Here is a 69,939-nt window from a genome sequence, read left to right on the forward strand (position 1 = left end):
CCTGATGTCTTCCAAGCCTGACACACAGTAAGTGCTCAGTAAACCCACACTGCATGATGGATGAAGGATGGAGTCCGTTAGATGCGCGTCTATCCGACATGCATGAATTATTTAGCTCTAACATGAAACCCAAGACTTGTGCCATTATCTGCATTCTCATTTGAGGCGAGCAACCCCTATAAAACCCTCATGCTGTTGGCTCTGGCGGCTCACGCCTGGAATCCCAGCTACTCAGGAGGCTGAGACCTGAGAGGATGGTGGATTGAAGCCAGCCTGGACAGAAAAGTCTGTGGGACTGTTATCTCCAACTGGCCAACACCACCACCAAGCCACACGTTGTAAGTGTGGCTCAAGTGGTAGAGTCTTCCGTGGAGAAGGTGGAGGAAGAGCACTGAGTCGCCCTGACCCTAACGTGACTTGACCCGGGGGAGGAAGGACTCGGGCCGCGTGGCCTGGACTCCCCAGCGCAGGAACCCTGAGACCTCCGTGTCCCGACTTGTGGGGTGTGGGCTTCCTCGCTGCATGTCTGCCCTCGCCGCGCCGGGCATCGGCAGGGCTGACCCCTGTCCCGGAGCCCCAGACCCTCGGGGGAAGCAGCTCCGTGGGAATGGAGCCGGCCCCGGGGCCCCGGGCTCCAGAAGGGCCTGGAGCTCCCCAGTCAGGGAGGGAAACAGAGTCCAGCTGGAATTTACTGGGCTAATGAAACAAGCAAGCAGAGGCGTCCAATGGGGATCCGAAAGGAGAAAGCTGCAGCAGAGATGATTCCCAACCCCAGAAGCAAGTCTTGCAGGTCATTCTGGCAGAAGTGCTAACTGAAGCCCGGAGAGGGGGTGGACTCGTCGCAGGAAGGAGAGGGGGGCTGAGCATCGGGGACATGCACACCCTGTGCCCACAGGGGCTCGGGCAGGGCCGCTGCCCTGTGGCACTGAGATCCCAGGAATCTTCCTCCTGCTCGGGTCCCCGAGTGGGGGTCTGTGATGACTGTCGTGTAAAACAGAACAGGTTATAAATAAAAGTCTGTGGGCCGCTGCAGAACAACAACGCATTGGTTTCGGCATGACTGCGTCTGTCTGGCCCCGCCCACCAAGACTTGGGATCCACTTGGCTCCGACTGGAGAACTCCCACACTGAGTGCCCAGGACGCCAGCCCCCCACGCCCCCCACCAACGTCTCTTTGCCTCCTCCACCTCAAACCCAAGCTGAAGAGCGCACCCTCTTCCTCTGTCCAAACAGCACACTCGGAATGATCTTTGAGCACCCATGCTCATGTATTGGCTCTAGTCTTCAACACTTTATCACATTTTAATAATCATGCTAAAAATGTTTTGTATGACCATGATTTTAAAAAAACAATCTGTGGATCTATTCCACTAAAGATGCCTTTTCTCAGCCCAGTTACTCCTGTTTGCTTAAAAATGAAGATACACATTCACACCGAAAGGTCAGTAAACATAATTTATTTAAAGACTGATTTAAAAGCAGACACTTCCCCAGATCCAGAAATAGAACCTCTAGAAGCCTTCCCTGGTCACATCTCTTTGCGTGTCCTAGAGAGAAGCATTTGTGATAACTCTTTCTTTGCTTTTTAAAATATAACCTTAGTAAAACTTACAGATGTGTCTCGAAGTTGCCTCTTGTCAGTTGCTGTGGGCTCTGTTGGGGAACACGCCGCATCCATTCTTTGCTGACTTGTTTCTTTCACTCAATATTCTGGTTCACTGTGTTATCACAGTGAGGATTTGTCCTTTTTCACTGTTGAACCCGATTTCAGAGGTTGACTACAGTCATTCATGTATTTGATGGCTGATGATGTATTTGATGGCTGTATGCTGGTGAGAGCGTTGACAAGTAGATGCCCTGGGCTTCGGAACTGTCACTGTCTGTCAATGCCACCTTCAGTCTCCCTAGCGAAGCAGCTCCCTAAAGAGACCATCAGCTCCCGCCATCACAAAGAGCTGGGATTCTCCTTGCCTCGGGCTTGCAAGTCACCTTTCAATCTGTGGGTGTCTGCTCATAATGCACGGGGTCTTCTTGGTTCCTTTCTGTCCTCACTGATGAGGATGGAAGTATTTTCACAGATGGCTCATTTGCATTTCTCCAAAGTGCTCTTGAAGACCTGCGCTTTTTCAGATCAGATCTTATCCATTTGTTGGTTTTCACAACTCCTGAGTGCTCACTTTTTGAGATATATATCTCATATAACATCTCATATATATCATAATATCTCATTTATATCATATAGATCTCATATAATAGATATATATATATATACATTAGCTTCTCCCACCTCGGGACAGTCTTTTCAACCACATGGTGTTCGGTCAGAGACCCATTCCTCTTTAGAAGCTGGGGCACCGGGCTTTCTTCTGGCTAAACACACTCGGGCCCCGAACCCGGGTAACGGCTCAGCCCCTTTACCAACGAACGCCACGGGCAGGCGGGGCCCAGGGACTGGAGCCAGCCCCCCCCCCCCCCCCCCCCGCCGACGGGGGCAACCCTAGGGGGCAGCGGAGGAGGGCGGGCCCGAGCGGGCTCTCCATCTGAGCCCAGGGCCGCCCACGGCCGAGAGAAAGGGGCGGGCCAAGGCCGTCGGCGCCAATCACAGCGGCGCATGCAAATGCGAGCCGGTCGGCTCCAGTGGCCCACGGCTGCGGGGTCGTGTGGAGGTCGCAGGCCGTCGCCGCCCGCGCCCGGGGATTGGCGGCGCCCGGGCCCCGCCCACACGACGGCCGACGTCACGAGAACGCGCCGGGGAGGCCGCGCGCGGGGAGGCCGCCGGCTCTGTCGTCACACCCGGCGCCGCCGGCCGAGCCCCCGGAGCCCGGAAGCCGCCCGGACGCGGAAAGACGGGGCCGGAAGTCCCGCCCCCGCGGCCCAGCGAACGGCGCCCCGGAAGGGCCCGGCCCCGCCGCGACCCGGGCTGAGGGCGGCGAGGTCGGTGGCGGCGGTGCGCGGGGGACGTGCGCGCTGCGGGCTCGGGGCCGGGGCGGAGCGTGAGCCGGGCGCGCCCCCGCGCACCCCCGCGGGCATGGCGGCCCCGACCAGGAGGGAGAGGCAGGTGTGCTGGGGCGCGCGCGACCGCTACTGGCGCTGCCTGGACGAGAACGCCGAGGACGCGGCCCGCTGCCGGGCGCTCCGGAGCTCCTTCGAGGACAGCTGCCCCGCGCAGTGGGTACGTCCCGGGGGGTGGGGGCCGGGCGGGCCGGGCGCGGGGGGGGGGGCCGGGCGGGCCGGGCGCCGGGGGGGGGGCCGAGGGCGGGAGGGCTGGGCGTGGTGACGGCGGCCGGCCGCTCGCCCCCCCACGTCCGTGACCCTCCCCCCGCGCCCCCGCCACACCTCCCCGACACCCCCCCACACCTCCCCGCACCCCCGTCCTCACGCTCAACACGCCTCGCACCCCCTAGCGCCCCCACGCCCCTCCTCAGACCACCTCCCACACCGTCCCACACTCCCGTCCTTCTCCCACCCCGCACCCGGTGCGTGCTGTGTAATACCGGGCACTAGGCTCCACCCACCCTCGTTTGCGTTTAGTCCCGGGAGGCCCCCCTGGTTCTAGTTTCGCCCTAGGAGCCAGGCCTCAGATAGACAAAACCATCGACCAAGATGAACCACTGAAGGGACTCAAGCGTAGGTCTCTGGTAGTGCTGTCTGTGTGAACGGTAATCCAAGTAAGAGGGGACAGGACCGGTGCAGTCCTGCGGGCTGAAGCCAGCCAGGGGTGTAGCTGCTAGTGGATCAGGTTTAGGAGGTGGAGAGGCCTGCCTGAGGGCTGGAGTTCTGGACAGGCCAGGACTGCAGTGTTGGAAGGACCTGTGGAGTTGTCTGCTAGGCACTGAGAGATGCCACAGGACACGCTAGCATCTGTTCACTTGCCACGAGGAGGAGAACGTGGCGTGTGCCTTCAGGTGGCAGCTGTCCTAGCCTGCTGGCCCAGGACCACTGGGATTTATGAATAGGTTGTAACCAGGGAGACCACAGTGCAGAGGGGCTGAGGGCCTCTCACCCGCCTTACCGGATCTAAGGCAAGGACGGAGCTCTGGTACATTTTAGAGGAAGCACTGTTGTGACAGCCTCCCGGCAAAGCAGAGCCGTGTAGAAAGAAAGTTCATACTGGCCAGGTCTGGAAGTGGACTCCAGATCCTGTGTTCCACCAAGTTAAAGACTGGATTTCATAGTGGTTCATCTCATTCTGCAAGTCAGTGGTGTTCAGGCTGCCCCTCTATGAGTGTGCCTGAGAGCCTCTACGAGCGTGTCATTCTTACGGAAGGAAATGACTAGCAAAAAGCAAGGCCAGAGGTGCAGCTCAAGAGGCCAAGGGAGCCATGCAGAGCAAGTGTGAGACCCTCAATCCAAGCCCCAGTACCAGCAGAAATTCAAGCGGGCAGGTGGGAAGAGCGGCCGATCGCAGCCACTTCCCGCCGCCTGGCACCCCAGCGGCCCGGGCCTTGTCTCCAGACCTCCTCGAGTAGCTAAACACGGGAGCCTGAGGAGTGACAGGCGTTATAAACTCGCATCCCGCGGTGCAGCGCAGCAGGCTGTACCTCCCTTGCGCTTCGGCGCTGGGCCGTGCTGCCGCTAGCACACGTTTTCCTTGGCTTTGATTGGCTGCTTTTCAGGTTTTTTTTTTTTTTTTTGGCCAGTCCTGGGGCTTGGACTCAGGGCCTGAGCACTGTCCCTGGCTTCTTTTTGCTCAAGGCTAGCACTCTGCCACTTGAGCCACAGCGCCCCCTCTGGCCGTTTTCTGTATATGTGGTGCTGGGGAATTGAACCCAGGGCCTCATGTATAGGAGGCAAGCACTCTTGCCACTAGGCCGTATCCCAGCCCTGCTTTTCAGGTTTTATATGAAGTTATGCTATCCCTTTTTCCCCCTCCAGTTCCCTATGGAAAAGAATATAAGTAAAAATCAAACCAAGTCTTTAATATTATGGTTTTACCATGAGTTGACTGCAAATATGGTATGGAAGCAGTTGTCAACACTTGTGTTGAAATTGTGTGACCCACTGAGCATTTCCCTGCCCTTCCTTTTGGGGGAAACCTGCCTCACAGACAGCGCCTCCAGAACAGGGTAGAAGTGAAGGTGACTTGTGTTGAGATCCAGTGAAAGGTGCCATGTTTGGGCTGGGGATATGGCCTAGTGGCAAGAGTGCTTGCCTCGTATACACGAGGCCCTGGGTTCGATTCCCCAGCACCACATATACAGAAAACAGCCAGAAGTGGCGCTGTGGCTCAAGTGGCAGAGTGCTAGCCTTGAGCAAGAAGAAGCCAGGGACAGTGCTCAGGCCCTGAGTCCAAGCCCCAGGACTGGCCAAAAAAAAAAAGAAAGGTGCCATGTTTCCTCTAGAAGTTGGGTGGCATTGTGGGAAAAATGAGCCCAGCGCCTGCAGTATTCAAAATAAAGAACACGAAATAAGAGCTAGATTCCGGTGAGCGGTATTAATGCGCGCAGCAGTCACGGCGGACAGCAGTGCTGGCTACAGCACGCAGGCTGTCAAGCTGTAGGTGCTGGGCCTGTCTGTGTGAATGGTGTAGGTAAACTCGAGTGGTTGTGGAGGGCTGAGCTGTGCAGCAGAACTTCAGGGGTTTTCCTCGATGGCAGTTTTCTGGAATTCTTGTACCCATGGATACCAAAGATAATCTGTCTGTCCTCCCAAGTGTGTGGGCTCTGGATGGGGCAGATGCTAGAAATGTGTGGGCGATGAGTTTCAAGGCGTGTTGAACTTGAACAACGCCGGGTGTGGGTGGGTGTGGCTCTGCCGTCGGCTTCCCCGTCCGAGCGCTCTGTGGACTTGGCTTGCAGGCCCCGTGTGCACGAGTCTGGCCCCTGGCGTTCCCAGGCCCTCCAGACACAGGGCTGCGGCTCCCGCGCGCCTTTCAGCCGCCCTCTGCATCCAGGCTCCCCGCACTAACACACTACCAACACTGCTGTGTGTGCACAATTCACACCCGAGAATTTAAGTTTGTGCCTTTGCTCATCTAGGCCTCCTGGCTTACCCTGATGTCAGGCTTTTATCTCAACAGATCAAATACTTTGATAAAAGAAGAGACTACTTGAAGTTTAAGGAAAAATTTGAAGCAGGTGAATTTGAGCCTTCAAAATCAACTGCAAATTCCTAGGCTGTTCTTGAACTTTCTGCAAGGATTGAAGCGATTCTTCCTGCTCATTCAACGCTGCTGTGCGGCGTCCAGGACGGCATGAATTGGGTTTGCCCGGCGCTGCAACCTGTGTATAGAGAGCACTCAGGAACCAGGGTGACCAAGGAGCAGCCACGTCTTTCAAACGATGAAGAACTGAAGGGACCACAAATAGGCTTAACCTTCATCTACAAAGAAATTGATTTTGAGAAAAAAAGTAAAGCCTATTATAAAAACACATTGCCAATTTCCTTTTCTGGAACAGGAGCCAAGAAGTAGGCACGTCTTTGCAGTTGTCACATTAGACACTAGGTTGTCACGTGTGCTCGGTGGAGCTCCCGCTTAACCGACGCAGTGGCGCAGGATTGGGGTCAGATGTGCGGCGCCCCGCCCCCCGCCCCGTGGTGCGGAGGGGCTGCAGTGACCCAGCGGCAGAGCACGCGCAGCCCCTCCTCGGGGAGTCTACCTAGCAAGGCTCCTGGGGACCAAGGAAGAAGGCAGGGTGAGCCGAGGGCCACGCGCGGTGCAGAGGAGGAGCTGGAGGGGGAAGGAAACTGTTTGCTGCCATTAGAATTCTTACACGCGTAGAGGAAGTGGGCGAGGCGGTGTCACCATTAGAATACCACGGGTGCCACTGGATTTTCCTATCCGTCCCCAGTGGTTCCCCTAAAATAGCAACTGATCCCTGTGGTGGTCTTGAGACACCCCAGTCCTTTGCTACCCCTCCCTACAATGGCCTCACTGACCCCGCACGCCTGGCTCTCACGGTTGGAGCAGTTCCAGTCCTTTGGGTTGCGGGTAGAATCACAGGTGTAACAGCTTGCACAGCACCTCGCTGCGCGTGTGACCAGACCGCAGCCCCAGAGGCCGGGCCCCGTCCCCACCTCCCTGCTGCCCGTCGGTTGGTTGCTTCAAGGCAGGTATGGGCGCTCAGGGTAAAAGCTGTCTGCCCAAAACTAGGAATGATGTAACTTAAAAAAAATATATGTTTATTTAAAGTTACTTGAAATTTCTCCTAAAAAGGCATTCCAGGTTAGGTAAAAGCGTTTACTGAAAGGTAGGCACCAGCAGTTTATACCTGCAAGCTACTCAGGAGGCTGAGAAAGGACTGAGGTTCAAAGCCAGCCTGGGAGGTAACGCCTGAGAACGCCTGAGAGGTAATCACCAAATAAGCCGGAAGTAGGGCTGAGGCTCAAGTGGTAGAGGGCTAGCCTTGAGCCCCCAGGCCCCGAGTTCAAGCCCAGGACTGGCATGGGTAAATTAAGGCACAAGACGGCTTATTCAGTCCTCCCAGCCCATTTGGGGATGGCGCTCAGCTCGTGGGGCTCTGCTCCGCGGAGGGCGGGGCGCGCGCAGGCCTAGCCCACTGCCGCGTGTACTCCCAAATCAGCAGCGCCGCGCTCACGTGCACGTTCAGGGAGCGGACCACGCCCTGCTGCGGGATCTCCACGCAGGCGTCCAGCTGCTGGAGCAGCCTGGCCGGGATCCCTTCCCGCTCGTTCCTGTGGAGGAAGCAGCCGTCAGTCCCCCGCAGCACAGGCCCGAGTCTTGCCTTCCCCCTCCCCGCCTCTCCCCCTCCCCTTCCTGGAAGGCTGTAAGGAAGCAGCGGCTGAGTTGGGAAGGGACAGGCCTGGCTGTCACGTGGGGAGAGCCGGGGGGGCCCGGGGACGCCTCACCCTAACAGGAGCAGCGACTTCTCCGGGAAGCAGTACTGGTCCAGCTCGGAGCTCTTGGCCGTCTGCTCCACCCCGACGATGGTGTAGCCTTCTGCTTTCTTCTGCTGCAGGTACTCAGCCAGCTGTGCGGGTTTCACCTGGGCGTTCGTGTACAAGGAGGGGCACATCAATTAACCCTTCCGTGCCAGCCCTGCAACAAAACTAAACTTGCTAAGCAAGAACGAAATGCTATCCCAAAGAACTTCCCTCAGTGTCAAAAATCTGAGTTACTGCTAAATAAAAAGGGAGGTATAGCAGAACACATTTTACTGTTCGTTTTTTTAAAAGGTACATGATTGATAATTTCTAAAATTACAAGAGCCACGCGATAAAGGAACTTGAGAACAACGTGGAACTGTCCTTCGGGGCAGTGCTGGCTTTTGCCCCTGGGGAGCAGCGCTTGGTCGGCAGGTGACCCTTGAGCCACTCCGCGGGCCCTGGAGTTAAGTATCATTTTCAACTTGCCAAGGGCGGACTCAGCCAGGTGGCGGCAGCTCATTCCTGCAATCCTGGGTCCGCAGGAGATCGGGAGAACGACAGCTCAAGGCCGGCCCAGACGGAAAAACCGAAACACGTTCCATCTCCAGAATAACCGAGGAGAGGCTCGGCCGGAGGAGCGCGCAGGTGAGCACCAGCCAAGCAGGAGGCCGGGCGAGCTCGAGATCCCGAGCTCGAGTCCCAGTACCAGCGAGGCTCTTCTCAAGCTATGCCCCAAGGCCCAGGCCACACAGACGGCACCCCACGCCGAGCGCGGTGACGTCCCCGGCTCCTACCCACCTCCAGGAGCGGCAGCCACTGCTCTGCGGAGACGCTGAGGTGCTGGAACTGCGGGTCGTGGACGCACTGGAGGCTGCCCACCACCAGCGCGGCAGCCCCGAACACCTCGCAGGTCCGGCACAGCCCTGCGCACGACAGCCGCCCGTCATCAGGGCCCCCCCCCCAGGCAGGGCGTGGGCGTGGAGGTGGGGGTGGGGGAGGATTTCCCAGTAGAAAGTCAAGCAGGCTGGCCGGGGCCTAGCACTTCACCTCCTAAGTTGGTGGGCTTGTCGAGGAGCGAGGCCACTACGACGAGTCTGCCCACGGCCTTCCCGAGCCGGGCCGCTCGGTCCTGGGCCTCCACCTCCAGCTCTGCGTCCAAGGCGCCGAGTCTCCACGGAATGATCTTCTTCTGCACATTGGCCCCCTCCGCCCAGCCGTCCGTGTCGTCCACCGGAGAGCCTGGAGGGGAGAGAAAGCGGAGCCGGCATGTGGACCTTATAATGGCTCAGAACAAGGTGACTTTGGGGGGAGAAGTACTGGCGCTCGAACTCGGCCCCGTGCCTGCTGGGCGGGTGTTCTGCCACCTGAACCACAACTCCAGGTCTGGTGTTTTTGCCTACACCGGCCTCCCAATCTCTGTCTCCAGTCTGAGATTACAGACATGCCCAACTCAAAGTGAGTTATTTAAGTGAATTCCGAAGAGCCTTGCTTGGGTTCCAGCGTGTCATTTTTAATTTCCAAAGTCGGCTCTCCTAGCCAGCACACTATGTCACGTCACGTAAGCAGCAAATGCGGTTTTCGCGGTTGAGCAGCTCCGTGAGTGAGCACTCGGAAGCAGGGTGGCATCGGAGTTGGTAAAGATGCTTTTCTTGGAGGTAAATAAAATAATGGCAGAACCTGCAAGGACTGCTACATCAGAATAGAATGCTTATGGAAATGGGTTCTGGTAAACATGAATAAAATCTGTCTAACCTCATCAGATGAGGTGCGCGAGTCTAGGGAACACACGACACGTGTGTGGCCAGGCGGGTCTCTGTGACACGCCCCCCGCCCCTTTCCCGGAGGCCCAGAGATCGAGATGCAGATGGTGGGGGGTGGGGGGCGCTGATCTACAGAGCAGACAGCGTCGTCGGGGGCCGAGACCGGGAGGCCCCGCTCAAGCTGGCCCCGTAATCCCGACACCCCAGCGCCAGTGTGGCCAGGCTGAACACCAAGACCCCATCCGAATGAACGCGGCAGTGGCGAGTGCCGCCCGCTCCTCCAAGGCCACGCAGGCTTCCGCGCCCTTGCGCGGATGTGACATCGCTCGAGGAGCGGGGCTGCGGGGTAAAGGCTGCTGGGGGCGGGGGCGGGCGCCGGGAGGCCTCCTGCCCTTCCTCTAGGCCGCGGGGTGGCATGGGGCCGGGCTCACCTGCGCCCCGCGGAGGCCGGCAGTCCCCGGGGGGAGGTCGCGGAGCGCGCTGGAGCCGTACCACCGGGCGTCGGCGGCGTCGGGCAGGTCGGTGAAGCTGCGGAACTTGGCGAGGGGCAGCCACTCCTCCTCCGCCAGGCCCGCCAGCCGCGGCAGGCTGTGAAAGACGCTCTGCGGGGAGGCGCGGCCACGTGAGCGCGGTGCCCCAGCACCCCGCCCACTCCTCGTCAGCTCGGAGGGCCGAGGGGGCCCCCAGGGTCTACACAACACACCCCACAGGCGTGCATCACACCCACGAGCACCGACACGCAGGCTCCTGAGGCCGCCTCCTCACCACCCTCACACAGACTCACACGCAGCCTCTCGCTCACTTCCGCAGCTGTGACCCGGGTGAGCTTCGTGTGTGTGCGTGTGTGCGTGTGTCCCCCGCTCCATGCACACACACCCCACCCCAGGTGTGGGTGTGCACTGAGCCCAGGGCGGCTACACTGCCACACCGTGGCGGCGAGCAGCAGTGCCCCAGCCCCGCTTCTCGCCCGCTCTTCCTAGGGAAAGTTCTGGGCCAAAAGCCCACGTCAGAGACGGCGCAGGGTGACTGGAGAGGGCCGGAGGCGCTGGCGGCGTGCGAACGTCAGTAGCTGCACGCGGGGTCAGCTTACGTCCCCTGCAGTAAACATGGCGGTTCTCGAGACCATACAAGCACGGCGGTAAACTGAGGAGCGCGTCACTGGCCGCACCATTTTTGTCACCCAGATCCTAACGTGTGCCATTAGCCACAGAGCGGGCCCGTTCTGTTCTCGTTGACAATAAACTGTTGTCGTTCTTTTAGAAACCTGCTGGGTTTCTGTTCGGAGTTAAACATTCCCTTCCGGGGCTCCTGAGCCCCACGCTGCCAGGGACGAAGCGGAAAACCATGGCCAACTTTTGGCCTACAGGGAGCCGCCATCCCGTGCAACTGACCGACCTGCGAAGGCTCTGCAGTGTTGGGGGGTGCGAGGAGGGAAGTGGGGGGGGTGCGAGGAGGGAAGTGGGGGGGTGCGAGGAGGGAAGCGGGGGGGGAGGGGGGGTCTGCCTACCTCCAGACAGTAGTCCTCCAGCGGGTGGAACCGTGCAAAGAAGAAGTGCTCCTGGACGCGCTGCCAGTTCCTGCTGGCGTTCCTGCGCCGAGGGACGGAGAGCGGGTGAGGCGGCGCAGGGAAGCGGCTCCCGGCCGGCGGGGAGACGCCATCGCCCATCCACGCAAGTGCAAGGTCACCCTAGACTCAGGCCCAGCCCAACCTCCATGCGCGCTCCCATTGTCACTGTGCTTCTTATTCTGTGGATCGAGCCCAGCTCCCTGCCCACCTCCCGGGCAGCCGCCTCGGGGAGGCCCTCCCGCGGGGGCCCACGTGGAGAGCGGGGCTCAATCCACAAAGCAGACAGCCAGCGACTCCGCGAGCCTAGCGCCCCCACCGCGAGCCGCCTGCGCGGGGCGTCTGCCTGGCGCCGTGTGAAGGGCGGAGCCAAGGTCAGGCCGTGCTCAAGCCCGGTGCAGAGGACGCAGCCACACGCACCAGCTCGGAGACCCTGCGGCGCCCGTCGGGAGAGCTCCGTGCCCGCGAGGACGGCCACGCCGCCGCCGCCGCCAGCCGGGCGCCCGCACCCGAGAGGATCCCGGCTCGAAGCAAACGGCCCTGCGGAGGAGGAGAGGCCGGCGGCACCCTACCCTGCACCCCTACCCTGCGGCGTGCGAGCTTCCCGCCTGGCTCAGGCCCCCCTCCAGCACCGACGTCCACGGCGCACGCTCGTCCACGCCCATCGCTCCACACAGCTGCCACACTTTCTTGAGGGACACCAGCGCGTGCAGCCGGACGCTGAAGTTGTGGCTGACACACCACCGCACCGCGACAGCAAGGGCCTGCTTCAGCACCGGCTTCTGCAGAGGGGAGGGCGCCATGACGACCACGCGTGAGCCCTAACACGACCCCTGCCGCCTCCACGACCACCTGCGACCGCAAACCCTAACACGACCCTGCCGCCTCCACGACCACCCGCAAACCCTAACACGATCCCTACCGCCTCCACGACCACCCGCAAACCCTAACACGATCCCCTGCCGCCTCCACGACCACCTGCGACCGCAAACCCTAACACGACCCCTACCGCCTCCACGACCACCCGCAAACCCTAACACGATCCCTGCCGCCTCCACGACCACCTGCGACCGCAAACCCTAACACGACCCCTACCGCCTCCACGACCACCCGCAAACCCTAACACGACCCCTGCCGCCTCCACGACCACCTGCGACCGCAAACCCTAACACGACCCCTGCGCCTCCACGACCACCTGCGACCGCAAACCCTAACACGACCCCTACCGCCTCCACGACCACCCGCAAACCCTAACACGATCCCTGCCGCCTCCACGACCACCTGCGACCGCAAACCCTAACACGACCCCTACCGCCTCCACGACCACCCGCAAACCCTAACACGATCCCTGCCGCCTCCACGACCACCTGCGACCGCAAACCCTAACACGACCCCTACCGCCTCCACGACCACCCGCAAACCCTAACACGATCCCTACCGCCTCCACGACCACCCGCAAACCCTAACACGATCCCTGCCGCCTCCACGACCACCTGCGACCGCAAACCCTAACACGACCCCTGCCGCCTCCACGACCACCGCAAACCCTAACACGACCCCTGCCGCCTCCACGACCACCCGCAAACCCTAACACGATCCCTGCCGCCTCCACGACCACCTGCGACCGCAAACCCTAACACGACCCCTACCGCCTCCACTACCACCCGCAAACCCTAACACGACCCCTGCCGCCTCCACGACCACCTGCGACCGCAAACCCTAACACGACCCCTGCCGCCTCCACGACCACCTGCGACCGCAAACCCTAACACGACCCCTACCGCCTCCACGACCACCCGCAAACCCTAACACGATCCCTGCCGCCTCCACGACCACCTGCGACCGCAAACCCTAACACGACCCCTACCGCCTCCACGACCACCCGCAAACCTAACACGATCCCTGCCGCCTCCACGCACCACCTGCGACCGCAAACCCTAACACGACCCCTACCGCCTCCACGACCACCCGCAAACCCTAACACGACCCCTGCCGCCTCCACGACCACCCGCAAACCCTAACACGATCCCTGCCGCCTCCACGACCACCCGCGACCGCGTGCCCTAACACGACCCCTGCCGCCTCCACGACCACCCGCGACCGCGAGCCCTAACACGACCCCTACCGCCTCCACGACCACCCGCGACCCCAAACCCTAACACGACCCCTACCGCCTCCACGACCACCCGCAAACCCTAACACGACCCCTGCCGCCTCCACGACCACCTGCGACCGCAAACCCTAACACGACCCCTACCGCCTCCACGACCACCCGCAAACCCTAACACGACCCCTGCCGCCTCCACGACCACCTGCGACCGCAAACCCTAACACGACCCCTACCGCCTCCACGACCACCCGCAAACCCTAACACGACCCCTGCCGCCTCCACGACCACCTGCGACCGCAAACCCTAACACGACCCCTGCCGCCTCCACGACCACCTGCGACCGCAAACCCTAACACGACCCCTACCGCCTCCACGACCACCCGCAAACCCTAACACGATCCCTGCCGCCTCCACGACCACCTGCGACCGCAAACCCTAACACGACCCCTACCGCCTCCACGACCACCCGCAAACCCTAACACGATCCCTGCCGCCTCCACGACCACCCGCGACCGCGAGCCCTAACACGACCCCTGCCGCCTCCACGACCACCCGCGACCGCAAACCCTAACACGACCCCTGCCGCCTCCACGACCACCTGCGACCGCAAACCCTAACACGACCCCTACCGCCTCCACGACCACCCGCAAACCCTAACACGATCCCTGCCGCCTCCACGACCACCTGCGACCGCAAACCCTAACACGACCCCTACCGCCTCCACGACCACCCGCAAACCCTAACACGACCCCTGCCGCCTCCACGACCACCTGCGACCGCAAACCCTAACACGACCCCTACCGCCTCCACGACCACCCGCAAACCCTAACACGACCCCTGCCGCCTCCACGACCACCTGCGACCGCAAACCCTAACACGACCCCTGCCGCCTCCACGACCACCTGCGACCGCAAACCCTAACACGACCCCTACCGCCTCCACGACCACCCGCAAACCCCTAACACGATCCCTGCCGCCTCCACGACCACCTGCGACCGCAAACCCTAACACGACCCCTACCGCCTCCACGACCACCCGCAAACCCTAACACGATCCCTGCCGCCTCCACGACCACCCGCGACCGCGAGCCCTAACACGACCCCTACCGCCTCCACGACCACCCGCGACCGCAAACCCTAACACGACCCCTACCGCCTCCACGACCACCCGCGACCGCAAACCCTAACACGACCCCTACCGCCTCCACGACCACCCGCAAACCCTAACACGATCCCTGCCGCCTCCACGACCACCCGCAAACCCTAACACGACCCCTGCCGCCTCCACGACCACCCGCGACCGCGAGCCCTAACACGACCCCTGCCGCCTCCACGACCACCCGCAACCGCGAGCCAAAACACGACCCCTGCCACCATGACAACCACCCATGTGCCCTAACACAACCCCTGCCTGACACCAACGACGACCACCTGGGACCACAGCTGCCCCGCCCCCAGCCAAGCACGGCATGTCACGCGTATTTCTTTTAATCTGTGCAATCAGACGGCAGGGCTTTCATCCCCTCAATTAACCGTCCACTCTCTGGCGGGAAGAGGCTGGCCTGCACGCGGAGCAAGGAGCCACCTGCCCCACGCACGAGGCCCCCCCCAGCCCCTCCCCTGCCCCACGCAGGAGGCCCCTCCCCAGCCCCTCCCCTGCCCCACGCACCAGGCTCCCCCCAGCCCCTCCCCTGCCCCACGCACGAGGCTCCCCCCCAGCCCCTCCCCTGCCCCACGCACGAGGCTCCCCCCAGCCCCTCCCCTGCCCCACGCACGAGGCTCCCCCCCAGCCCCTCCCCTGCCCCATGCAGGAGGCCCCTCCCCAGCCCCTCCCCTGCCCCACGCACGAGGCTCCCCCCCAGCCCCTCCCCTGCCCCTCGCATGAGGCCCCCCCAGCCCCTCCCCTGCCCCTCCCCAGCCCTCCTGTGCCCTGCGCCCAGCTCCAACCTCTGCGCCTGGGGCCGCCCTGCCCTTAGCCCAGGCCCTCCCAAGTCCAGGGAGGAGAGGCCCAAAAGCCCACTGCCCGCGCGCCATCGCCAGCCACCTCCCCACGCGTCCACACGTGTCCACATACGTCACACACACGTCCACACGCGTCCCCCACGCGTCCACATGTGTCCACACATCACACGCGCCCACACGCATCCACACACGTCACACATGTCCACACACGTTACACGTGTCCACACGTCCAGTCACACACGCATCCACACGCATCCACACACGTCCCCACACCTCCACACGCGTCCACACACCTCCACACGCGTCCACACACCTCCACACGCGTCCACACACCTCCACACGCGTCCACACACCTCCACACGCGGGTGGGTGGACCGGGCCACCGTGCAGCTCTGCCTCATGCTCACCGCGGCCAGGAGAGAGGAAAATCCCACGCCACACAAGGCGCACGCGCCCCACGCCACGCTCACCTTTTCCGGAACGTTTTCAATGATGACGTCCAAATGAGACAGAACAGACAAGAAGGTGCAGACGCTCGCGCTGGGCTTCTCTTCACCCTGAAGGAGCCGTGGACGGGGGTTACGCCGCTGGCGGCGGCTCCGGCTGCATCTGGGAACGTGGGGGCCGGAGGCGGCCCCCATTTGGGGCAGCCATGATCTGGGGAACCACGCGAGCTGGAGGGGGCGTTCCCTCGAGTCAACCGGGGTGCACCCAGCACCCAGCAGTTCAAACACAGCGCTCGCACACCGGAGAGGTGGGAGAGCCCCGAGCTTCTCCTGGCTGTGGCCCCAGGGAGCTGAGGAGGGAGCTGGGGGGGGGACGGGGAGGAGCCGAGGGGGGGAGCCGAGGGGGGGAGCCGAGGGGGGGAGCCGAGGGGGGGAGCCGAGGGGGGAGCCGACGGGGGGGAGCCGAGGGGGGGAGCCGAGGGGGGAAGCCGAGGGGGATTGGCAGGGCGGGACACGAGAGGCAAGGAGGCGGGTGCGAGGACGCGCTGTCCCGGGTGGTGGGGGGGCTGGGCAGACGGGAGCCCGCGCCGTCTACTCGAGTGACCCGGCCCCCAGCACCCCAGAGCCAAACAACGCAGCCTCTCCTGACTTACCGAGGACAAGCAGCCCCAGAAGCTGGGGAGGAACTGGGGGAACCTGTGGAGCAGCAGGACGATGACCCACTGCACCGAGTACTTGACGGAAGCCTGGCCGGGGGCGAAGCCGGCCCGCAGGACCCGCTCCACGATTCCGCTCAGGAAGTCCTGACGGGAGCACAGCCCACGCGTTACATCGCTGCGCATCTCCCAACTGGGTCCTCGGCGGCTGCTCGCGGCGGTGAGACCACGCGAGCCAGCGGCCGCGCCCCATGACCCCGCCGGCCCCGTGACCCCCGCCCGGTGTCCCGGGGCGTCCCAGGGGCCCCGCGGCAAGCACGAAGCACAGCGTGCGTCCTCGCTGTGGGGCGGCGCGAGGGCGGGGCGCACAGAGGAGCCCTGTGCAGTGTCACCCAGAAGGCGGGAGCAGGGCGGTGCCCACCTGACCCAGCCTGGGGAGGAGGACGAGCAGCGTCTGCCACGTGCGGTTCTTCAGCCGGTGCTGCAGGGAGTTCTCGTAGCACCCGCGCGCTGGACTTGGCCGCCAGCTCGTCCTGCGGGAGGGGAGGGGGAGGGGAGGGGGCTGTGGTTAACCGTCCAGGCGGAGCAGCCGTGGCTGGGGGACGGGCCGCCTCCCTCCGGCCCCCGTGGCTGGGGGGACGGGCGCCTCCCTCCGGCCCCCGTGGCTGGGGGACGGGCGCCTCCCTCCGGCTCCCGTGGCTGGGGGGACGGGCGCCTCCCTCCGGCTCCCGTGGCTGGGGGGACGGGCGCCTCCCTCCGGCCCCCGTGGCTGGGGGGACGGGCGCCTCCCTCCGGCTCCGGCCCGGGCAGCGGCCTGTGCACCCACAGGAGCAGTGGGAGGGGCGGGGCTCCTGAAGCTCTCAGAACTCGGGGCCCGGGGATGGGGCGGGGCGAGCGGGCCTGGCGCGTCGCCGTGCGGGCTTCTCCCTCGCCCCACGTCCTCTCAGCTGCCAGGCCCGGAGCGGGGGGCGCGGCGCCCTCTCCAAGCTCCAGGCGCTGCACCCGAGCCCGGGCTGCCTCTGTCCAGCCACCCGCGAGCCGCGCTTGCTTCAGGGCAGGGAGGGGGGAAGATGGCGGCCACCATCGCACCGCGCCGCGCCGCGCCAGACTGCACCGCAGCTCCCCAAGGCTCACCGTGCCGGCACAGCCCTGAGCGCTCCCGCGGCCAAGCCGGCTCGAGCACCGCCGAGGGGCCGCGGTCGCCCGCCAGGGCGCTGCCCTCCTCCCCCGCTCACCCACCCTCCAGGGGAGGGCCGGCTCCTCCCAACCCGAACGTCACCCCCACCCATCCACGTCTATATTTTAGCCAAGCCCGGGCCTCGAACTCAGGGCCCGTGCCCAAGGCTCTACGCTTGCGCCACGCCCCCCTTCCGGCTCTGCCTGCGTCTGTGCTGCTGGGGACTGGAGCCCGGGCGTCGTGCACGCCAGGCGACTGAGTGCTCCACCGCCCGCCACATGGCCCACCGGGCCTTTCCTTCCTTGCACGCCGGACTCGGGCGTTCCGGGCGGCACGGCCCAGGGCTGACGCTCCACATCGTCACCGTCGCACTCCCAGGGCCGTGCTCCCCCAGCCCGCTGTCCTCGCCCTGGCTCTGGCTCTCCCGTCTTGCTCCTCTCTAAGGCTCCCAGGCCCAGCTGCCGTGTGCAGGCCTCAGGAGCCCAGACGCGCTCGCTAGGGTCCTGTGCTGCTGGTGTGCTGGGCCTTGAACCTGGGGCTTCCTGGCCTCTTCCAGCCTTGCCTCTACCACGGAGCCACACCCAGCCCCCCTCCCCCGGGGTTTTACCTAGCACAGCTTCAGAAAGGAGAAGCATGGGGGCCGCCCCGTGTCCACGGTGCGCCCCAGCGCAGCCTCGAGGCCTGTCCATCCCTCCGTCCTTCCCGGGACGCGCGGCCTCACCCTGCAGACGGCACCAGGCTCCCTCGTAAATGCTTGCGCACGCGCCCTTTGCCCTGTGCCCTTACGCGGCAGTGCACACGCGCCGTGACCCACGGGCGTGCCGGAGCGTGGCACAGCAGGAGGCCAGGCCTGAGGAGGACCGTGCCCAGACGCAGAGCGCAGCGGGCCGCTCCTCACGCGGCCGCTCCCGACCCCCCGGCTGACTGTGGCTGGGGTTGGAAGTCCACCCGGGAACTTGTCACGTGAAGCGGGGAGGACCTGACACTGCAGACAGTGACCATCAAGACACACTGAGGACACACCCGCAAACGCATGGCTCCTCCTCACAGGCTCCAGCCACCCGGAGAGCAAGCTCTGCACGACGACTCGCGAACAGCAAACGCAATCAAAGTAAAACAAAGGATACTTACTTTATCCAGTAACCTGATCGCAAGCTCCTCCATGAACGACCTCTGGGAAACGTCGGACTCATCCAATAAGCACAAGAATTTGACAGCACAAATTCTCACGTAACAGTCTTCTCTTCTGGTACTGAAAATACAAAATTATAAGCTGTTAGTGTATTGTAAAAAGAAAAGAATACATTGACTACTACACACACGCACACACGCGTGCACACGCACACACGCTGTCGACCACGGGGCAGACCACACTTCATGGGAATTCTGGAAGTGGGCAGCAGCAGACAAGGAGCCCACAACAGCAGAATCTGATGTGCCCAGGCCTCTGGGCCCCGAACAGGAGCGACCCCAGCTCCAGCAGGGGGCCCTGGGAGAGGACAGGCAGAGCCGTGCTTGCCAGGGGCTGACAGAGCAGCTCCGAGCTCCACGGCCCCTCCCAACGCCGCCCCAGGAGCTCCGGCTCCACACCCCGCTTCTCCCCCGCCAAGGCGAATCGCCATTGCAACTGCGGCAATGCAGAGGAGGAATGGTCTCATCTAGCAACAAACACCTGTCCACTAGAAACTGAAGTCTCTGGCAGGCAGCCACTACAAAATGTCACTGTTCAAAGGAAGGGGTGACACTGCCCAAAAAGAAATGCACTCTTTACCTGACTTATGTAACTGTAAGCCCCCTGTGCATTTTATAATAACAGTAAAAAATAATTGTCACTTTTATTGCAACAGCCAAAAAAAACCACCCATAATTAACAATGAAAATTATGCTTACATTAAATGAATGACAGAGATTTAACATTCTCAGAATAAGAAATGCTTTTGTGACAGGTATACATAGTAATCGTAATACAATGTCCTAAACTCTAAACCCAAAACATTGATTCTATCTTCTTTGTAAATACACACACGAGCCCATGCACACTTACACACACACACACACACACCATTTTTGAAAGGGATGAAAAAATAAAATTTGAGCAAAAGGTTATTAGATAAGCTCCAAAAAAATAGTTATCCTGCCTGTCACCAAACTCAGTGACTGGAGACAGCTCCTTACACGCCAACCACACTTCAGTAAAGGGATCTGAAAAACAAAAACTGCCAGGTGCTGGTGACTCACACCTGTAATCCTAGGTACTCAGGAGGATGCGATCTGAGAATCGTGGTTCAAAGCCAGCCCGGACAGAAAGGACCATGAGACTCTTATATCCAATTAACCACCAAAAAGTCTGAAGTAGAGATGTGGCTCAAGTGGTAGAGTGCCAAACTTGAGCGAAAAAGCTTAGGGACAGGGCCCTGGAGCTGAGTTCAAGCCCTGGGACAGGCAGGGGGGAAAAAACAAAACACCAAACACCTCAGGGCCTGCCTGCAACCAGAACAGCCATCTTCACGCACGCCACCTGACTCGGTCAACCGGTCAGGGTCAATGCCGTCTGTACACTCGGCTGCAGGCAGAGGGCCTGGAGAACACAGGGCTCGCTCCGGCTGAGCCCCGCCCCCAGGGAGCCGCCGGGCCTGCGGGGACTTTGCACGACACTGCGTTGTCACACGAGGTTTACTCTGGGCCTCAGCTTCGGCTGACAAAGTGCTCTGGAACCATGCCCTTTTGCATTTTCAGTCTGTTTTCTTAGGTGAGGTTTCGTGCTTCTGCTTGGGCCAGCCTTGAACTGAGATCCAAGTATTCGGGATTCCAGGTGTGTACACAGAACACAGCTGCCTCCATTCTTTTTGAAGTTTATTCAGTTTTAGTACAGTAGTGAGAGAGGTGAAGGAAAGGCATTATCGAGGCGTATAATTTCAGATGCTTTCGAAGGTTTGTTCGTTTTCTTACAGTTGAAGAAGTCACCAGTGAACACTGCTTACACCCGACAAACACAGAGTATGTGCCGCGCAATGTCAGCTCTGTGCCGAGACACAGGGCAAGCGGACCGCTTACCTTTCCATGACGACATTGGCCGCACAGTCAGGCCCCAGGCTTTCTATGAATGTCTGGACATCCTGAATCAATCTTTCCATAAAAAAAAGTATGTATGTATGTATGTGTGTGTATATACATATATACACACACACACACAGAGAAAAAAATGTTTGGAAAGAAAACGACTATCCCAACGTTAAGTAAACTAATGTTTTCTTCCCTTCACAAAGCGAAGACACGGCCCTACCCAAGGGAGACAACTGTAGTACCCGCATCTCACCTCTGATCACGGCGGAACACAGGTCCGAACAGGCAGGCCTCCAGGAGCAGCTCGCAGTAGCTCGTGGCCACCCACGGGTCCCCGCGGGACGCACGGGCGGCCAGCGCCCACGTGCGGCAGCAGTGAGCTATCAGCACGTTGAAGACCCCGGTCCTCAGAGCCGACATCTCAATGATGCTGTGCATGATCTAGAATGAGTACAGGGATCACGTCATCCTTTCGCCAGTGCAGTTTAAGAAAAAAAAATCTGTGCTGCTAAAAACAGTTCAAGGGGCTTCAAATGACAGTTTCAACGTGACTGTGAGCTGTCTGAAAATGTGAAACTCATTACTGTTAGCTCAACTTCGCAAGATGATCAATTATCAGAGCACGGGCTTTTTAAATCTCTTAATCGTAACATTAAATACAATGTTACTGACATATGTATAGTGATATTCACCCAGAACTTTCCAAGCTATGCAAGTGCCAAGGCAGAAGACTGAAAACAAGAAATGCTGTGCTACAAGTTAAATAGAAAACACTTAGACTGGGAGATCTTCACTGGCCATACAACAGACAAGGGCCTTATATCTAAAATACACTTACAACTCAAAAATTAAGTTCCTCCAAACAAATCCTCAAAGAAACAACTGCTCCCTTAACAAGTGAGCCAAGGACTTAAAGAGAGACTTCTCTGAAGAGGAAATGAGAACGGCCAAGAGGCACATGAAGAAGTCTTCAACATCTCTGGCCATAAAAGAAATGCAAATCAAAACAACACTGAGATTCCACCTCACCCCAGTAAGAATGGCCATTATCAAGAAAACTAGTAATAACAGATGCTGGCAGGGATGTGGCCAAAAGGGAACCCCACTACACTGTTGGTGGGAGTGTAAATTTGTTCAATCACTTTGGAAAGCAGTGTGGAGGTTCCTCAAAAGGTTAAGCATAGAGCTCCCCTATGACCCAGCAACCCCACTTCTGGGAATTTACCCAAAGGATTACAAGCAAGACCACACTAAAGCCACCAGCACAACTATGTTCATCACAGCACAGTTTGCCATTACTAAAATATGGATCTAACCCAGATGTCCCCCAGTAGATGAATGGATCAGGAAAATGTGGTACATACACATAAGAGAATTCTATCAGAAAGAATGGCATTGCCCCATTTGTAAGGAAATGGAAAGACTTGGAAAAAAAACCATACTAAGTGAAGTGAGCCAGACCCAAAGAAACAGACTCTATGGTTTCCTTCATGGGTAAAAATTAGTACATATGTAGGATAGTCCTAGCAGAAGATCACAACAGCTGAATAGCTATGTATATATGAACACATAAGATGATGCTAAGCGAAATGAACTCCAAGCTTTCGAAAACCTTTGTTGTTGATATTTTTGATGTACCATGTGAAATTACGCCTTTTCCTTTCGTCTTTCTTGCCCATGGTTCTACCCCCGAAGGCCACTGCAACTGATTTGGGTGCCCTGGGTATTGTATGTACGTTTATCTGAACCAGGGAAGGGGAACATCAAAATGGAGAGACAAAGGGAGAAGGAGAACCAATACAACAACAATACTGACAAGACAATATGCTGTAAACCAACTCAGGGGGAGGGGAGGGGAGGGCACTGGGGAAGGAGGGAAGGTGGGAGAAACACGAGGGAGGAGGTTACCAGTTGGATAAACAATGTGCTCACTGCCTTACGTATGAAACTGTAACCCCTCTGTAGCTACTTTGACAGTAAACTCATTTAAAAAATGAATGCTGTGTTCCAGCTCGGTTTTCTCCGTCTTCCCCAGTGCCTCCTTTGCCTAAGGCCGCCAGGGCCAGGCTCCAGGTCCCGGGGGCAGTGAGGCCCCAGAGGCCCCGCGGGACCCGGAGGTGAGCGGCGCCGGGCGGAGCTGAGAGAGGAAGTGGCACCGTCGGTGCGTGATCCCTCCACGAGCCCACAGCCCTCGCGCTCAACCTCCTCAAGGGACCTGCCGCCCAGCGCTCCGGGCGCCGTCACCGCCGTTCAGGGAACGAGGACGGGAAAGTCTGCATCCAGTCCACACGCGTCTGCATTTCACTACAAAACGCTTCCCACGCGCGACTTTGTTTGCCTCTGCGGACGCGGGGGCTGACCTCCAGGAAGCGGGACGCCACCTTCCATGTTTTCTCCCCATGAGAAAAACTACGAAGCCCCGCCGCGAGGGGCGAAGGCAAGGGGTGTCTGCGGTCTCTGGGGACACTGCTGTCGGGCAGCGGAGCACAAGCGCCCCGCCCCGTGCGCCACCGCCCCGCAGGAGGAAGCCCAGGCTCGCACAGCGCTGCCAACCAGCTCACCGTCTCAGACGCCGCGTGAACCGAGCCCAGCGCGCAGGTGGGCGAGTATGGGGGGGGGGAGGGGGGAAGGGGGGTGACCGCCTCATTCTTCCTCCTGGAGCCAAACGGGTGACTGGATAGCCCAGGCGGCAGCTCCGCACCAGCACCCCCTTCTTCCTCGTGAGCATAGTCGCGCAGCTGCAAGCCGCGAGGAAGAACGCTCACCTCCTTTATTTTCAGGTAAGCCTGGCCCTTGATTTTGGCGGCAGCAGCAAGAACTTTGTCATCAAAAACAAACTGAACAAAGGCTTTCAAATTAGGCCAGAACGTCAGCTGAGTGGTGCTCGAGGAAGACGTCACTCTCCACGCCACGTCGAAGGACTCGCTGCAGAGCGGCTCAGAGGAGGCCAGGAGCTGGACAGAGAGCGGGAGGCGCTGTTTCCGGGCCAGGCCGGGCAGGGCCTGCCCCTTCCCCAAGCTGCCGGGGGCGCGGCGGCAGCTCGGCGCTCGGCCCGGGGACCGGCGCTCACCCCGGACACCGGCGCTCACCCCGGGGACCGGCGCTCACCCCGGGGGATCAATGCTCACCCCAGGGACCAGCATCTTCAGGCAGTGGAACACAGGTGAGACCTGGCCGGCAGGGAGGACGGCCAGGGCGTCCAGCGCGGCCCGCAGGGGCCCGATGGACGCAGGGATGAGGGCCTGGTGGGTCTTCAGCAGGAAGGACAGGCAGACCCACTGGTCGTGGATGAACTGGGCGACGATTCTCCCCCATCCTCGGGACGAGGACGGTAACTCCTCACGGCAGCTGGAATGAAAGGTGAACAATCTACGCCACGCCTCCCCACCTTTGTCTCCACTTCCTTCCTACGCAGCACACCAAGGAGAGAGCGGGGCTCAGACGTGCGTGCTCGGCCTCAGCGAAACCCACGCGGCTTCGGGCCTGCAGACGGGGCTGGGCGGGGCCGGGGGAGAGGCGGGGCCGGGGGAGAGGCGGGGCCGGGGGAGAGGCGGGGGCCGGGGGAGAGGCGGGGCCGGGGGAGAGGCGGGCCGGGGGAGAGGCGGGGCCGGGGGAGAGGCGGGGCCGGGGGAGAGGCGGGGCCGGGGGAGAGGCGGGGCCGGGGGAGAGGCGGGGGCCGGGGGGAGAGGCGGGGCCGGGGGAGAGGCGGGGCCGGGGGAGAGGCGGGGCCGGGGGAGAGGCGGGGCCGGGGGAGAGGCGGGGCCCGGGGGAGAGGCGGGGCCGGGGGAGAGGCGGGGGCCGGGGAGAGGCGGGGCCGGGGAGAGGCGGGGCCGGGGGAGAGGCGGGGCCGGGGAGAGGCGGGGCCGGGGGAGAGGCGGGGCCGGGGGAGAGGCGGGGCCGGGGGAGAGGCGGGGCCGGGGGAGAGGCGGGCCGGGCCGGGCCAGGCCGGGGGTGGGTTCTTACTCCGGTGAGACTGGCTGATGGCTGAGGACCCGCAAGCGCGGGTCGATGCCGCTTCTGTTCACCGTGCCCGCTGCCCCCGTGACTCCCCGCTGGCCCCCGCTTTGGGGGCGTCCTGCCTCCAGACGCAACAGCCTCATTCCAGCTCCCCATATTAACGTGCTTTCCAGCTCCCCCGACAGTGGGAGCGTTCTCTACCTCGGGTGAGCCGCGCAAACGAGGCGCAGGCCTCGGGCAAGAGGCTGCTAGCACCTTCCCACGCCACAGAACCCTCCCAGAGGCCACGGCAGAACCCAAAGACCCACGGGGCCTGCGGCCTTTGAGCGAGGCCCCTCACTCACCCGCCGCTTCCCGGGGGGCGCGCGCAGCTCCGCGCCTCGGCGCGGGGCTTTTCCAGCGTCCGGTTGAGCGGAAGAGCAGAAAGGAAGCTGTCCACCGGCCCGGCCTCCAGGGCCTCCGGCCGGAGCGCAGGCTGCTGGTCAGCGGCCTCCCACACGGCGGCCAGGGCGGCCATGCTGACGGCTCTCTGGATCTGACGAGCGAGGGTGGGCTCCTGTGAGGGCAGAGAAACCCTTTCCAGCACAGAGCCCCCCCGCACGGAGCCCCCCCCCCGCACGGAGCCCCCCCCCGCACGGAGCCCCCCCGCACGGAGCACCCCCCCACACACGGAGCCCGCCCCCCCCGCACGGAGGCCCCCCCGCACGGAGCCCCCCCGCATGGAGACCCCCGCACGGAGCGCCCCCGCACAGAGCCCCCCCTCCGGCACGGAGCCCCCCCCCCGCACGGAGCCCCCCCGCATGGAGACCCCCGCACGGAGCGCCCCCGCACAGAGCCCCCCCTCCGGCACGGAGCCCCCCCCCCGCACGGAGCCCCCCCGCATGGAGCACCCCCGCACAGAGCAGCCCCAGCACGGAGCACCCCCCCACACACGGAGCCCGCCCCCCCGCACGGAGGCCCCCCCACACGGAGCCCCCCCACACGGAGCCCCCCCAGCACGGAGCCCCCCCCCGCACGGAGACCCCCGCACGGAGCACCCCCGCACGGAGCCACCCCCCCAGCACAGAGCAGCCTCTTCGCATTCATTCCAGCCGGGAGTGGAGGCGTGCTCCGCGTCAGAGGCTGGAATGGAGGTAAGGCCTGAAGAGCTGGGTGCGAGTCCTAGCAGGGGCTCCCCCACCACGTGTGGGCACGCTGCGCTGGGACTCGGCGCGCGACGCCGTGGGCCGTGTGGGCAGAAGCCTCGGGGCGGTCTGCCTGTGTCTAGGGACCGTGAGGCGAGCTCCACCTTCTGCGCCCCAGGGCGCGCGCTCGGGGGTCTGAGCAAGGCGCCTCGGTGCGCGTGCTCCAGGGCGCCCAGGGCAGCAACAGAACGAAACGCGCTCCACATGCCCACGACAGAGCCACGCGAGGACTACCTGTCCGTCGCCCGTCTCCTGCAGGTGCCGCACGCACGCGTTCCTCAGAGGAGGGATGATTCTGCAAACGGGGTTCCCCCTTCTCCACCCCGCCTTCGTGTGGAGGCTGGCGAGCTGAGTGAGCACCCGCAGGTGGAGCCGGCAGCGATCCAGATCTGCAAGCTGGCAAGCACAGACACCGTCAGCCCGCGCGGGCCCGGCCCGGGAGCGCGGCGGCAACCCCAGCCACCGGAGCCGCGGGCGCGAGGTTCGCACGCTGAGGCTGGCCCTGAGCAAGAAGGCAAAGCCCTACCTGAAAAATAATCAAGGCAAAAAAAAAAGGGCTGGTGTTGTGGCTCAAGTGGTAGAGCCCCTGCCCTAGCACGTGAGAGGCCAAAGGAACACCCAGACCCGCCCCCGGAGGAGAGCAGGCCGAGGACGCGCGTCCCTGCGCTCCATGGCTCCCACGGCTCCCACGGCCGCCCTCGGCGCCGTCACGGTGCCTCCCTCCCTCCTGAGGAGGCCGCGCGTGCAGAGCCCCGCGGCCCCGATTCGGACGCCCAGGGCCTGCGCGCCATCCCCGCCCATTACGGCATTCGACGGCCCACTCTCCAAACAAGAAAGCTAAGTATGGAGGGGACGGGGGGGGGGAGGGTCACACAATCTGCCAACACCCCAAGCTAGCAGGAGGAGGAGAGGGACGGAACCGTCCCGGGGGCCGTGACGCAGCAGTCCAGGTGGCTGCGCCCATCACTAGTTCAGGGGCCCAGAGCAATGTATCGGTTCACCTAGCGATCCCCCCCCCCATCACGGTGGAGCCGGAAGAACACCTGTCCCAGGCCTGCCGACCAGAGCCCGGAGACACTCACGAGGATCGCATCCAACCCCTGAAACCCCTGAAACCCCTGAAACCTCCCGATCCTGGGGAATGGACAGACGCACATCTCCGCTTTGCGGACAGGGAAACTGGGGCGCGGAAGAGCCCCGTCACTGCCCCAGGCCGCAGTTAGCAAGGCGGCGGTGATTTTAAAGCCATCAGCACATTATACTCCTTTTGGAAGCCACTTACGCCCCGCAGCTCGTCCACGGTGAGTCTCCTGAGAATGAACGGGGCCACGCTCTCCGTGGTGGACAAGATGAAGTTCTCGAGAAGGGCAGGCACCTCATCTGGGGGGAGAAAGCGGGTCACTGACACACCAGAAGAAAGGGCTCTGCAAGTCTGGACATCTGTGTTGGGTACCAGGCAAAAATCGCTTAGGGAAAATGCATTCCAGGAACGCAATGATCATCTCTAGATGCGGGGAGACCATGGCTAAAAACACCCAGGGTCCAGCTCGGGACGGCTCCCCTTCCCACTGGCTACAAAGACGAAGCTGGCAGAAGGCACGTGCGGCCATGTGCAGGAAGCGACTGACAGACTGCGCGCTCCCTGACGGACAGACTGGACGGCTGCGCGCTCCCTGACGGACAGACTGGACGGCTGCACGCTCCCTGACGGACAGACTGGACGGCCACATGCGCACTCGCTGACTGACTGGGACAGCCTTGTGCTCGCTGACGGACAGCACACAGCTACATGCTGACTGGCAAGACTTCATGACAGGACAGTTACCACGGATGGGTCTCAGAAAAGAGAACATTTCCTACAGTAACAGACCATTTCCGTAAACGCAGAAAGCTAAACAACAGACTGTTACACCCCTGCCTGCAGTCAACTGACCTTCCACAACAGTGCCAAGACTACGCACGAGGAAGGAGTCCACTGCGTGCTGGGAATCTGGGTTATCTCCATGCAGAGGCAAGAACCTGGCCCTTGTTTAGAATATACACAAACGTCAACTAGAGACTCTTGGAGGCTTAACGCGAAGGCCCGAAGCCTTACAGCGCCTTCAGTCTCTGCAATGGATCCCCGCCCATGACTGAAGAAGTGCGGACAGCAGTAGACTAAGCCAGTGAGAGTCCACCCGAGGAGCAGGCCCTGAGCAGCCACAAGGCCGGTGGAGTGGAGGGCAGAGGGGGCCGGGGTTCCTGGGGACTGCGGTGCAGCGAGCCAGGCCTGCAGAGCCAGCCAACTGGCTGCCGGGCGGCTAAAACGCGAGGCGCCTTGGTGACACGCACGAATGGTCAGGGGGGAGCGTGAGGGGGTGGGGGGCCCGAGGTCCTGACCGAGGTGGTGGCTCGGTGGGTGCAGACTTTCCCTTAACCCCATCAAGCCGCACAGGTCCACCACGTGCAGCTCTTCAACATGGCAACCACACTTCAATAAGGCAGGTGCTAAAGACCAGATTGCTGGGGGCTGGGGGCTCACACCTCTAACCCTGGCTACAAAGGAGGCTGAGGTCTCAGGATGGGAGTTGGAAGCAAGCCTGGGCAGGAAAGTCTATGAGCCTCGTACCAGTTAACCACCAAAAAGCTGAAGTGGCGCTGTGGCTCATGGAGGAGGGTGCCGGCCTTGAGTAAAAACCTCAGGGACAGAGCCCAGGCCCTGAGCTCCAGCCCCAGGAGCAAAACAAAGCAAGACGAACCAAACAAAACAGTCCTTCATCAAAGAATAGCAACCATACGGATAAACAGCCTTGGCTGGAAGGCCCAGAGGTGAAAGAGACAAGTGGAGGAGCACGAGGGCAGCGGGCAGGAGCAGGCACATTGGGAGCTCAGCGCCATGACGTCACCTCCGCGCGCCCTCTGGTCACCCAATGTGACACCATGACGTCACCTCCGCGCGCCCTCTGGTCACCCCATACGACACCATCCCAACCAACACACGCGCCATGACGTCACCTCCGCGCGCCCTCTGGTCACCCCATGTGACACCGTTTCAACCAACAGGAGCGCCATGACGTCACCTCCACGCGCCCTCTGGTCACCCCATACGACACCATCTCAACCAACACGAGCGCCATGACGTCACCTCCGCGCGCCCTCTGGTCACCCCATACGACACCATCTCAACCAACACGAGCGCCATGACGTCACCTCCGCGCGCCCTCTGGTCACCCAATGTGACACCATGACGTCACCTCCGCGCGCCCTCTGGTCACCCCATACGACACCATCTCAACCAACACGAGCGCCATGACGTCACCTCCGCGCGCCCTCTGGTCACCCCATACGACACCATCTCAACCAACACGAGCGCCATGACGTCACCTCCGCGCGCCCTCTGGTCACCCAATGCGACACCATCTCAACCAACACACGCGCCATGACGTCACCTCCGCGCGCCCTCTGGTCACCCCATACGACACCATCTCAACCAACACGAGCGCCATGACGTCACCTCCGCGCGCCCTCTCGTCACCCCATACGACACCATCTCAACCAACACGAGCGCCATGACGTCACCCTCCGCGCGCCCTCTGGTCACCCCAAACGACACCATTTCAACCAACACGAGCGCCATGACGTCACCTCCGCGCGCCCTCTGGTCACCCCATACGACACCATCTCAACCAACACGAGCGCCATGACGTCACCTCCGCGCGCCCTCTCGTCACCCCATACGACACCATCTCAACCAACACGAGCGCCATGACGTCACCTCCGCGCGCCCTCTGGTCACCCCAAACGACACCATCTCAACCAACACGAGCGCCATGACGTCACCTCCGCGCGCCCTCTCGTCACCCAATGTGACACCATTTCAACCAACACGAGCGCCATGACGTCACCCTCCGCGCGCCCTCTGGTCACCCAATGTGACACCATTTCAACCAACACGAGCGCCATGACGTCACCTCCGCGCGCCCTCTCGTCACCCAATGTGACACCATTTCAACCAACACGAGCGCCATGACGTCACCTCCGCGCGCCCTCTGGTCACCCCATACGACACCATCTCAACCAACACGAGCGCCATGACGTCACCTCCGCGCGCCCTCTGGTCACCCCAAACGACACCATTTCAACCAACACGAGCGCCATGACGTCACCTCCGCGCGCCCTCTGGTCACCCCAAACGACACCATTTCAACCAACACGAGCGCCATGACGTCACCTCCGCGCGCCCTCTGGTCACCCCAAACGACACCATTTCAACCAACACGAGCGCCATGACGTCACCTCCGCGCGCCCTCTCGTCACCCAATGTGACACCATTTCAACCAACACGAGCGCCATGACGTCACCTCCGCGCGCCCTCTGGTCACCCAATGTGACACCATTTCAACCAACACGAGCGCCATGACGTCACCTCCGCGCGCCCTCTGGTCACCCCATACGACACCATCTCAACCAACACGAGCGCCATGACGTCACCTCCGCGCGCCCTCTGGTCACCCAATGTGACACCATGACGTCACCCTCCGCGCGCCCTCTGGTCACCCCATATGACACCATTTCAACCAACACAAGGCGGCTCTGCTGCGCCACCCGCACAACCGGCAATGCCCGCGCCCTGGGCTAGGGGAGCGCGTGCGTTCAGGAGCTCCTCCCGCTGAACACCAGCCTCGCCCGGCACGCACCCGCAGGACCCCACGGCAGCACGGCGTCCTCACCGTCCTGGGCGGCGGGGGCTCTGGCGGGGCTCGCGCGCAGCAGCTCCAGCAGCAGCTGGAGGCATCTGTCCGCCCGCAGCAAGGGCACGTAGGCGTTGGTGCCCAGCTTCCCCAGGACATCCAGCAGGGGGTCCAAGAAGATCCGCAACACGTTCCGCGTCCTCTGCGTCTCGCTAGGAAAGCACCAGGGCGTTCGTTATTCCATGGCACGGCGTGGTCTCAGGACATCCAAAACACCCAGCACCATGGGGCTGTGCGCGAGAAGAAAGCTCGGCAAGCCCACCACGCCCAGCCCTCGCCCTGGGGAAGCCAAGCCAGGCCCTCGCGCGGGAACCACCAAGGCCGGCTCCACAGCGCCCAAGAGCCAGACAAACACAAGCCACACACAGAACTAGGATGTGCGAGAGCACACACACCAACACCACAAAACCCTAGATAACGAGATGTGATGTGAGTCAAATGAACTGTGATTCACCTACTGAAGCGGCTCACTGCAATAATGTCTGCTAACAATTGGTCTGCTTACGTTCTGGAAACGTAAATGAGGCCGCTCTATCTTTATTGCTAGTTTTGAATCGTCTATTTTACAAAGGTGTAGATCCAGGCAGTGTTTGTCTGAATCTTATAAAGGAGTTAGACCTTGGATGTGTGCATTTAACCTCACCAGGGAGTTAAGGTCATGAAAATGTCATCTTCGCTTGTGTCAGGATCTTATCCATCCTTCTAACACTGAAACAAAACCAAGGACTACTCTATCCTTCTCTAATTAACATTTAACTTACTGTTCCGAAAGGGCTAATATGCCCCATGCTTATTTATGTGTTAACTTAAGACATTCTGTCTATCGCCAGGACTCTAATTCTGTCTTTAATAGTTTGGTGATTGAACTACCCACCCACCGTTGGCAAATCTGAGTACACTTTGTAATAAGCACGACTAGCCTTCCTCTTCCCCGACAGGAGTCATTACCTGAAGGGCGTCTTCCTTCCCTCCACATCAACAGCCAGTAGGACCATCAGGGCTGTCAGCCGGGCTTCTGACCAGTCAGGCACGCAGCAGCTTTCCTCGGCTTGAAGAACAAGGTAGGATTTGCATGTTAATAAAATGCTTCCTAAGGTCCTGGCGGGAGAGATCACCAATGCCAGGAGATGGAAGGACGCATGTACACACACATAAGTACCAGGGCCTGGCGTGCATGAGGCTCTGGGTCCTAGTCCCCAGAACCGCGTAAAATGAAAGGGAAGAGGAGAGAAGAAAAGAGGAGAGACAGAGGGGAAGAAAAGCAAACTTATCCTTCCAAGATTTTTTTCTCTAAAATTATTTTTCATGATAAGCTCATACATAATCAGCTCCTGAAAGCAAAGATGAGCCAATTCCCTTCCACATACTTCCACACCACTTCAAACACACCTACATACCTAGCTCAGGACCTCTCAGCTGTAGAACACATCAAGATATTAATATGATAACGGATCATGACGATCTATTAGCGTGACGATGCTTCCTGCCTGTGACCCCAGCTACTTAGGAGACAAAGACAGGAGGTCTCTGGTCCAAGACCTCCTCACACAAGCTGCAGACCCAATTTGAAAACAAAGTGCAACAAAAGCACCGAGGGCAGGGCTCCAGGGGTCGAGGGCCTGGCTGTCAAGCTTGAGACCTTGAGACCTTGAATCAGACCCCAAGAGAAGAAAAAAGAATCAACAGACCTGTGTCTAGTTCTCACGCTGGGGAGCTCATAGCTCAGCCCCGTAAGGCGTGTAGTACAGTTCAGCATTTCAAATCTCAGAGCTGGCAAAGCTGCCTGACTTGACTAAAAGCACCTCTGAGCTCAGCGCCTGACCCCCAAATCCCACACCAGTGCCCAGCTCTCTGACGCGTTCTGGTTCTTACTTACCCTCCCACCCCGGTGACTTGACATACTCGTGAACAAGGTTCCTCACGAAGGCATTTACAGAGGTCTCCTGGGGTTCCGCACAGCCTGCTGGGGACGGCCGAAAGCATTGCTCGTTAGCATGTAACCACTCACAGAGCTGGAAGAGAAACAGTTACGGGACTTCATTTTCAGAACCTAACTCAACAAAGGATCTCTAAGTTCCCCAAGCCAATCTAATTCCTTCCACAAGAGACTGAATTTAAGCCACTGAACATTCTGCCACTATCTTACCACTGTCCCCTTATATGTGTATACACGTTTTTCTTTCCATCTGAACTGTGGATGAAGCTCGACAATAATAAATGGATTGTTACTTGTTTTACTTTCCTAATATAAAATGCATATTTTTCATAGCGTTCTAGAGAAATGTTGTGTTAACACACAAAGGATTAAGACTTAGAGGATGTCTTTGCAGGAAACTGGATAGAACTGGAGATCATCACACTATGGGACTAGTACCGCATGCTTCGGCCCCCTTGAGGAGGGGAAGGAGAGAAAAAGAGGCCAGGACGGTAACATAAAGAGCTAAGACAGAGTCACAGGGAGGCTGGATCTGATTACAGGACCCGCCAGGTGCGTGCATGCAAATGTTACAACCAAACTTACTTTGTACAATCCATAAATGCTAATTTTTTTAAAGGCAGAGACTTACTTAGTGGAATGTCAACCTGAGCAGCTGTCTCAGATAACTGGCAGAAAAGACAAACAGATCTGTCTCACTGTGTTTGAGACTAATGTGGTCACTCTTCCTGCCATAACTCACCCAGAACAGAGCCTGCTGGCTGGCCTGTCCCCCGCTTTGCAGGCCAGCCTCTAGGCCGTTCCTCCCTCCGGCCTGTGAGTAGCCTCAGTTAAGGCATCTCAAAGCAGATACACAAGGCTGAAAATGTTCTGCAGGGGTGGCTCCCATGGTAGAGTGCCTGCCCAGCAACTGCAAGGCCCTGAATTCAAATACCACCAAAAAAAAGGGAAACAGAAAGATAGCCTTCAGCAGATCACAAAGGAACCATGCCTTACAGCAACAGTAAAACTCAATCAGAACATGGCTCTTATAAATTGCTTAGGGATTTGTTTTCCCGCTCACCTCTGCCCACAGTGTGGTTCCTCGTCCCAAAGACTCCTCTTGCCTCAGAGTTGCGAGAAAAGTCGAGACTTCAGAGAGTGACACTTGCTCCTGGAAGAGAATTCAGCGTTTTCAATTGAACCCTCAACTCTTGGGAGGCCGAGGCAGGAAGACAGTGAGCTCAGGCCAGCCTGACTAACCCAGCCAGGCCTTGTCTAAAAAAAAAAAAAAAACAACCAAAAAAGTTAATAAAATCACCTCACTGTGGAAGCACACAATTGAACTGGTCAAAGCAGAATATCACTAGTTAAATCCAAAGAAAACTACATTTTAAAAAGATAGGGTGAGTCCACTTTTAAAATGAACACATATGTAATTACTCCAGGGCTGAGATCTGAGGATCACAGTTCTAAGCAAGCCTTGGCAGTAATGTCTCTAAGACTCTTGTCTTCAATATATTACCAAGAAAGCCAGAAATGGAGTAGAATGCTAGTCTTGAGCGAAAAAGAAGCTCTGGGACAGTACCCATGCCCAGAGTTTAAGCCTAAGACTGGCAGAGAAAAAGATTAATTAAAAACAAATGAGCAGGGCTGGGAATGTGGCCTAGTGGCAGCGAGCTTGCCTTGTATACATACATGAAGCCCTGGGTTCGATTCCTTAGCACCACATATATAGAAAACAGCCAGAAGTGGCGCTGTGGCTCAAGTGCCAGAGTGCTAGCCTTGAGCAAAAAGAAGCCAGGGACAGCGCTCAGGCCCTGAGTCCAAGGCCCAGGACTGGCCAAAAACAACAACAACAAATGAGCATGGCTGGTAGTGTGGCTTAGTGGTGGAGTGCTTGCCTGGCAGCACGAAGCCCTGGGTTCCATTCCTCAGCACCACATACACAGAAAAAAACTGAAAGTAGCTATCCTCCGCAACACCCAATAAGAGGGACTCAGAAAGGGGAGCACCAAATATATCCTTACCACATCCAGCAAATGCATAGCGGTCTGCAGAAGATAGCACTGCGCAGCTCCTCTCAGCAGAGTCTGATGCGTGATCATGGTACACTGCATAACATCCCTGCGGCAAAAGAGAATGTGGCCCACTCCCAGGGCAGTCCTGTCACTGCAACTCCCGACAACCCCAGCGGAACTTCACAGCCATTGATTTCCACATGGCCCCGTTGAATTTCAAGTTGCTGTCGGTCACTGGGGCTTGAACTCAAGAGGACACTGTCCTTGAGCTCTTTTGCTCAAGGCTCGCACTCTACCACTTGAGCCACAGCACTGCTTCCGGTTTTCTGGTGGTCAGTTGGAGGTGAGAGTCTCATGGACTTTTCTACCCAGGCTGGCTTTGAACTGCCATCCTCAGATCTCAGCACTTCAAAGTTTAATGTAAAGCAAAACTCTTTTGAAAATTAGACCACCGATGAAGACATTTTTAAAGTAAGTTTACATTTTTTTTATACTAAAATGTACAGACTTTAAGGAAGTCAAAAATCCAGCAGCATAGGAACATGGGTGCATAGGAATTAGTCATTCATAAACAAGGTAATTTCAACGATAGAATTACTTTACTTTTTTTCTCGTATAAGATGACACTAACTGAATTCACTCAGTGTAGATGAAAGAAGGACAAACCAAATACCCGCATGCAGAGCCATGGCACCGGCCGACCACGAGCGCGGGAGAGGTACCTGAGGGCCAGGAGCCCTTCGGTGCCCAGGGCCCTCCGTCTCGGCACGCTCGCCAAAGCCTTCGACAGAAACAGAATGGGCACCGCACACCAGTGTCTGTCTGTCATCCTCTGGAGAAACTTGAGGAGGAAGCTCCCTGGAAGAGGAAGCCTTACATGTGAGCACAGCCAAGGCGCTTCCAGAAAGATGCCCGGAAACCCCGGCTGAGGAGCACCACGTGACCCGTTAGGCCTGCGCCTGGGAGAGAGGGGAGGTGAGCTCCTGCACAACTTTCCATGAATATTCACAGCACCACTTTCCCCCCAGGCCCAAGGTGGGAAGAACACAAAGCCTGCCAACCGTGGACGGATGCGCACTGTGGAGGACCTACCCCGTGGAGCAGTATTCAGCCACGAAAAGGGAACTACTGAGCCATCCTACAACACAGACAGACCCTGAACCCTGTGCCAAGGGAAGGAAGCAAGACCTGCGTGAGCACCGGTGCTGCACTCCACGAATGGACGGGAGCTGAGGGAAACGTGGGTACTCGGGCGGGGGGAGAAGGGGATGAGCGATGGCTCTGGGGCAAGGCCTCTCTGGGGTAATGATGCGATGCCATGAGACTCTGTGCACAGACTGAGCACCACCGAGGTGAACCGTCTGCAAGGGCGACTTGTGCAAGATGTCGGGGAAAAACTCTAAGAAGGCCATTGTTTGAAAAGATCCGTGTTATCTATGAAATCACATATATACATACATAGCACAGAGTGTGGCGTGCGCTGCAGGCAATGGATAACAAGCAGCTGCACTGGCTGGGAGACGGGACCGGAGCGCTGTAGAGAGGACCCGTCCCTGCACTGGGTAACAAGCAGCTGCACTGGCCGGGAGACGGGGCCGGAAGCGCTGTAGAGAGGACCCGTCCCTGCACTGGGTAACAAGCAGCTGCACTGGCCGGGAGACGGGACCGGAAGCGCTGTAGAGAGGACCCGTCCCTGCACTGGGTAACAAGCAGCTGCGCTGGCCGGGAGACGGGACCGGAGCGCTGTAGAGAGGACCCGTCCCTGCACTGGGTAACAAGCAGCTGCACTGGCCGGGAGACGGGACCGGAGCGCTGTAGAGAGGACCGGTCCCTGCGCACAGCAGGCGGGCCGCTCCACTAAGCGGCAGGCCTTCCCGCGGGAGGGCTCTTGCCCTTTCCAGAATACGCACAGGAGCCTGTGGGCCACATTTCCTACTGGAGATCGGCGCCGTGGCAAGGCTTATGAGGAATTCCAGAAGCCCCTAAAAGATGATGCATTCCTCTCACAGTAGGCAGCGTTAAGTCCACACGCCACACACATGCTCTGGAAATGTGTGACTGAGCCAAGGCAGGAAGGACTGTACACGGGCGTTTCAGGAATGGCCACGTTCCCCTTTACACCAACACACTCACCAAGCACGCTCTGTGCCCAGCTACAAGGGGCGGCTTCCAGGGGTGCGGCCACCCCCTCCTGGCCGACCCTCACCACGTCACCTGAGTCTGCAACTCACGAGGGGCTCGCCAGCATGGCCAGCACGGCCCACGGCACCCCGTCTCGCTGGACCCCGGAGGCTCAGAGCCAAAACAGGCCGAACCGCTCAACTACCTTCCCAATAGCGCGTTAAAAACAAACAAAAGCTTCCAATTTTCCCCTGGTTTTTGAATAGATATTGCCAGTGTTCACCTTGCCACCCTATTTGTAGATTAGATGTTTAAAAATCAAAAAAGAATCATGCTAGGCACTGGTGGTTCACACCTGAAATACAAGAGGCCCAGACCCACAGGATCAGAGTTCAAAGCCAACCCAGGAAGAAAAGTCCATAAGACTCCATCTGCAAAATAACCAGTAAAAAACCAGGCTAGAGACGTGGTTCAAGCGCCAGAGTGCCAGCCACACAAGCCAGTCAAACAAGCTCAAGGCTCTGAGTTCAAATCCCAGTACTCACAAAAAAATAAAACAAATTTTGTGCTCAAGGTCATGTTATCAGTTACAAAGGCAGGAGAGAGAAGAGTCGTAGAAAACACACCTAAGCCCTTCGGCCATTCAGCCCACAAAACCACGAGGGCGGGGGTCTGCTCTCCACTGGCCGGATGACCTTCAAGGAGGAATCAGGGCCTGCCCTGAGGAAGGGGCTGACGACATCTGAGGTCAAAGCAGCACCCCTCCTTCCTCCCTTCCTGCCAGCGGGCCTGCCTCCCCACGGCTGCCTCCCGTGTGCACCCAGCTACGGAGCCGATGCCTGGACCGGGCAGGAGACAGAGGGAAGAGCCCGCCGAGCACAGCCCTCCACCCCCAGGACCTTCTGAGCCAGCCGCTCCGGTGACCACCGACCACCTCCCTCACGACGGAGCTCAGAACACACGCCAAGAGAGGCTAACTCATGAAGAGAAATAAAAACATAAAAACCTGTGACCGACACATACTCTTTACGTCTTCAGGAAGAAGAGAAACGTAAGTGACTAAAAACATCTGCAACTTTAATCCCAGTGGAGAACCACTTCCTAGCGGCTGGCCTGGGGACCTACAGGCAGAGAGGGAGAGAAAGCGTTACTTGAGCCTGTCTGCAGAGGGCCGGCTGAAGCCAGTCCAGGGTCTCGCGCCCGGCTTCCCCCCACGAGACCAGGATGCCTGCTCGTGGGGGAGTCCCCCGACTGCTGGAGTCTGACGGGAGGCCTGGGGCCTGCCCCCCCCCCACACGAGCATGATAAACTAAAGGCATTTTGCACGGCACGTGCTATTTGTTATTTCTAACGCGGAATTCAGTGACTTTGGATTCTGAAGTCTACGATCACAGGAATCGCACCGTAGCACAGGTGCACTAGCAACGCGTTCCCTGTACGACGGTGACTCGCTGACACCACGGGCTTCTACAGCCGCGGCCAGGGCAGGGCCGGGTGGGGGCCGGGTCAGGGGTCGGGTCAGGGGCCGGGTCAGAGGTCGGGTCAGGTCGGGAGAGCGAGGCACGGCGCCCATCGGCCCTCCGGAGCACTGAGCTGCTCTCACCACGGTCTCTCTGCGGGACTCGCCAGTGAACACTTAGGGAACTGGAAAGCACCGGCAGCGCAAGCACCACCATGTTCTCTTGAAATGTGTTAAACAGACGTTATAAGTTAATAGTAATGTAATCTGGCATACAACATGAAATGTTTTTAAGGGAATTGTTGGGGGGAGGGGGTTCCTATTTAGAGGCATGCCGAACAGAAGACTTAAAGCTCCTACATTCTGTGGATCAGTATTAGGAAGACAGCTGTTAAAAGCAAGAGAGATTCAGAGAGATAATTTGAGAGTCAGGTAATTCTAGAATGGGCCACTCCTCACCGCTAACCTTTCCCACAGGGGAAAGTGGGATAAGCAAATACGTTATGAATTAGGGAAAGAGGAAAGACAGGAAGCACTGGGCAGAAATTAGATAAACTGGTGTGAACACATGGTTCTTAATATGAATGATGGGATGGATGGGTGGATAGATATGCAAACAACAAAGTAGGTATGGATATGTCTAGCCAGCAGGCAAAACCGAAAAAGAGCATCAACATGTGGTGAATATAGAAAGGAAATAATTCTTTATATTATCCCAAGACTTTTCTGTAAGTGTGAGGCTAGGCCCAAATAAAAAGTTAAATTGAGAGCTAGTGTAGTAACAGACGTACATGCTTATAATCCCAACACTCAGGATACTAAAGCAGGAAGACCACAAGTTCAGGGCCAGCCTGAACTAGAGAGACCCTGTCTCAAAAAAAAAAAAAAAAAAAAAAAGAGGAGAAAGGCCCAAAAGGTAGTCAGGCAAAGTCACTACAATCTCCACAGAGGTAGAAAACAGAACAGAGCGATGTAGGCCGCATAAAGTACAGTTTCTAAAACCCAAGAGTAGAGAGGCTCAAGGTACAAAGGAAACAAGAAAACAGAAAGACGAAAATGTGATATAAATAACAGAAGTCAAGAAAAAGGCACTGGGTTTTTTTTAAAGCTGACGTCCTACTAGATGACACAGATCACACGCTAACTGCATGACACAGATCACACACTAACTGCATGACACAGATCACACACTAACTGCATGAAACCACGTGACCCTGTTCACACATCTAACGTACAATCAGACACACAGAATCAAATTGCCGCTATACAACAGTGCCTGCTTACCTGCCATACAGAGAACTCTCTGAAAGCGCGTCCATCAGTGGGCCAATAATAAACTAGAAAAAGAGAGAGGAGGAGATGTAAGTGGTGCTAAGTTCTAACCACGATTGTGGGGGTGCCCCGCTCACCTGTGGCTCCCCCTACCCGGAGACCAGAGAGGGGACCAGCAAAGCGGGTCACGAGTGTGGGTCGGGGTCTCTTACTGAAGGCTAACACAACAACCAGGGCACACTACGATTACATGTGGTCAGGGGGAAAAAGGAATCAATTCATGCTGGGAAATACAGGTAGTAATAGGAAAAAAAAAAAAAAAAAAGGACCTTAAAGAGACCACTGAAGAACTTACACCTACAAGAAAAAAGGGGAAAACCAGATCCTAAAAACATTCCTAAGATACTCATTTTAAAAAGCAAGCGGATTGTGACCCGACCTGTAAGAAATTGTTTTACTGCTAATGGTTAAGAGTTCATACGCACTCTAGACTAGAATGACAATGTCCATCATTGGGAAGGTTAAAAAAAAATAATGAAGGCTTGGGGTGGGGGGCTGGGAGGAAGGAGGGAGAAAACGAAGAAGGGGGTAACAAACATGACAGGAAATGTACCTTAAGTACGGAACTGTAACCCCTCTCTACATCACCTTGACAATAACTTTTTCTTTAAAGCAAGCTGATGTGAAGTGTCAGAAGGACAAGAGATGTTGACACTCCAAACGTGTCAAACACTACAAACTGTTTGCAGAAGACAAGTAGGAAAACCGATGTGGTTTGCCTCGGGTGCAAGGCGGGACGTGACCCTACGGGACTGTGATAAGCCGCAGGCCTCCAGATCTCTTCCGGTTTTGACAGGTGGCGCTGAGCTCGGAGACGACAGGGGTGTATGGCTGGGGCCGGAGGACTCGAGCCCTCCCCCGACAGGCTGAATGACGGCGTCCCCCCCCCCCCCCCCGCCGGCACCGGCCGGCCAGCCTGAGCTGCAGGGCAGCACCCCTGGGGAACTGCGAACTCGGCACCCAAGCGCGGGGTCCGGGAGGCCAGGGCGGAGACCAGCCCGCTATCCTGCAGCCTATCTACAAAAAGACAGCTCGATCCAAACAGGAAACCTCGGGTAGGCAAGTCCAGGGGATTCCGAGGGCCTGAAGATGGCCCGTGACCCCGTCAGCGTCTTTACCCTGGGACAGGGAGCCAGGAAGGGGAGCCGGCGTCCATTACCTCGAAAAGCTCTGGAGAAAATGGAAGTGGCTTCGTTTCATACAGCTCCAGAAAATGGGTAACGCCTTCTTTGGTCAGAGCTTTGTTTTCACTCTCAAACATTCTTTTATAAATACACACGTGCCAGGAGGGGTGGAAAAGCCAACAGCCTGCGGAAGAAAGACATCTGAGGCTGAATTTCAGGCCCTGCTTTCTATGTGCGCATGCTGATTCGATAAACAAGTGGAGGCCGACACGGTGACGTCACTGGAGCCCTAGGAAGGTGCGTCTGCTTTCCACCACGTCTGTGGGTGCTGACTGAGTAACCAAGATCAGCACCCCTAAGTCCCTATTTATGTAGCTCGATTTAGGCCTGCAAATAACACGATGTAAAGCATTACTCCAGGCATGCAGACGGGAACTTGAGATAGATGGGGGAGTTCCTGTCTGTTCTCAGCTGTTTTGTTTTCTTTTTTGAGACAGGGTCTCGGCTGGACCTGAATTCTGCACCCTCCAGCCTCGGCCTCGAGCGCTGGGTTCTCCAGTGGCATGCCACTGGTATTTGTAAGCTATGTTTGCATTTTTGTGGCGCTGGAGTTAGAACCCAGGGCCTCTTGCGTGCTAGGCAAGGGCTGTACCTCTGAGCTAGCCCCACCCCCTCCACAGGACCCTTCAGCAACCCTCTCCTTCACGACATCCCAGCCCAGTTCTCTTCTCTCTTTCTTTTCAAAGGCAGGGTTTTGCTGTCCAGTCGGGCCGGCCATGACCACGGTCCCCCCCTCCTCGGCCACCCCGGGGCCGGGGCTACAGGTGCGCACCGCCTCCAGCCTTCCTTTCCTGCGGAAAGCTGAAGCTGCCACTCCTCTGCTAGACCAAGCCTAGGAGGCAGCCAGCCCCGGGCCCGCCCCGCAGCTCCACTCCCCCCCCCCCCCCCCCCCCGCACACAGCGCTGCCCCGGCCGGAGCCCAGGCCTCCCTGCCTGCCCTCGCCAGGCTCGCCCTCTGTCCCTCCCTGCACCCTCGAGAGGACCTGTAAGCTACATGGCCCAAAGTCAAATGAGAACACCGCTGCTGGTCCTACAGCTCCGTCCCCAGTGCTCAGCGTACACCGGACACTACAGCTACCAGGAGAGCCCACTGCTGAGCGTGAAACGTGGGATGTGTAACTTAGGAGATACACTTAAGAAATACACTTTAGGGGCTGGGGATACGGCCTAGTGGCGAGAGAGCTTGCCTTGTATTCATGAGGCCCTGGGTTCAATTGCCCAGCACCACATTTATAGAAAACGGCCAGAAGTGGCGCTGTGGCTCAAGCGGCAGAGTGCTAGCCTTGAGCGGGAAGAAGCCAGGGACAGTGCTCAGGCCCTGAGTCCAAGGCCCAGGACTGGCCAAAAAAAAAAGAAATACACTTTAACCCTATTAGAAAAAAAAAGGTTCAGAATTTTAAAGTCCCAACATGAAGAGCAAATTGGTCTGTTATTTGTAGTGTACACCAACACACTTGCCCAACTCAAGCGACGGTGACATTTTCAGAATCAAACACGGCTATCTGATTACGTGTGCATGAGCTGCAAGCACCATGCGCCCACCAGAGCAGTGCTTTTCACCGCAGGCACACGCGTGAGGTCACAGTGGGACTCCATCCACCGTAGCCCCGGGGGACCAGACACACTGAGCCTGTGCAAACCGCAGGGCACCAGAAAGAAGCTTCCGCAATCTGCGGGAGAGCTCAGCTCCCCAGGGGCCGGAATGGGCCCTCGGCTCGTCCGTGGCTCCCAGGGAGACAGCACACCGCCGCCGCCGCCCGCTGTTTCACGGACCCAAGCTCAACGGCGGAACCTGATTCAGGAAGCTCTAGCCTGGCTGTGTTCCTGAGCACCCAGGACCACAGGCGTGCGCCACCCCCCTGGCTACAATACACCTATCCGCCCAGGAAAGGCCACAGGAAGGCTGGAAAGAGGATGAGACTGGATCCTGATGTCCGCGAGCTACGGTGAGAAGCACAGCCTGTGAGAGAAGCTGCCGTGGAGGGGGCAGGAGAGGCCGCCGCACACCCCGGCAACAGGGCTGGCCGCTCTGGACCCACGGGGGGGGGGGGGAGTCCACGCTGCGCGCTGCCCCCCTCCTGGAGATGCTCCAAACTCCTATCCACAAAGAATCACACCCCTCCCCTCCATCCCAGGCCTCGTGAGGGCTGCGGGAAGGGAGCGGAGCCGCCGTCCTGCCAGGCGAGACTCAGGCAGGCGGGAAGCGGCTGCGACTGCGGCTGCACCCCCCCCCCCCCAAGCCCCACAGGACAGACGATCCCTCCCGTCCTCCACACTCTCCATAGTTTAACAGGGTTAGTTATAAAAGCTGGGGGCGGGGGTGGGGGGAAGCCATGTTATTCTTTTTAAAGCAAAAAGAAAATCATCATTACCATTCTCCTCTGACACTGCATAGTCAAACAGATTGTTTAGCTTTGGTAAGACTGGCTTTATAACATGTATCTAAAAACAAGAGCAAAACATCATATGAAATGAAAATGCACCTGTAAAACCTCTCCAGGGACAATGATTAGTAGAACAGCAGTCTTCCTGCTTGCACCCCTATGTGATAACTGTGACACGGAGTCTGAGTCACTGCCGGACTCCAGTGTGTAAGGCCAGGTGTGGCCAGGCCAGGGGCGTGGCCCCGGACCAGCTCAGGGTGGAAGTTACACCGTGAGTGGCCTGAATCGTGTCACGCACACAACCCCTGACGGACTCAAGAAACAGGGAAGACTAAGACCCAAAAGATCCAAAAGGGGGGAAAAAATCCACTGTTTCTTCTCCAGTCACTCAAGTGGCCGACGGTTGCGGGGTAAGAAGCAGAGCCAACTCGGAGCTCAGGGCTCGACACCTCTGAGCCCATGTGGCAGTTTATAGTTCTTCAACAACATCCACAAACCTGAGCCCCTAAAATTAGGAATGGAGGGCTTATGAGTCCACTGCCCAAAGAAACCCTGCAGTTTATCTGAACTTAGAACGCTTTGTTGCTCTTCCTGCATGTTCCATACTTTGCACACGAGTACTTGTCTACCACCACACACGTGTGCTGTACACACGGCCTGCCACGCTAAGTCCACAGACTCCTGGCTCCTTACACATGGGGACTCGGGGCATGGAGGACGGCAACGCGGACAACACCTGGGAACCTGCACAGGACTCGGGGCCTGCTGGACAGGATTCAGCAATGCACGTGGCGTAACAAGCTGTCAGGGCGGCTCTGACGTTAATGTGTGAGAAGATGAAGGGAAAGTGAAATGGGGATGATCACCTGAGTTCACTGAAAGCATTCTTTAACTTTCTGAAGCAACACGGTCTATTTCATATGACATTTATGGCAGGGGGGAAAAAAAAAAGATTTCTGACTTCTGTCGTGCTATGTCTACGCTGGCCTTTTCTGCGTTATGTTCAATGAACACCCAAAAATGAGAGAAAGAAATCACAGCTACCAGAGCATTTGCTGAAGTGGGAAAATACTTACCTGATTTCCTTCTAGGGTTTCCATAATTAAAATATAAGTTTCCCAAAATTTTAGAAGCTCGTCTTTTTTCTTCTCAGACCACCAAAACAGACTTGGGCCTAAAGGAGAAGGGGGGGGAGGGAGGGAGGAGGAGAAAGTTAGCTTTTCCTTGTGCATAATCTTTAACTATTTAATTAATATTTAAGTATTTAAATAATAATGTTATCTTCATAGTATCTAAACGAGTCCCCGTCTGGAGTGGCGGAGGCGGGGAGTCCCCTAGCAGAGCAGCCGGCGGGGGCGGGGCCGGGGCGGGGCCGGGGGCGGGGCCGGGGGCGACGTCGTACCGGTGCCGGCGGGGTCTGCGCAGGCGCAGGCGCGGTCGGCGCCGGGCGCCGCCGAGACCTCCACGGCGCGCCGCAGCAGGAAGCGCGCGCGCCGGCGCGTCAGGGCGTCGTCGGCGCGGCCCAGCCCGGCCCGCACGGCGCTCCAGAAGCGGGCGCAGCGCCGCGCGTCGGGGCCCCCGGGGCGGGCGCCGGGCTCGGGCAGCAGCCGCTCGGCCAGCGCGCTCAGCACCTGCAGCTCGGCGGCCAGGCGGCCGGGCCCCGCGGGCGCCGCCGGGGCGGCCAGCGCGTCCCACACGGCCCGCAGCGCGGCGCCGCCGCCCCGGCCCAGCGCCGCCAGCAGCCGCGCGGCCGCCGCGCCCTCGGGGCCCGCGTCCCCGGCCAGCGCCAGGGCGGCGGCGGCCCGCGCCACGCGCCCCAGCAGCGGCGCGTCCTCGCGGGGCCGCAGGCCGGGCCCGACGGCCGCCAGCAGCTCCAGGGCCGCCTCGGCGCCGCCCGGCCCCGCGCGCAGCTCCCGCAGCGCCTCCTCGGCCAGCGCGGCGGCCAGCGGCGGGGCCCCCGCCAGCCGCGCGCACGAGCGCAGCGCCGCGCCCGCCGCCCGCAGCACGCGCGCGCGCCGCCCGGGGGGCTCGGGGGGCCCGGGGGGCCCGGGGGCTCCGGCGGCCCCGGGGCGCCCGCGCAGCAGCGGCACCAGGAACCCCGCCGCCACCTCCCGCGCCGCCTCCGCGCACAGCGCGCCCGCGCCCCGCGCCTCCAGCCGCTGCAGCAGGAAGCGCAGCGCCTCCACGCGCTCGGCCGACGCCTCCCCGCCGCACAGCGGCGCCAGCACGGCCCGGGGGTCCCGGTCCGGCGACAGCAGCAGCTCCGCCAGCACCGACTCCATCTGCCGCGCACGCGCGCCGCCGCCGGCCGCCGGGGAGGGCGTGCGTGTGCGCGTGCGCGGCGAGGGCGTGCGCGTGCGCGGCGAGGGCGTGCGCGTGCGCGGCGAGGGGGCCGCGGGGTGGTCGGTTGCCCAGGAGGGAAGCCGGCCGCGTGGTGCAGACGGGAAGCTGCGCCCCTCACCTGGGTAACTCAGGTACTGGGCGCAGACCTAGACAAGCGGGGGGGGGGGGGGGATATCTGCGCAGAGCCCTCCTCCCCCCCCCCGCGTGGGCCTTACACGCCCCGGCCCCGAGTTCAAGCCCCGCGACCGCCACCACCCCCAATCATAATGAAGAGCTTGTTGTTTAATGAGTGTCAGGGACAAGATCGACCTAGTCATTAACTTGGAGCTGCCATTGCGTGTGCGAGATGTTTGGGGTTTTTTTTCTTCATGTTTCAGTCATTCTGCTTTCCACGCGTTTTGGAAAGCGCACACGATGCCCGAGGTGTCCCTTCGCCCCCATGGACCTCCGTCCCATGTAAACGGGCAGCGTGAAGAGAAGCAAAGCATGAGAGGAGGTAAAGACTTCCTATCGTTAGTCACCAGAGGAATGCAGACCAAACCCACAGGGCCCGCACACAGTGAAAATGGCGGGAGGGAGGACCCAGGAGGTGGAGCGGCTGAGACTCGTTCAAGGGGGGGTTCTGCCATCACCCCTGTTTTCTCATACTGTTGGGGTTGAGCAAGAACACCCTGAGAATTTGCCCGAAAACAAAAGGCGAAGAATCTCCTAGTGGAATGTTTTTGGCAACACTGTTTATCATCTGTAGCCAAAAGCTTGTAACAAACTAGACATCTTTGGGCAGGAGAATGGACACATTGTGATTGGTGTAACGATGGTATCAGCAATCAAAGTAAATCGCCAATCCTTGCAAAAACACAGCTAGATCTCAAGAATGGGTTAACCCCAAGAAGCCGAACTTTACATCCTTACCGGTCCATTTAAATAAAATTCAAAAACAGATGAGAGCGGTCTGTGGGGTAGAAGTCAGAACAGAAGTTGCCCAAAGGGAGTCCGGACTGGCTAGCACCAGGCTTGAGAGAAGCTTCTGGAGAGGGATGGAGTGGACCCCTGGGGGCCACTGCCTCATGGGAGTCGTGCCGCGGTGCTCACCCCCTACCAGTCATCTCCAGCGCTGAGGTGCTGTGAGCGAGACCAACACTGGATTTCCAGAACGAGCCCGTCCATCCTTACAAAGACACGCGAGCTGGGTGGCTCACGCTTGTCTTAGCTACTCAGGGGCGGCAGGCAGTCTGTGAGACTTCAGTCACCTCCAGTGAACCCGCAGAAAGCCGATGTGTAAGTGTGGCCCAAGTGGCAGGGCTTTGCTTTTTCACTTGCAGCTGGTGCCCTACCCCTTGAGCCACGTCTCCCCACAGTGCCATCGAGTTAGGAACCAGGGGACACATCCAGTGATTGAGCCAGGGCCCTCGGGAGCCGCTCACCACCGGATGACTGGATTGGCCGGCGGGGGGCTCACTTCAGGTCCAAACCATCCTGGGTGGGGAGTAACTGCAAGGGAGGGGTGCCGTGTGACTTCGGGTTGGCAGCTGATGGGGAGCGATCAGAGTGCTCCCCAGGGGTCAGTGCTCCCCAGGGCTGGGTCCTGGCTGACAGGCCGGGCCCGAGATTCACATCTTTTTCTTTGGTGGTTGTTAGTTTGTAAGCGGTAGTCTGTCAAACCTATAGTTTTCTTCTTTTTTTTTTTTCTTGTTTTTTTGTTTTTTTGTTTTTTTTTTGGCCAGTCCTGGGCTTGGACTCAGGGCCTGAGCACTGTCCCTGGCTTCCTTTTGCTCAAGGCTAGCACTCTGCCACTTGAGCCACAGCGCCACTTCTGGCCATTTTCTGTATATGTGGTGCTGGGGAATCGAACCCAGGGCTTCATGTATACGAGGCAAGCACTCTTGCCACTAGGCCATATCCCCAGCCCAAACCTATAGTTTTAATAAAGTTATTCAGGGAACATTTATAGAGTGAAGAGAGAGCTGAGGTCTGAGGCTATAACTCTAGAACCAACAAAAACCCAGGCAGAAGGGGGACTCCGTCAGAGCTGTAGAAGAAACTACTGGGAAACAGATCTGGAAACGGGAAGCCGAGGCGGAATGTGGGAGGAGAACAGTGCTTCCAAAAAGGAAACGGCCCGGCGCTGTTGCTCATGCCTGTCATCCTGACTTCTTGAGAACAGAGACCAAGGGCGTCGTGGCTTTGAGGCTGGCCCAGGCAAAGAAAAAAGTTAGCCAGACCCCATCTTAAGCGACAAGCTGGGCGGTGGCATTTCACCTTCATGGTCTCACCTATGTGGAGGGGTTGCTGGGTGCTGGTGGCTCACGCCTGTAATCCCAGCTACCCAGGAGGCTGAGATCTGAGGATCACCGTTTAAAGCCAGCTGGGGCAGGAAAGTCCCTGAGACCTATCTCCAGTTAACCACCCAGAAAATGGAAATGGCGCTGTGGCTCAAAGCGGTGGAGCACTAGCCTTGAGCGGAGGAGCTCGGGGACAGCGCCCGGGCCCAGATCAAGCCCCACGACCAACCAGAAGCAACAACAGCCCCTTCTCCCAGCTATATATATGGGAGGCGTAGGGTGGAAGTCTGAAGTCCAAAGCCATCTTTTTTTCAGTACTGGGACTTGAACCCTGACTCACATTGACGGGCAAGGTCTCTACCGCTCGAGGCGGATTCCCCAGTCCTTTGCTTAAGTCTGGGCTTCCGCTGGAGTCTCAGGTCATGCTGAGGCTAGTCTCGATCCTCCTACCCCCAACTCCTGGGTGGCTGGGACTGCAGGTGTGTCCCGCTGTGTCTGGATGTGGTGTCTACAGCCTCCCCCCACCCCCCTTTTTTTGTCTGCCTTGGATTCGGGACGGTCTGGACTCTGAGCCCCGGGCCCCTGCTATCCAGATGCCCAGGCTGGGGCTCTGCGCACACCGGCATTCTGGGTGTTGGCAGCAGCACCCTCCAGGGACAGGTCCTCAGAGGGTGCACAGCCCCTCGCGGGCCTCCCGGGACAGCTCGGGTGGCTCAGCCCCTTCAGCTAGTTCTAGCCCTTTGTGAATTTAGAATAGGCCATGTTCGGGGGTGGGGGGGGGGTGGGGAGACTGGCTCCTTTCAGCTTACGCAGGCAGAAAGTTCCAGTCCTAAACCTTTGTGCAAAGCAACACAGAGGTGGAGGAGGAAACTCACGTTCTCCAGGCTTGGCAGTCACCCCTCAATCTGGGGATCCCTAACTAACTGCAGGAAGATGGTGTCAAGCTGGGGTGAGTGTGTTCATGTGCAAAAGTGCACAGCCGCTGAGCCTCTGAAAACCGTGTGGGGGCTCGCACTGCGCGCCTGAGGCCTCAGGCCCAGCTGCGGAGCGGTGGGGGCCCCCCGAGCCCCCCTGGGCAGGGTGGGCAGCTCCCGCGACAGCTGCCTTGTCACATGCAGTACCCTGCGGAAGAGGGTGGGGCGGGAAGGTTCCTCGCCAAACATGTTTAGAAAGGAAGCAGACAGCGAAAGTCTCTTCAGCAATTGGTCATCTTCGCAACGTATCAGAGGCTCTTTACGTGGAGGTGGGGGCACTGGGGGCTTGAACTCAGGGCCTGGGCCCTGTCCTTCAGCTTTTTGTTTTCTTGAGGCTGGTACTACCGCTTGAACCATGCCTCCATTTCTAGCCCGAAGTGGCGGCTAATTAGAATTAGGAGTCTCACAGACTCTTCTACCCAGGCTGGCTTCAAACCTCCACCCCCCAGATCTCTGCCTCCTGAGTAGCTAGGATCACAGGCGTGAGCCACGGGCACCGGCTCAGAAGCTCCAGTTAGCCGTTGTGACTTCACGTAAGCCTGGTCTCCCAAACTTTGCATGCCGCTCCTAAACAGAAAACCCCAAGTCATGAAATAGAACACACGCTGGCAATTCGAGTTGCAACACACACGCAGGCACTCCAGGGTGTAAGGGTGACAGAGCACTCCAGGGTGTAAGGGTGAGGCCCAGGCTCCCGGGCTCGGTCGTGGAGCCACGACGGGAAGCGGGAGCGAGGGGCAGAGCAGGGAACGCGTGTTACCGACGTCAGCAGGAGGCTGGGCCTGAAGGGAAGAGCGGTGGCCTCCTGAGGACAAGCTGAGCACTGAGCTTCCGCCTTCGGGATAAGCAGTGGCGCTCGGCACTGTTCACGACAGCCCAGCTCCAGACGCTGCCACCCTGGTGCCCTACGACAGACGAGCGGGGCCCAGGGCGCGGAGCCAACACACAGCGGGGTTTACGCAGCCATCGGGAAGAGTATGGTTCCGCCATCTGCAGGGGAATGGATGCGCCTAGAACAAATTATGTTAAGTGAGGCAAGGCAAGCTCAGAGCGACAAGCAGAGCATATGCTGTCCCATATGAAGGAGGCAGGTCTAACGTACACTGGGGTGGGATCAACCATGCAGGATTCTAGACCCTCGCTTGTAGAGGATACTCCTAGCTGGTGCAATGCCGGTACGTCCCTTTATATTTATGTAAAACAATATATATTAAAACAAACTCCGAGATATGGAGACGGGAGATGGCGTCTGGCTGGTGTCTGCTTTCGTTTCTCTCTGTGTGGTTTATGGGGGGGGGGGTGGGGGGGACTGGATGACGCGCTCTTTGCCTGGCTTACGTAACTAATCCCTCGTTCCATCACCTTTGTAATAACAATAAGCCGAGGGGAACAAACAAGAAGTGGCGCTCAGGACACCCGGCCCCCGCGATCTCGTCCATGGACCGCGAACGCCCCCCGTGGGCTCCCGTGGGTTCACGGACGGCGTACAAGCCCGCGCGGCGCGTGCAATGTCGGCCGGTGGCCACCAGGGGGCGCCCAGAGCCCGCGATGCCAGCGTCCTGTGCCTCCGCCCGGGCCTGGGGGCCGCGCTTCAGGGAGCTGGAGGGCACTGGGGTCGGCTGGGCTGTGAGCCGGGCCCCGCAGTGCCCCGGCGTGTGTGTGTGTGTGTGTGTGTGTGTGCGCGCGCGCATGTGTGTGTGTGTAAATGCACGCCGGGCCCGGGTGGATGGCTCCCGTGTCGGGACACCAGCAGCATTCCGGGCTGCGGGGCCGTTCCCTTCCGGCCCCGACTTCCCTGACCGGCGGAGGCGGAGCGCGGCCGCTCCGGGCCCCCGGCCGGGATGCGTCCTCCTTTCCCGGAGGTGGAGGCAGAGCCGCACGGATGTGCTGCGAGCCGCATCTGACGCGGGGACGGTGAGGACCACGGCCGGCCCGGTGCCCGGCCCTGCCCGCCGCCCTCTCCGCGGGGTCCGCACTGGGGGCGGCTTCCCACGAGCAGCCCGGGCCCGGACCCGTCGAGCAGGCCCGCCCGAGCCCCGGAGCCCCGGAGCCCCGGAGCCGGACACCGGGGGCAGCCGGGAGCTGACGGCAGGGTCCACACTGGAGCTCAGGCCGCGAGGCTCAGCCGCCTACGAAGCCCCAGTCCACCCCAGCTCGGGGTGGGGCAGGTCATTGGACTAGAAGTTAAAAGCCGTCTCGTAAGCCATCTAGAGGATCCCCTGAATAATGGGGGGGCTCTTTTCCAGCATTCTCATGAGTTGAACACAACCAGGCGCGGCGGGCACCTGACTCCTAGGGCAAACGTCGGCGAGAACAGAGCTGCGCGCGGCTGTCTGCAAAGAAACAGCCTCGGCCTCCCATCCAGTCACCACCACCACTCAGGATGGGGCCGTGCGCTGCAGGAACAAGGGCACATCCTCAAGCTCAGGGGACCCCCCACGAAAACCCCACCCCACCACGGAGGCCACAGGACCCCCACGAAAACCCCACCCCACCACAGAGGCCACAGGACCCCCACGAAAACCCCACCCCACCACGGAGGCCACGGGACCCCCCACGAAAACCCCACCCCACCACGGAGGCCACGGGACCCCCACGAAAACCCCACCCCACCACGGAGGCCACAGGACCCCCCACGAAAACCCCACCCCACCACAGAGGCCACAGGACCCCCACGAAAACCCCACCCCACCACGGAGGCCACGGGACCCCCCACGAAAACCCCACCCCACCACGGAGGCCACGGGACCCCCCACGAAAACCCCACCCCACCACGGAGGCCACGGGACCCCCCACGAAAACCCCACCCCACCACGGAGGCCACGGGACCCCCCACGAAAACCCCACCCCACCACGGAGGCCACGGGACCCCCCACGAAAACCCCACCCCACCACGGAGGCCACGGGACCCCCACTCCAAAAACCCGGAGCAGCCCGGGGCCCTGGGACGGGCAGTGCCCGGCGCAGCTGCGTCCTGAGTGGGGCGGAGGAGGCCGTCCCGCCCCCGGGCACCTCTCCAGCGGACACTGGGGGTGCGCGTGGCAATCAAGATGAAGACGGGCCAGGCCGTGGCGCTCACACCCGAGGATGGAGCAAAGGCAGCCAGGCAGGGAAGCTGTGAGACTCTCATCTCCAACTAACCACCAAAAAGCCCAAAGTGAGGCTGCGGCTCAGGTGGCAGAAACCGAGATTTGAGCAAAAAACCTAAGGGACAATGCCCTGAGTTCAAGTCCCAGTACTGGCACGCACACGCACGCACACGCACGCACACACACACACACACAAAGAGGAAGAAGGAGGAGGAGGAGGAGGGAAGGAAGGAGGGAGGAAGGGAGGGAGGTCCAGTGGTGGGGAATGAGGGAAGAAGGAGGGAGGGGAGGAGGGAGGGAGGAGCAAAAGGAGGGAAGGGAGGAGGGAGGGAGGAGCGGTCCACCGGTGGGGATGAGGGAAGAGACGTTACAGGAGCTGGCAGGCAAGTTTCCTTGTGTGGCTCTCAGTGAGCCATGGCGGCGCCCCGCAGGCAGGCCTGAGCAGGGGTCTTTCCAGAAGCTTCCTTATACATGACGGGGTAGTTGGAAAGCCTCGAATGGCGGTGAGGAAAGGGCTTTTCCTAGGAAGAGGAACATGCAGAGTCCGCTCTGAGCTGAGCTGGCTGGACCTTGACTTCATAAATCAGGCCTGTAACGTGAAGTGAACCCCAAACCTTCGTGCATATCCTCCAGAATGTTCGAGGGAGCAAACCCCTGCTTCAGGTCCACGCTAGAGCCCGCAGCAGCAGGGCGGCGGTGATTCAGGAATGTCTGGTGACGCATGAAGGAAACAAGCTGGGGAGGGGGCAGCTGCCTGGGCTCCGAGAAGTGTCACCCAGGGACGGGGTGCACCCCGGGGGCCCCCGGGCGCTGTTCTCACGGGCTGGCGATCTGAGCTGCAGCCAGCTGCCGGCGGCGAGGCCCGTTTATAGACAGCGGCGGGGGGGGGGGGGGGAGACAGAATCGGGGTGTCCATCAGGCAATGGAAAGCGACAAGAAAGAGCTTAATACAGAACTAAGACCCACACCCCAAAGTGGCCCAATTGTCCGCAAGACACCGCTGTTTCCTAATTTCAGCTGTGGGTTCTTTGTCACCGCTTTGTGTGTGTGTGTGCGTGTGTGGTGTTTTAAAGCACAACAAGGGAACACGCGTGATTCCCGGCGGAGCTCAGCAATGACGAGGAAAACAGAAGACATTAGTGGGGAATGTGAAAATAATGATCTTTTTCATTACTGAATAAATGGGCTGATTCCTTTTAAGCGCATGCATCAAACAATGGCTTCTTACAAACCTCTTTCTCCAAGCCCTCTGCGTTTCAGTTATTGTGAAATAAATAACAGGGATAATAACTGTGCAGATGTGAGTGGCCACTGGTCCCACACAGCCGGGAAGGGGGGGGGAGGGAGAAGGAGAGGGGAGGGGGGAAGGGGAGGGGAGGGGAGGGCCACTCCTCATTTCTCTCTCAGCCATGGCGAGTTGTCTACGGGGGAGTTAGAAGTCACCCCAGCTACGCAGAGCCTGGCTTCGTTCTGGATTATTCTTGGGCGGAAGGACCTGTGTTGTTGTGCAGAAGAACAGTAGCAAACACACAGCTAGGTCCTGAGACAGATTGTTCAACCCATCTTCACCCTGCTTACAATAGTGAGGGATGGAGACTACGTACCAACAGGGACAAAGTCTCTCCCAGCAGTCCTAGGATTTGAACTCAGGATCTCATCCTTGTTGGGCTGGTGCCCTACCTTTGAACCATGCCTCCGGCTCCGGAGATTTTTTTAATAATAACAAAAGAAGGTTGATGAGAATGACATAGAAAACCAATCCTGGAGGAAGGGCCGCAAGTAACAGGAGAGAAACAACACACGTGTTATTCACTTTTTTGCAGCTCATTGCCCTCAAGGTGAGCTCCCGGGGGGTTCAACCTATGGGGAGAGCAGGATAAATTACAGGGGTTCTGTGAGCCGCCTGGGTTTGTGGGTTGCGCGTGTTCTTGAGTTGCTCAGGTAAGCCTTCATCAGCCCTGGGGTCCCGGGGCCCCGGCCCCAGGCTCGGTGATTATCCTGCCGGGTTGAGTCCTTTCAGAGATGGGAGCTCAGTTACCTGCCATCTCCCGAGGGGGTCGTGTGCTCACAGGAGGAGAAAGAGGGGACGGGGTGGGGGGGTGGGGGGCGGTGGGGGGGGGCGAGTGCTGGCTGGGTTGGAAGCAGCAGATCCGCCCTGGTTACCCAGGCCACGGGGCGGGGGCGGGCCTGGCTGTGAGGAGCGCCCCCTAGAGGAGAGCTCTGACGAGGGGTAGAGGGAGCCGGGGGCCCGTCACCCCTGCTCAGCCCCCTGGGAACGCTGGCACTGTGTCCTCGGTGTCCGGAGATGGGGTCGGTCCACGCGGGACGACGACGCACCACGCTCGCTCGACCTCGCGTGCGTCTTCCAGCTTTGCTCCCCGTCCCACACCCTTTGCTCAGATGCTTGGAGAACTCCACGCGCCTGAGCTCCACGCGCCCCGCGTGCCTGAACTCCACGCGCCTGAACTCCACGCGCCCCGCGTGCCTGAACTCCACGTGCCTGAACTCCACGCGCCCCGCGTGCCTGAACTCCACGCGTCTGAGCTCCACGCGCCCCGCGTGCCTGAACTCCACGCGCCTGAACTCCACGCGCCTGAACTCCACGCGTCTGAGCTCCCCGCGTGCCTGAACTCCACGTGCCTGAGCTCCACACGCCCCGCGTGCCTGAACTCCACGCGCCTGAACTCCACGCGCCTGAGCTCCACGCGCCCCGCGTGCCTGAACTCCACGCGCCTGAACTCCACGCGCCCCGCGTGCCTGAACTCCACACGCCTGAACTCCACGCGCCCCGCGTGCCTGAACTCCACGCGCCTGAGCTCCACGCGCCTGAACTCCACGCGCCCCGCGTGCCTGAACTCCACACGCCTGAACTCCACGCGCCTGAACTCCACGCGCCCCGCGTGCCTGAACTCCACGTGCCTGAACTCCACGCGCCTGAACTCCATGCGCCCCGCGTGCCTGAACTCCACGCGTCTGAGCTCCACGCGCCCCGCGTGCCTGAACTCCACGCGCCTGAGCTCCACGCGCCCCGCGTGCCTGAACTCCACGCGCCTGAACTCCATGTGCCTGAACTCCACGCGCCTGAGCTCCACGTGCCTGAACTCCACGCGCCTGAGCTCCACGCGCCTGAACTCCACGCGTCTGAGCTCCACGCGCCCCGCGTGCCTGAACTCCACGCGCCTGAACTCCACGCGCCCCGCGTGCCTGAACTCCACGTGCCTGAACTCCACGCGCCTGAACTCCATGCGCCCCGCGTGCCTGAACTCCACGCGCCTGAGCTCCACGCGCCCCGCGTGCCTGAACTCCACACGCCTGAGCTCCACGCGCCCCGCGTGCCTGAACTCCACGTGCCTGAACTCCACGCGCCTGAGCTCCACGCGCCCCGCGTGCCTGAACTCCACGCGCCTGAGCTCCACGCGCCCCGCGTGCCTGAACTCCACGCGCCTGAGCTCCACGCGCCCCGCGTGCCTGAACTCCACGCGCCTGAACTCCATGTGCCTGAACTCCACGCGCCTGAGCTCCACGCGCCCCGCGTGCCTGAACTCCACGCGCCTGAGCTCCACGTGCCTGAACTCCACGCGCCTGAGCTCCACGCGCCCCACATGCCTGAACTCCACGCGCCTGAGCTCCATGTGCCTGAACTCCACGCGCCTGAACTCCACGCGCCCCCGCGTGCCTGAACTCCACACGCCTGAGCTCCACGCGCCCCGCGTGCCTGAACTCCACGCGCCTGAACTCCACGTGCCTGAACTCCACGCGCCTGAACTCCATGCGCCCCGCGTGCCTGAACTCCACGCGCCTGAACTCCACGCGCCCTGCGTGCCTGAACTCCACGCGCCCGAACTCCACGTGCCTGAACTCCACGCGCCTGCACTCCACGCGCCTGAACTCCACGCGCCCCTCACCCACCCATGAGCCTGAGCTCCACGCACCCCGCGTGCCTGAACTCCACGCGCCTGAACTCCATGCGCCCGTGCCCACCCACATGCCTGAACTCCACGCGCCCCGCACCCACCCGCGAGCCTGAACTCCACGCGCCTGAACTCCACGCGCCTGAACTCCACGCGCCTGAACTCCACGCGCCACGCACCCACCCGCATGCCTGAACTCCACGCGCCTGAACTCCACGCGCCCCGCGCCGGCCCCGCGTGCCTTCCGCTGCGCCCGCATCCGCTGGGGAAGCGGAGCGGCACCGTTGCTCCGCTGTCCACGCCTCCCGCTCCATCTGCCGTGGGTTCGCTGCGTCTCACGAGCACGTGGCATAGTTGGGAACACAGCGTCCACGTATCTGGCCTGCTTTCCACGCAAGGCAGGCGATAAATACAACACAGCCCTGGTTTGTGACACCACATGCCGTGCTGGGAACCCCCAAGCTCGCCATGCAGGCCGCAGATCCCACGCCGCCTGCTCCCGGCTTTGCCATGCGGGGCGCGGCCCAGGCCCACGGGGAATCTGTACCCTAGCGCCTCAGATCCAAACGCGCCCGACACGGTCCACCTCAGCTCCTCAAGTCCCGCCACGCGTGGTGCAGAGAGCTGAGAGGAAGCGCGGAGCCCCCCAAGCCAGCCGCACCCTCTCCAGTGCTCTGTCCGCGGAAAACGGGGCGCAATCCGAACCCCCGCTTGCTCCCCTATTGTTACAAACGCCTTGTGTGTCCCAGGTACCAGCAGCTCACACCTGCCATCCTCGCTACTCAGGAGGAGGAGGAGATCTGAGGATCAGAGTTCAAAGCCAGCCTGGGTAGGATTTTTTTTTTAATACCAGTTTTCTTCCCTGGGCTGGAAGTGAACCTGTGGAGAACCTCAAACCCCGACCGAGTCTGGATCCGCAGTGGAGGCACCGAGGGGCGGGTGCAGCTAAATATCATTCTAACGAAAGCAGCTACGTGTTTGTCCTTCTAAGATAAAAACATGAAAACACAACGGCTGAAATAGGAACGCGAGTCGGTGTCCTCCACGCCTCTCGTTTTAAAATGCCCTCACTTTGACAAAGTACATCTGTCAGTTTCTTTGCAGTAAGGGCAACGTTTTGCTCAGGAATCCATAGGGCGGATAGCGTATTTCCCGCAGAAACGTGCGCTGCCCGGACACTGCGGTGACCATGCAATTGTCACTGGTCCTGTGGGGAAGGGAGGGGGGCCATGTCTGGTGTGGACGGGCGGTGGGCCGGGTCCCGTGGGGACGGGAGGTGGGCCGGGTCCGGTGTGGACGGGCGGTGGGCCAGGTCCGGTGTGGTCGGGCGGTGGGCCAGGTCCGGTGTGATCGGGAGGGGGGCCGGGTCCCGTGTGGTAGGGAGGGGGGCCGGGTCCCGTGTGGTAGGGAGGGGGGCCGGGTCCGGTGTGGACGGGAGGGGGGCCGGGTCCGGTGTGGACGGGAGGGGGCTGGGTCCGGTGTGGACGGGAGGGGGCCGGGTCCCGTGGGGACGGGAGGTGGGCCGGGTCGGTGTGGACGGGCGGTGGGCCAGGTCCGGTGTGGTCGGGCGGTGGGCCGGGTCCGGTGTGGTCGGGCGGGGGGCCGGGTCCGGTGTGATCGGGAGGGGGGCCGGGTCCCGTGTGGTAGGAGGGGGGCCGGGTCCGGTGTGGACGGGAGGGGGGCCGGGTCCGGTGTGGACGGGAGGGGGGCTGGGTCCGGTGTGGACGGGAGGGGGGCCGGGTCCGGTGTGGACGGGAGGGGGGCCGGGTCCGGTGTGGACGGAGGGGGGCCGGGCTCTGGGGGCGGGCGGGTGGGAACCTGCAGGTCTCCCCGCAGAGCGGGGGGTGCCCGGCCGGGGCATGGCTGTGGTCTGAGCTGAGGGAGGAACTATCTCGCGCTCCCGGGCTGCCTCCCTCGCTCCCTCCTGGGGTCACACACAGGCTCTGGAGGGGGGCAGGGGGGCAGCGGGTCGCTGGCTTAGGCCTCCCGGGGGGCCTTCTCCCCGGTGCGCACACGGAGAAGGCCGGCTCTGCTGCCCCACCTGGGCACACCTTGCCGACGGCAGCCTGGGAGCTGGCAGGACGGCCTCTGGGGGACCCCCCACCGTGGGGGAGGGGTTACCCGCTCCCAAGGAGGGAGAGCTCATCTTAATTGGAGTGAGGAATGGCGGGGTGAACGAGGGCCCCTCAAGTTCATCTTTCTTCCTATCAGCCCTGGAGCTCCGAGGTCCCAGTGCCCAGCCCACGACTGGCCCCCGGGCCTACAGGACCTCTGGGGAGAAGCCCTCCCTCCTTCCCTCCCTCCCTCCCTCCCTCCCTCCCTCCCTCCCGCAAGGGCTCCGGAGGAAACTGTGTGGCAAGACTCGAACTTATCTCCAACACCTGACCTCTCAGGGTCGCTCAAACACTCCCCTACCTTGTTCCTGCTCCTCTGCGGAGGGTAAAGACAGAACACAAACACGGGAGGTAAACTCGCAGCCCGCTGGGGGGCGTGGGCAGAGCTTCGAGATGCTCCCCCGCGCCCAGCCCCCCCTTCCCCGAGAGGACCCTGCACTGTAAGGGCCCTCGATTGTCTCCTGACCAGTGGAGCCTGCCGGGGACGCGTGGGCAGTGCCAGGCCCATGCGCATCTGGAAGGCTCAGGAGGGAGGACCTTGCAGGGACAATTCAGACCTCTGAAGACCTGAAGTTAATCAGCAGATCAGTGAACGATCCCGCTGGGCCCGCCTCCTCCGACGAATCAATCGCTTAGAAGGAGATGGAAAGGTCAGGCTGGTCTACCCCGCTGGCCTTCAGGAAGGAAGCTGAGCCGGGCAGCGCTGGCCCCCACCTGTCATCCCAGCTACTCCGGAGGCTGAGAGCTGAGGATCCAGTTCAAAGCCAGCCTGGGCAGTGTGATGTGTGTTAGGTTTTTAAAAGTGGGTAGCCGGTAAAGGAGAACGCCCCGCGGTATTCAGACAGGAGAGAAAGTTTGTTGACGAACTGCTGGCCTGTGGCCAAGGTGATCCACGGCCGGAGAGAAGGGAGAGAGAGGAGAGAGAGATATCCCCACCCAGCCCTGCCTAGGGCAGCCCAGCCCTAGGCCAGGGGCCAGGGCTGTGGCCAGGTGGATTAGGAGGTGACCTCAGGGAAAGGGGAGGTAACTGCCTCCAGGTCTGCAGGTTACCCAGGTAACTGGGTGGAGACTTAATGAGGTGGGGGCCTCTGCATGGAGCCCTCAGGGAGAGGACCTAACAATGCGGAGGTCCGATCTGGCCAGCGCCATCGCTGGCGGTGCAGGGGTGTCAGATTGACTCCATCTCACATCAGTTAAAGAGAGCAGAAGCCGACTCCTTCTTCACTGGGATCTCCCCCGCCCTGTCCAGGGAGGCTCCCCTTCGCTGTGATAAGATTGTGCAAAGTGCTTGACCACCTGAAGCGTGGGAAGTTCAAGGAACGTTCAAGGTTCAACCCGTGCCCTCCTATGAGTAGGCGAATCCACCTGCATCCTGTGAGCCCCGCCAAATCCATGCGCCAAGTCTAACTAGAACGATAGGTTGGTTCAAACAGTTGCTAGGAGGCAGACCGGAACTCCATTGCCACCTGCGTGTGACCTGGCACGCTCTGTAAGTGTTGTCACCTCATTGGCCACCTGCGTGTGGCAAGTTTGACTGTGATGTTCGCCTTTATTACCAGGCCTGGAAGGCCGCACAGGGTCGCAGTTTCAGCTCCCGAGTCTGGGCTGTGACCCTGGCCTGTCGGTTTGCTTTTCACTTCCCCAACAAATCCATCCTTTTATCATCTTTTTGCTGGAGACGGAGTGGTGGACTCTAGGAGGAACCAGGAATCCCCTCCCTTTGTGTGTGTGTGTGTGGGGGGGGTGACTCCATTACAGGCAGGTCCCTTAGACTCTTATCCCCAATTAACCACCAGAAAACCGGAAGTGGTACGGTGGCTCCAGCGGTAGAGCGCTCGCCTTGAGCTGAAGAGCTCAGGGACAGCGCCCAGGCCCGGAGTTCAAGCCCCAGGACTGACAACGAACACACAAACAAACAACAACAATGGAACCGGCCACCCGCAGCTTTGAGGAAGGGAAGCTTGCTCTGTGAGCGCCAGATAGACCCCTATCCCCCGAGGGGACTCTCGCCCCGCGGAGGGATCGGTTTTTCCTGAGAAGAGGACCTAAGCTCCTACCCCGGAAGCAGCAGCGAGGCCACAAAAATGGTGCTGAAGCCGCGGAGCCCGCGGAGGGCCTCAGCGGACCTCAGCCAGCCGGCGCCGCACAGTGCCAGGCTCGCCAATGAGGAAAAAAAGTAGCTTCTTGCAGCTTGACCGGTGACACGCACGGGGGAGGCCATGGCAGCGGTGACGGCGCCACCGTGGTGAAGCCGGCGCCGCCGTTCAGCCGCCCCAAGGACGGCCGCGGTCTCCCCTCTCTCCTCGGGTCTCGCCGCAGCCAGCGGGCACCGGGCACCTTCTGGGGATGTGTTTAGTTTCGCACACCGCCTGTCCGCAGCCGTCTAGGAGCCGGCTACCGCACGGACGGGAAGTGAGGGCAAGCGAGGGAAGGATCTCTGCCGCCTCCAGCCGCCGCCCGGCCCGAGCGGGTTCCAGCCCGGGTCTTAAACAAACACCGCCTGCCGCCCGGCACAGAGCGGGGGCTCCGGGCCCCGCCGGCCCCGCGTCGGGAGTCAGGTGGGCCGGTCTGTGGGCCGCTGCCCGGCGGTTAATCGTATCAACTGTGGTGGGACGGCGGTGGAGGGGGGGGAGGGGGGGAGGGGGGAGGGGGGGGTCCCACCGAGGCCGGGAGGGGCCAGAGGCCTGCTGGGAGGAAGCCGCCATCCTCCAGCTCACCCCCCAGCTCGCGGGGGGGCGCCTGCCTTGCCCTCCATCTGAGGGCGAAGCAGAACCTGGGCGGGATGCCGCCCCCCCTGCCCCCCAGCAAGGCCCCGTCCGGGGGTGGGGGGGGCACGGCCGCACGTGGGCCCCGCCCCCTTCTAGCTGTGTGCACGTGGCCGGGGGAGAGGCTGCCGGAGCCACGGCGGGGAGGCAGACAGCGCGGCTAATCTCCCGCTTACTATTTCTGTCTGCAGAATGCAGCCCTGCCTGAATTTCCTTCCAGAACATTCCACACTTCTCTCTGGGATTCCAGTGACACAGCACCTGCTTCTCTCCTGGGGTAGCCGGCCTCCATTAGCCCTGCTGTGACCCACCGTAGTACCGGGGGGGGGGGGGGGGAACCAGGCCTTGCCTGCCCTTCCCTCCTCCACCCACCCTCAGCCCTGGCCCGGCTCCCCCCCCAGTCCCCTGGGACCAACAATGGCCTCCTACTGTGCCCTTGGGTTAGGAGCCAGACTGTCAGAGCCCAGAGGTCAGAGTGCACAGCCCGTGGAGGGCGGGCAGCCCCGCGGGGGGGGGGCAGGTCCCTCTCCCCTAACTACCCCTCCCCACGACCCCAACTCAGGGCTTCCTCCAGCTCCACAAGGAAGGTTCAGAGCCCGAGGAAAGGAAAGGAAAAGAATGTGTCCTCTGATCCGAATGCAGGCCAAGCACGAGATGGGCCGCGGGGCGCCAGGGAAGTGGGGGGGGGGGGGAAGCGGGGCCGGGGGGCTGCTTCCCGACTGCGGCTGCGTGCTCCGATCCAGGGCCGAGCCCCCCCACCCCCCACCCCGGGCAGGGCCCCCCCCACGCCCCACGGGACCTGCGGCTCTGCTCCGCGGCTTGGCCTGGCCCGGCCCGGGTCGCCCTCGTGTCCCAGAGCTTCCAGGAAGTGCGCTCGCCTCCCACACGCTCCACGCAGCTCCAGAGTCTGCGGCCGCCTCTTCCCGTCCAGGAAACCTGGTGAGCTTGGCAAGGCCCACGGAAAAAGCCGGCCAAGCCGACACACACACAGGCACAACCGTGGCGGGGGGTCCTGAGGAGCTTTTCTCATTCCGGCGTGTGTGTGCGTGCGTGCGTGTGGTGCGCGTGTGCGTGCGTGTGCGTGTGTGCGCGTGTGCATGTGTATGTGTGCGTGCGTGTGTTTCATAAAGTACACAGGAGAATCAAGCTCAAAACAGCAACTGCTCGGAGAGATAGAAACTCTTGTAATTCATGTCGCGCGTAATGGGTCTGGCAGGCCCGAACGCAGAAACTTCCAGAGGTGTTTGCGTGGCGGCCGCTTCTCGCCGGTGCACATGTTGTAGCTGCCCTGGCCAGGTGCCCGGCCCGCAGGAAGAGTCGTGTACCTCCGCACGTTTGGCCGGCCTCCCCGCCGAGTTTCCAAGCTGCATGGCGGCGTTGGCTGAGCTTGTGTTTAAGCTCCAAGAAGACTCCTGCGCTCTCACGGTGACTCAACACCAGCGCTGCCCGATGAAGAGCAGCAGAGCCGGGCCCAGGGACTCCGATCGCCCGCCCCTGGCATCTTCCCAACACGAAATCGCAAGCGCAAGGGCAGATGACGGCTTTTCCTCGTCTGCTTTACTCTCCATGACTGGAACCCCTTAGGGGGGTGGGAACGGAAACGACTCCACGAAGCTCGCGCAGCGCACGTGCACCCGTCGGAAACACGTGTGAGAAGACGGCGGCCGCACAGATCTGCCCCCCCCACCCCCCCAACCCAGGAACTCCGCAGCCGAGTTTGCACCGACAACGAGAGGCGCAAGGGAATTTGACCTGGAAGCGGAAAACGCAAAGGGACGACTTGGGGACTTGGCAGATTAGAGTATGCAGGGGTTGGAGCTGCTGCTACTGCGGCTGCTCCGCTAGGAGACAGGAAGGTTCTGGAAGGGTTGAAGAGACAGGAGGACAGAGGACCCTGAGTGGCTTCCTTAGAGACGCCAGGCCGGCCTTAAGTCTTTATTGAAGAAAGAATCCCCGGTTCCCGCGGCCGGCCTCTCTCCTCGCCGCATGCCTTGTGGAGGAGAAGAACATGTCTTCTGAGAATCGAGAGGGAGAAAGGGTGCGGTTGGCCAATTCTCACCCTTGCTCCCTTCAGGGGATCCGAGGGGATCATTCCTCACCCAAACGCACGGCTCTGCAAACCCTTCTCACCCCAGGACGGCGGGCCTGACGGTGGGGAATGCCTATGTTGGGGTGACTCGACGGTGGGGAATGAGTATGTTGGGGTGACTCGACGGTGGGGAATGCCTATGATGGGGTGACTCGACGGTGGGGAATGAGTATGTTGGGGTGACTCCGAGGAACGCGAGAATGTTTACCATGAGGTTTAGCAGGCGGAAATGGAGTCTTGCGATAGGCACTTCTAGAATGGACGAGCTCTCATGAGTTGTTTGTGGATCTGTCTCGAGACCACCGCGTCCACAGAGGAAAACACGAGCCAAGCCTTAGCCACCTCGCTCCTTAGAATACGCCAGAACCCCTGTGCCGGCCCGACTCCGGGGCGCGCGAGGGGCCGCGTTTCCTCCTGGGGAGACGCTGCCGGGGGGGGGGGCGGGCGGGTGCAGGGCTGAGAATGTGAGGCTGGACCCCATCCTGGGCGAGGCGCTGGCGTCTGCCCCCCCTCCCGGAAGGTGGGGGTGTGAATCCACACGCAGTGCAGAGCCGTGCTCCAGGAGGCCCAGGAACAGAACCCCACAGAGGAGGGAAGAACCGGGGGCGGGTGGGGGGGGCGGGCGACGGGACCCCACCGCAGCCCACCCGCAGCCCCCCGGGCCGGGCCTGGAGGGTGAGGGCGCATGGGAGCCTCTCACGTTCCCCGAGGGGCTGCGGGAGGAGGGGGCTGGCCCCAGCGAAGGCCACGGGGGGGGGGCTGAGCAGCCGGGGGCTCCGTGAGGGGGGCGGAGGCCGAGCCTCCAGGCCGGGGGGGGGGGAGCCCCTCTCCTTGGGGCTGTGTGTGAGACGTAACTCACATAAACAGCCGTGCACAGCCTCTGTCGCCAGGCCGGGCCGGGAGGGGCAGACCCAGGGCCCCCCGGGCCAGCGCGGGACCCCAGGGGGGACAGCAGCCGCTCCCCAGGGACAGGCGGGGGCCGCGGCCGCCCTGGCCACCGGCGCCGCTCCAGCCGCGACTCCGGGCCCCCGCCGTCCTCCAGGCCCGGGCCCCGGCCGGCCCGAGGAGCCGCGCAGCTGACCGCGAAGGCCGCGCCCTGGGCTGGAAGGGTGGGGTTCCGTGGGGGCGGGTGGGGGGGCTGCCTCTGGACGCCGTGGCGGGAGCCCAGCGGGCATCTGAGCACAGTGAGCCCCTCCCAGGGCGGGCTCAGCAACGCCTGCTCCACCGGGGGCTGAAACAGAACCCGGGGGGGGGGGGGGAGGCTGCGCTGAGCGGGGTGCAAAGCCCCGTCTCTCTTCCAGGCTGTGTGGAAAAGTATGGCCTGGGAGGAGTGGGGGGCAAGAAGCGTGTGTGTGTGTGTGGTGTGTGCGTGTGTGTGTGTGTGTGTGCGTGTGTGCGTGTGTGTGTGCCAGCACACACATGCACACACAGTCACACATACGCATACCAACATGCACATACACGTACACATTCTCACATATACACAGGCACATACACACACGCACACACACGCACACGCACACACACACGCACACTGAGCCCACGTGGGCCTCCCCGGGTGAATGTTGAAGCCACTCCCGGCTGAAGCCACATTCTCCCGGGGAACTTGCTGGCATTCGCGGGGGCAAAGGATGACAGGGGAGGGGGTGGGGGGTGGGGGTCAGGGGTCACTCCTTGGGGCTCTGACCCCGCCTTGCCCCGCGGATGAGCCGCTGAAGAGCGGGACAGTTCCCACCCTCCCCCGTGGTGGTCGGGGCGCTAGCTCGCAGGGTCGAGTCCAAGTCCGCCTCGGGGAGGCCCTGAGGACTGGCCCCCCGGCAAAGCGGCTGAGGCCCCGAGACAGCCGGCCGGGGGGACAGAGCGGGTCCCAGGGGACCCCCTCGCCTCTCCTCCTAGACGTCTGCTCACTGCGACACAAAGACGGACGGACAGACAGACGACGGGAGCGGGGCGCCCGGCACCCTGGAGGGAGCGGCCGGCAGCCATCGTCACAGAGATCGCTTCTGGATCTTTCCACCTGAGAAGTCCTCACCGGCCCGGGCTCCGGCTGCCGAGGCAGGCGAGGGCGACCACGTGTGTTGGTGATGTGAGTCGGGGGCCGCTCCTGTGGCGGGGGGCGTTAGGACGAGGGGAGGCGGGGGCGCCCACGCTCTGCCTGGGTGGCGGGGGGCGTTAGGACGAGGGGAGGAGGGGGCGCCCACGCTCTGCCTGGGTGGCGGGCTGGCGGCTCACGCCCGTGACCCCGGCCGCCCCGGGGGCTGAGGTCGGGGCCAGCGGAGCGGAGCGGCAACGTCGGTGACGCGCTTCCCTCCCGCTGAGAGGATGTGAAGATCACGGTTCAAAGCCAGCCCGGGCAGGAAAGTCCGTGAGACTCCTATTTCTAGGTAAGCACCCCGAAGCCAGAACTGGAGCTGTGACTCGCGTGGCAGAGCACCAGCCTTGAGCAAAGAAAGAAGAACAAGCTCCGAGATGGTGCCCAGGCCCTGCTCCAAGGCCCAGGACTGGCGCGGAATAAACGGAGACACAGACGAACCGGCAGAGGAGGCCAGAGACGCAGATAAGCGTTAGTGAAGCTCAGAGTCCGAGGCATAGCTCCGCCCTGTCATCCTAGCAGCCTGGAGGGGGGGTCTGGGAGGACTGCAGCTCGAGGCCAGCCCCGGGAGGAGGGAGGGAGTCGGTGAGACCCTCCTCTCCATCGATGAGCTGGGTGGGGTACGCGGCATTGCGGGAGAAGTGGGGGCTGAGCCCCAGCAAAACCTCAGACCCCATCAATGAAATCCCAGGAGCTGGAGAAGGGCTGGAATGCCTACCCAGCACAAGGTCCTGAGTTCAAGCCCAGGTGCCGCCAATGAAGAAATGGATAGGAACTACGACCGTGTCAGCAAAACTGATAGAGAAATGGTTCGTAAGGTGTTGCGTGTCGTGTTACAACAACTCCTCGAACCCGGGTGTGGGCTTTGCACGGATAGCCCAGCCCGGTGAGCCGCTTCCTGGGGTCAGTGCTTCCGTGGGCGACAGCACAACTCTAGAGCTGTCCCCCGTGGCCGGGGGGGGCCCGCCCAGCCCCCGCGGGGGTCAGCACCAGGCAAAGCCGGCCTCCAGTAGCCACGGAGGCTACGAGTCTCACCTGTGGACCCGGGGATGCCATCACTTCCTGTTGATTGACAGGCAGGGGGAGGGCTTGGTCCCTCCCCCTGCCTTCCTGCGGCCGGGTCACCGCGGTCACCCGGAGCTGAGGTGTCAAGGCCACGCGGGCTCCCCTGCAAAGGCCCTGTGTGCTGCTGGAGTTCAGGCTGAGGCTGGCCTGGCCTGTGCAGCCCCCAGCTCCCGGCCCACCGGTCCCTCGCCCTCCACGAGAAGCCAGCGCGGCAGGTGACCCGGCGGGGCTGCGGGGAGATGGGCAGACCTGCTGGTGAGCCACGAAGGATGCGGCCCCAGCAAGCCCAGGCCCGAGGAGACGGGCGCGCTCCCGTGCAGGGGAGGAAATGAGAGAAACTGGCGGATGCCGAAGACCCAGTGGGAGTAGAAAGCCACAGAAGACGTGATTTGTGCTCATCTAACCTGGCATCAATGAGTAAACATCCCTTCTGGATCAGGCCTCACTCCCAGGGAACCGAGAAGAAGGACTTCCATCCCGCCTCGTGATCGACCCGGGTAGCGTTTGATGAGTCTGATGAAGGCAGTAAGTCACACTTAAAGAGTCTGGCATTTAATGTGACTGAACCTACAAATCTTTTTAAGAAGCTTCTTGTGTAAAATATGCAAAGTGCAAGCAAAATTTAGTGGCACAAGTAAAATTAAATATTTAATGACACAATTAAGCCTTATTAATGGTATGTTCTTTATTTTGCCCATTAAATATTCACAACACTGATCATCTCCTTCATCTTTATTACTTAAGCATTGTGTTTTTTCATAATTATTTGTTAGGTATTTTCATTAACATTTGATGAATATGAATAGTTAAAATAAAAAACAGTTTTTATTTCTGCTGTAATGACTTTGGGGGGATAACAATACATAACCAAGGGTTTGTAATATGCTCTGCTTGTTACTATTGAGGTGGCTGATTATGTTACCACAGCACGGTGATAAATGACAATCGTCAGGTTCTTCCATTAGTCTTTATTTATTTATTTAATCTACTCTTCTAGTTTAACTTCATTGTGGGAGAACTGTGACTTGTAAACTTACAACTAAAGCTTGATTCCACTCTTGTGGTAATAACTGTTTGTGCAGTTCTTGACGTTCTCATTCGGCTCTCTCACTTTCCCTCTTCCCTCCCTCCCTCCCTCCCTCCCTCCCTCCCTCCCTCCCTCCCTCCCTCCTTCCCTCCCTCCCTCCTTCCCTCCCTCCCTCCTTCCCTCCCTCCTTCCCGTCCTGGTACTAAGGCTTCAGCTCAAGTCCTGGGCATTGTCTCTGAGCTTTTTCACTCAAAGCTTTTGTTCCACAGCTCAACCGGGGCTCCACTTCAGGTTTCTGGTGGTTCATGGCGGATGAGGGGTTCACCCTCTCCTGCCCCGGCTGGCTCCGCGCTGCGGTCCCCGGGTCTCAGCGGCCCGAGCCGCCAGGGCGGTAGGCGTGAGCCTCCGGGGCCCGGCTCCGCGCTCATTGTCGCCTCATTGCGTCCATGGAGCCGGTCTGCCAGCAGGCCCCCGCCCGCCACGATGGCCACGTCGATGCTCTCCTTCCGTACGAGAGCTCGGTCGGGGCTTCCCGCCCTGGAGGGGGGGCCGGGCGGACCGCGGGGCTCCCGGGGCAGCGGAGGGAGCGGAGGGAGCGGATCGCCTGCACACCTGACGGCCGGAGCCGCGCGGCGACCGCCGCTTCCCGGGCCGCGTGTGGCCGCCACTTGGCCTTCAGAAACACCCTGGAAAGCTGGACGGCCCCGGGCAGCCCGAGAGCCGCGGCACGGCCACCCGGGCGGCGTTTTCTGTAAACGTCAGCGGCAGAGGACAGAGGGCGGGTCGCCACAGGGGGGGGGGGGGGCGGCACCCCTCCCAGGGTGCGCCAGCCACCAGGGCTTGACAAGGAAGCCGGGGGTGGGGGGCCTGGGGCCTCCATCCCGAGAGCAGCCATCCCTACCTGCGCGGGCCGGGAAGCCCCGTGGGGGCCCAGGAGCAGGAAGTGGACGGAGCCCCCGTCGGGGATGGACGGCACCGCACGCAGGTCCCGGCGGCTCCATCTAAAAGATGGTGAGAGGCGGCTGCCAGGCCCCGCCGGGCAGGGGGGGCTGGGGCGGGGGGGGGCAGACCATTCTCATCAGCAGTCGGTGGAACATGGAACCAGCCTGGCGGGGGGGGGTGCTCGCGGGGGGGGGGGCAGGCCATTCTCATCAGCAGTCGGTGGAACATGGAACCAGCCTGGCGGGGGGGGGGGTGCTCGCGGGGGGGTGGGCAGGCCATTCTCATCAGCAGTCGGTGGCTGTTGGAGGCCCGGCCCTCACCTCCAGGAACATGGAACCAGCCTGGCGGGGGCGGGGGGGGGGTGGTGAGGGGCTGGGAGACCCGCCCGGCGGAGGTTCAGGGCACGCCGCCAGCCCCGAGCTCAGCACGGGAGCAGCGAGCCTGCCGTGACCTCACGCACACTCGCGAGGTGGAAATCCCCACACTGTTGAGAGAGGAGAAGGAACGAGAATCCAAGTGGCCCCCCCTCTGTAACGACAATCGCCCCGAGGTTGCGTAGCGGCGAGGGGCCCGACGTACACAGTGTGCCAGAGAGCCAGGGGTGGGCCAGAGGAAGCTAATCTAGGGAGCGTTCATGCACATCTGTGCGTGCACGCGTACGTGCGCACGCACGCGTGCCAGTCCTGGGGCTTGAACTCGGGGCCCAAGCGCTGTCCCTGAGCTGCTTTTGCTCAAGGCTAGCCCTCTACCATTGTGCCACGCTCCACTTCTGGGGTGTGCGTGTGTGTGCGCGTGTGTGTGTGTGCGCGTGTGCGCGTGTGTGATTGGAGAGAAGAGTCTCACGGACGTTCCTGCCTGGTCTGGCTTCAAACCATGTTGCTCAGACCTCGGCCTCCTGAGGAAGCAGGGGGACGGGCGTGCGCCGCCGGCAGGCACCCAGCTGTGGCTCTTGAGGAGTTGGGGTGTCGCGCCGCGCACTTTGCCCCCTGCTGACTAAGGACGCGGTCTCGGTGTTCCGCACGCCCTCCGCGGGCGGCGAGACAACCCTTCACCTACTTCACGGTTCCTATCGGGGCTGGGGGTCAAAGGGCCCTCGTCCGAGCGGGGTGGGGTGGAGGATGGTCAGGCAAAGTCCTTCCGTGGTGCTGTGTCACACACACGCGCACACACACACACACACACACACACACACACACGGCACAGAATCTTTCTCCTCCGGTTGCTGGGCTGCGTCTCCTGCGAAGGTCTTAGAAAGGCCTTTGTCCTTAAACAACCACGGCAAAAAGAATACCTAAGCGTGGAGGAAAGGGCAATGGCGCGCTCCCTCGGAAGGCCCCACTGCGAGCGCCAGCGTGCAAGCTGGGAGCTACACGTGGCCACGTGTGCCACACCTGTGTCGTCATCCCGGAGTCCCAGGGGAGGTCGAAGGTTGCCGCTGCCACCAGCCTGGCCGCAGGTCAGGTGACTCCCACTGGCAGGGCATGGGGGGGGGGGGTTAGGGACAGGGCACACGTGGATACAGAACTGGGTACGCAGAACCAGGCGCGGTCATGAGTGCATCACCATCGGGAACGCGGCCGGGCCGGGCCCTGGCAGCCGACACCGGTGATCCTAGCCGTCCATCCTGCTGCGATCTGACAACCGCTGCCCCGAACCAGCCGGGACGGGAGCAGCGGAGAGACCCCTCCGCCACTGACCAGCCAAAAGCTACGCGCGGAGGTGTGGCTCAACTGGCAGTGTGCTAGCCTTGCGCAAAGAAAGCCAAGCGAGAACACAGGGCCCTGAGTTCAAGCCCCAGTACTGGCACAAAAAGAAGAAAGAAGAAAGAAGAGGAGGAGGAGGAGGAAGAGGAGGAGGAGGGGGCTGGGGATATGGCCTAGTGGCAAGAGTGCTCGCCTCGTATACAGGAGGTCCTAGGTTCAATTCCCCAGCACCACATATACAGAAAATGGCCAGAGGTGGCGCTGTGGCTCAAGTGGCAGAGTGCTAGCCTTGAGCAAGAAGAAGCCAGGGACAGTGCTCAGGCCCTGAGTCCAAGGCCCAAGACTGGACAAAAATAAAAAAGAGGATGAAGAGGAGGAGGAGAAGGGGGAGGAGGAGAAGGAGAAGGAGAAGGAGGAAGCCTGAACAAGGAGTCAAAGGTGAATGGGCAGAAAGCACAGGCAAACATGCTGGATTCGAGCTCAGGACGCGGACCTGGGGGCGGCGCAGGGCCCTCTGGGAATGGGACTTCATGGTCTCCTGTTGGACGAGGTGGGTCCGGGAATTTCTCCGTGGCTAGCTGTTGGCCATGATGGGAAATATCAGAGCAAATTTTTTTGGTCTCCATAACCTGACCTGAAGAAGAGCAAGCCCAGTTTTTGTGGCCTGCCCTGGGGAGGAAGTTCCAAGCCAG

At 60.5% G+C, this 69,939-nt stretch overlaps 2 protein-coding genes across 2 annotated transcripts; one reads left to right on the forward strand and one right to left on the reverse strand.

Moving 5' to 3' along the window:
- The first annotated feature begins 3,009 nt into the window (after positions 1 to 3,009).
- LOC125345178 (cytochrome c oxidase assembly factor 6 homolog) lies at positions 3,010 to 6,515 on the forward strand. The gene is made up of 2 exons (XM_048337401.1): positions 3,010 to 3,172; positions 6,020 to 6,515. The coding sequence occupies exons 1-2, from the start codon at positions 3,029 to 3,031 to the stop codon at positions 6,113 to 6,115; spliced, it is 240 nt and encodes a 79-aa protein (XP_048193358.1). The 5' UTR covers positions 3,010 to 3,028; the 3' UTR covers positions 6,116 to 6,515.
- A 586-nt stretch (positions 6,516 to 7,101) lies between these two features.
- Positions 7,102 to 45,133, reverse strand: LOC125345179 (probable methyltransferase TARBP1). The gene is given in 31 exon segments (XM_048337402.1): positions 7,102 to 7,635; positions 7,810 to 7,946; positions 8,626 to 8,750; positions 8,875 to 9,066; positions 10,036 to 10,189; positions 11,095 to 11,176; positions 11,737 to 11,933; positions 15,693 to 15,779; positions 16,322 to 16,471; positions 16,746 to 16,823; positions 16,825 to 16,857; positions 18,633 to 18,753; positions 20,556 to 20,627; positions 20,818 to 21,005; positions 23,330 to 23,518; positions 23,693 to 23,912; positions 24,866 to 25,077; positions 25,940 to 26,101; positions 26,988 to 27,085; positions 30,415 to 30,587; positions 31,384 to 31,483; positions 32,312 to 32,447; positions 33,435 to 33,524; positions 34,381 to 34,477; positions 35,094 to 35,229; positions 37,516 to 37,613; positions 39,236 to 39,288; positions 40,443 to 40,591; positions 42,840 to 42,909; positions 43,928 to 44,025; positions 44,254 to 45,133. Coding segments are annotated over 31 exon segments (4,767 nt in total). The 3' UTR covers positions 7,102 to 7,445.
- Positions 45,134 to 69,939: the final 24,806 nt, after the last annotated feature.

Source organism: Perognathus longimembris, unplaced genomic scaffold (assembly GCF_023159225.1).
Source record: "Perognathus longimembris pacificus isolate PPM17 unplaced genomic scaffold, ASM2315922v1 HiC_scaffold_5368, whole genome shotgun sequence".
Lineage (NCBI taxonomy): Eukaryota > Metazoa > Chordata > Mammalia > Rodentia > Heteromyidae > Perognathus > Perognathus longimembris.

Coding starts and splice junctions, on each gene's coding strand:
- LOC125345178 (XM_048337401.1), top strand. CDS start 3,029: ATGGCGGCCCCGACCAGGAGGGAGAGGCAGGTGTGCTGGGGCGCGCGC. Junction 3,173..6,019: donor ACAGCTGCCCCGCGCAGTGG/GTACGTCCCGGG, acceptor TTATCTCAACAG/ATCAAATACTTTGATAAAAG.